This window comes from Papilio machaon, chromosome W (assembly GCF_912999745.1).
Source record: "Papilio machaon chromosome W, ilPapMach1.1, whole genome shotgun sequence".
Taxonomy (NCBI): Eukaryota; Metazoa; Arthropoda; class Insecta; order Lepidoptera; family Papilionidae; genus Papilio; species Papilio machaon.
The window spans coordinates 727,371-799,459 of NC_060015.1; the positions used below are offsets into that span (position 1 = coordinate 727,371).

The 72,089-nt window shown below is 36.6% G+C and overlaps 4 protein-coding genes and 1 pseudogene across 4 annotated transcripts in view; 2 read left to right on the plus strand and 3 right to left on the minus strand.

Annotated features, from left to right (window-relative positions):
- The window catches only part of LOC123723325, a 741-nt gene extending 68 nt beyond the window's left edge, over window positions 1-673 (minus strand). The window contains exon 1 of the mRNA XM_045685906.1: window positions 1-673. This exon is cut by the window's left edge and continues 68 nt beyond it. Within this exon, the coding sequence (XP_045541862.1) occupies window positions 1-673 (673 nt within the window).
- A 14,832-nt stretch (window positions 674-15,505) lies between these two features.
- Window positions 15,506-31,078, minus strand: LOC123723326. The gene is made up of 14 exons (XM_045685907.1): window positions 30,996-31,078; window positions 29,654-30,693; window positions 28,265-28,407; window positions 24,010-27,914; window positions 23,321-23,451; window positions 22,471-22,552; window positions 21,558-21,706; window positions 20,744-20,839; window positions 19,895-20,093; window positions 19,268-19,416; window positions 18,483-18,639; window positions 17,546-17,645; window positions 16,917-17,027; window positions 15,506-15,914 (listed from the first exon to the last, which is right to left on the minus strand). Exons 2-14 carry the CDS (start codon window positions 30,504-30,506, stop codon window positions 15,588-15,590), a joined length of 6,402 nt encoding a protein of 2,133 aa, XP_045541863.1. The 5' UTR covers window positions 30,507-30,693; window positions 30,996-31,078; the 3' UTR covers window positions 15,506-15,587.
- Window positions 31,079-37,862: 6,784 nt separating this feature from the next.
- LOC123723178 lies at window positions 37,863-53,547 on the plus strand (annotated as a pseudogene).
- Window positions 53,548-61,795: 8,248 nt separating this feature from the next.
- On the minus strand, window positions 61,796-66,558 carry LOC123723327 (Y-box factor homolog). Its single transcript, XM_045685908.1, has 5 exons — window positions 66,355-66,558; window positions 63,742-63,805; window positions 62,471-62,686; window positions 62,158-62,307; window positions 61,796-62,069 (listed from the first exon to the last, which is right to left on the minus strand). Exons 1-5 carry the CDS (start codon window positions 66,467-66,469, stop codon window positions 61,796-61,798), a joined length of 819 nt encoding a protein of 272 aa, XP_045541864.1. The 5' UTR covers window positions 66,470-66,558.
- Window positions 66,559-71,970: 5,412 nt separating this feature from the next.
- LOC106717813 (putative nuclease HARBI1) overlaps window positions 71,971-72,089 on the plus strand; it is a 1,379-nt gene continuing 1,260 nt past the window's right edge. The window contains exon 1 of the mRNA XM_014511735.2: window positions 71,971-72,056. The gene's annotated coding sequence lies outside the window, so the exon portion shown is untranslated. The remainder of the gene's footprint in view (window positions 72,057-72,089) is intronic.

Below are 72,089 nucleotides of genomic sequence, written 5' to 3' on the forward strand. Positions count from 1 at the left end.
GACGGTCCGGCGTTACAGCCGAAGCGTCCGCGGGGGTGGAGACCATGTCGAACCGGATATACCGATGATCCGACAGAGTCTCCACCCCCTCCTCCACTCTCCACCTCCTCGTGCGGCGAGCCAGTGCGGGGCTAGCGAATGAAAGATCCACGATAGACCCGCCCTGACTGCGCACGCACGTCTGGGCCGCCCCCCTATTCAGGAGGACGAGCCCCGTGGACACCGCCCAGTCCGCCAGTGTCTCCCCCCTGAGGTCTGTCACCGGAGAACCCCATGCACTCGATTTGGCGTTGAAGTCTCCAGCGACCACCACAGGGGTGGGGTGTGCATCGGCCACAAGAGCGCCGACTTCGGCGAGCATCCGCTCGAAGTCGGCAAAACTCCTGCTCGGCGCGAAGTACACCCCGATCACTGCAATGCCGCCCAGCGACGCAAGAACCCAACCGCGACCCTTTGTTATACTTTTGAAGGGTGTGGGGCCCGTGCGTCTCCAGGCGACGATAGCCACCGAGTCGTCGCGATCGCCCGCCCAATCATCGCGGTCGCGGACGTAGTACGGCTCGGCGACTATGACTACGTCGATCTTCCACTGCGCCGCGGTCTGTATCAATAAATCTTGAGCCGCGACGCAGTGGTTGACGTTCGCCTGCAGGATCGAGACACTGGGGGCCATTATTACTGGGCGGTGTCCATCGCCTCCGTGTCAGCGGCTGCTGTAGACGACGAGGCGGGGGGTCCCTGATTGCCCCCGCCTGTCTTTTTCTTGCCGCCTCTATTGGGGGGCCGGTTCATCGCTGGGCACTTCTTGTGACCCAGACGATGACCGGCCTCCACGCCCTCCGACGCACAAATTGCGCAGGAGGGCTCCTCCTTGCACGACGCGGCCTTGTGGCCCGGCTGGCCACATCGGAAGCACAGCGCGCTGCGGTCGACGCCGCAGTCGCACTGCACCCCCAAATGGCCGGGGACCAGGCAGCGGTAGCAGCGCTGCGGCCGCGCCTCCAGGAGGGTTGCCCTCACCGTCGACCAGCCGACCGTGAACCGGCCAGCGTCGACGATCTTTTTGGCCGCCAGGACAGGGCATTTCACCCACACGGTGCCCTGGCGGCCAGGTGGGCGATTTATAACGCCCACCTTTACACCTTCGGGAGGGCAACCCCCCAACTTCGCCACTTGCGCCGCCACCGCCTGGCTGGTGGCCGCATCGCCCAGACCGGAGATGCGTATCTCAGCGCAGAGCTCCGGCCGGGAGACGCGGGCCACGTCACCGATGGTCGCCCGCAGCTTGGCCGCCAGTTCATCGGCCTTTTGGCCCTTGTCGGCGCCAGCCACCTCCAAGACTCGGCCGCCGGTTCTCGCCGTGCGGAACCGGAGCCCCTCTATGCCCAAGGCCGAGAGGTCGACAGACTTCTCGGCCCTGTCCAAGACGGCCTCGTAGGTCGTCATGGACCCCTCGGGTAATGTTACGACGACTGCTGCCGTTTTAGGGGCACGCAGTCGCCGTCGGGGGGCCCTCTTCCTCTTCTTCTTGGAGGCGGCGGGGGCCGGGGCCGCCGGCTTCGGGGCCTTCGCCTTCCGCGCCACCACGTTCCAGGCCTCTTCGGGTTGGGGCTGGGGAGCGGGGGGCGCCGGCTCTGGCTTGCGGGCAGCCTCAGCCTCGCGGGCCGCCAGGCTCTTCTTGCCCTTCCCCTTCCCCTTTTTCGCCGCCGCGGCATATGTCGCAGCGGGGACTGGGGTCGGGGCGGGCACCGGCTCTACGGCCGGGGCGGGGGCAGCGCGCTTCACCTCGCGGCGGGTGCTGGTCGCTCCTGCGGTGGCGGTGGCGGCGGCGGCGGCATTATGCGCGTCCGCAGCCAGCGGAGGGCGCAATCTCGGCTCGGGCAGCAGGCGGTCGCCAATACCCGCGATCCGGGAGTCTACCATGAATAGGATCTCCTCCCGGGTCATCTGCGGGGGGGCGGCCGCCTGCCGCTTAACCGCCTCTAGTTCCGCCCTCATAGCGGCCAGCTCGGCCTGCAGGTGAGCGACCTCCTGCGACTCAGTGCGGGACCGAAGCGCTCGCACCGCGTCGCCGATGGTCGACACCGCCTCGCGGACGCTGGCGATGTGCTGGCACTTCATCTTGGCCGATTTCTTGGCGACGCTGGCAATTACGTCCAGCGCCGCCTCGACCGTGCCAGCGAGGTCCTCAGCGGAGTGCTCGCCGGACGCCGCCTCTCCCGGACCTTCGGGCATCGCCGCCCTGGCCCGGGCTCGCAGCACCCGGCTCCTCTCCGCGACCTGCGCCGCCAGCTCCGCCTCCGCCTGCAGCTCTATCTCCCGCTCCCGTTGAGCGTTGAGCTCCGCCTTTGCTCGGGCCAGGCCGGCGTACTCCCCCGTTGTTACGGGGCGTCCGCGGCCTCTCTTTCGCGGCGCCGTTGTTCTGGCGCCTGCCGATCCCTCCTCCGGCGTCAGCGACCGCTTTCGCCAAAATCGGCTGGGTGGGGAGCGCGATCTTGAGCGCCTGCCCTCACCCCCGATTGCCTCTAATGAGGCGCAGCTGCCGCTGTCCGTATCGGACAGCTGCCTCCTCTCCAGGACCATGGGCGAGTCGCACCGAGAGAGCGATACCCGCAACTCCCGGACGGCCACACCCGCGGCCCTGTTCCCGCCTTCGACTGCTTCCACATCGTTGTGCGTCTCTTCTATCCTTTGTGCTTTGCCATTGTCGTCGTTGTGTTTTTTGTGTTCTGTATCCATATAGTTCCCACGAGTGTGGGGGAAAGGATACTCCAGACAGGCAGAGCCCCCTGTACCCACACTGGGCGTACATACTGCGGAGGTCCGCCGGTATCCGCAGGTTTTAACGACTTCGCTGTCGGGTTTTTAGTGACTGATCCTTGTCTTGGGCCGGCCAATGAAGGCAAGCCCCCTGTCCCGGCGACGCCGCTAGACATGATCAACTGACACGTCTGACCGGGACAGGTTGCCCGACGTTGTCCCAAAGGACATCCCCCTGAGTGCGGGTTAGCACACCCAGGGGAACCGCCGCGCCGCGGAATACTCCCGCCAAAACTACGTCCGAAGACCACTGTCCAACAGGACCGACAATGGGGAGAACACCGCTCCCAAGCCGACTAAGCCGGCGACGACGCCGGTCTGCACCAGTTCACCAGTCGACTCTGAAAACAGAGCCAAACCGTGCACTGAGCAGACCCGGCAACTCGCGGGGCGCTCTTAAAAGAGCGCCTCGCCGCGGACCTTGAAGGTCCGCCATCCCACGACCCCTCCATGGGTCAGCTGGCCGGATATTGGTCAGCGGCAGATGACTTCCCTCCCCCCCGTAGAAGAAAAGGAACCCATCTGCCGCCGTCCAGGGTGCACCGGACCAACCGCTTCCATTCCCCCAGGACTTGTCCCAGAGCAATCCAAGCGGCGGCCCAACGTGGAGGTTTCCGACCCTAGCACCCCTTCTAAATTGGGATAGATTTTTTGATATTATGTTTTTCTGTGTAGATTGTAGTCGTTTCTAATTGCCCTATAACTATCTTTATATAGTTTACTTAATTCCTTTTTTGTTTCTTTGTTTTTGTTTTTCTTATGTGTTAGTTCGGTTCGTCTTTTTATAAGGTTTAATGTTTCCTGTTTTAATATTTTTGTTCTTTTTTCTTTACTTTTTATGTTTTGTCTTAATGAGTGTGTGATAGCCTCTTTTAGTTTATTGTAGTATGTTTGGACATTTGTGACTTCTTTTGTATTGTTTTCAAGGTAAGATTTTAAAGAGTTGACGTATGTTTTAATTTCATATTCAGTTTCTGGAATTTTCTGTGTGTTTTTGAAGTTTTTCCTGCTCTTTTTCGTTGCTTCTAAGGTTAGTGTCGCTCTTACAAGTCTGTGGTCCGATGGAAATCTGATGTTATTCAAAACTTCGCAATTTATTACTAATTTACGGTTGTTTGTCAATATGAAGTCAATTTCATTTTTTACTCTTTGGTCCGGTGACTTCCAAGTCCACCTCTGATTAGGCCTTTTTTTAAAAAATGTGTTCATTATTGATAGTCTATATTCCAAAGCATATTCTATAAGTTGCTCGCCTCGTTTATTTCATTGTCCAAACCCATATTTTTCAAGTACGATGTTCTCTTCGCTCTTACATTGTCCTATTTTAGCGTTGAAATCACCAATAATTAGTACGTTGCCTTCAGTTAAGTTATGAGCTTGTCTAAGGTTGTTGTAAAATTCTTCTACCTCCGTGTCAGGAGATCTTTCCGTAGGAGCATATACCTGAATTACAGAGAGGGTCTGATTTTCTAATTTTATTTGCAGCATAGCAACCCTATCAGAAATTCCAGTGAAATTTAATGTTTTGTCTTTAAAACTCTTTTTTATAAGAAACCCAACTCCATATAATCCTTTCTTTTGTCCGACGTAGCTTAGAATATAGTCTTCAAACTCCTCGACGTTGCAACCCATTTTTCTTACTTCTGATATTCCTAAGACATCAATGTCAATTTTTTCAAGTGCGTGAGTAAGTTCTAAATATCGTTCTATCGATGACAAAGATCTTACGTTATATGTACCAATTTTAAATAAGTTTCTTTTTCTGCTTTCGTATGTGTTAATATGAGATGGAGGGTATTGGTCTAATTCCCCAAGAGGACCAGTCGGCTTGGGGAATGCTTTAATGTTTGCACTAATTTCTATTTTTTCATTTTTGCTTTCTTTCCGGTGGCTGATGACTTTATCCTAGAAACTTTGCTGTGGCTCGTGAGATAAGGATGAAACTGAATTGCTTCTGGTTCTCAGGATATCAAAGGCGTTGATTCTATTCGTTCTAGAGGTGACATATTGTTTTCGGGGCTGGTTTTGGGTTTTAGGGGAGGTAGATGTCTCTCTTTTTCGTTTTTCTTTATTGTAGTTTCCTTCTTTAACAATGATATCGTCATATTTAATAATTGCGAAGTTGCCTTTGTTTCTTTCTTCTTTTAATTTTATTTGGAGTTCCTTTCTCTTGGCCACCACTTCCTTTGGGTAGTCATGAGAAATGTAGGCGTCTTTGAGTTTCTTTTTGTTTTTCATAATTTGATTTTTTAACCAACCGTTGACTAACGAGATGAGTATTGGCCTTATTTTCTCGTTGCTCTCGTCTTTTTTTCCTTTTCGATAGATGTTGTCTATGTCCTTAAGATCGATTGATATTTCGGTATCATTTTTAATTTTGTCTATGATTGCTCTCATAAGGTCAGTTTGAGATTTTTCCACTTCTTTTATTCCGTAAACAATGATATTATTTTTTCTTTTTTCTTTTTCTAAATTTGAAATTTTTTTCTTTTAATTTTACATTTTCTGATTTTAATTCTTTTAATTCGTGTATCAGGGGATTATTTTTTTCGTTCATCTGTGTAATTATATCTTTGGTTTGATTGGACATTTGTTTTGACATTTCGATTTTGAACTTTTCGAAAAAACTTTCAAAGTCATCCATTTTAGTGCGGATACTTGAAACGGAACGTGTTATATTTTTGAGTTGGCAGCACTGAATTGAGTAGCGAAGTGGCGGAAGTGCTTGTCAGTTCAGTTCAGTTTCTTGATTATGGCTCTCCCTCAGCGGATTGGGCCAGTGTCGAGTGATTATAGTTTTATTCTTGTATTAAAGAGACTGGCAACACTCTACTTATGGATAAGTCTCGTGAGCATACAAGTGTTACGAACTCTAGAATTATCTACAAACGTTGATTTACCTAAAAAGGACGAACACAATAATATACATAGTATTGTTAGTAGGTTATGGGACAAACAACTTATAATCTAATATTATTTTTGTTAATATAATCACATAAAATATTTACAAACGGGGTATGTACGTGGGTTAAGAGGGTCTTAAAGTTAGTGGGGCGAGGGATATAATTGGGGAGGACATCAATTAAGGAAGAAGTTCTGTTCGGGCAAGAGAAAAATATATGGTCCACCGTTCCTTCGTCTAATCCGCATTCGCAATTCGCATTCGCAATCGCATAGCGAGCTATCCTTAACCCTGATTTTCGCTAAGAAAGTTGGAGTGCACGCATGGCCTAATCGTAGTCGACAGATCGTCGACGTGGTCTGCTTATTTGCATCAGGGAACCTAAAAAACCATGGCCTCACTGGTATGGATTCTTGTATGTCTGCATAGTATTTTCCTTTGCTAATAGAAGTCTCGGACCACACAGATTTCCAACTAGACAAAAGATGTTCCTTAGCCAAGGACACCAGGTCATGAATGTATAGTTTGTGGTGACTCATTGAGCCACACGATGTGGCTTCTTTAGCTAAATGGTCAGCTGACTCATTGCCCTGGATCCCAGAATGACCCGGAATCCACGCAAGAGTGACCTGGAGACCTTGCAGAGAACATCTGTACAAAATGTTTTTAATTTCCATAATAAAAGGGAATCTTGATTTACTTCTAAATTGATTTGATAAAATTGCGTCTAAACAGCTTTTAGAATCCGAAAATATTATTGTCTTTCTAATCTTGTGTGATTCGATGTACATTAAGGCTTCTAAGATGGCAACCGACTCTCCAGTAAATACCGAGGATAAGGAGGGAAGTTTAAAATTTAATACTATACGGAATTTGGGAATCCAGACAGCTGCTCCCACGTAACCATGCACTGAGAGCTTGGAGGCATCCGTATAAATAATAAGCCAATCACTCCAGTGCTCATCAACTATTCGCTGGAAATTGGTGTTTGCGGAAGCTGGGTCCTTAGTTATATTTAAGTCCAGTATTATGTTCGGGTTATGAACTAACGCCTGATAGGGAATTTCAAATATGGGATTAAGGGTAGTTTGAGAAAGTGGACAAGCAAGACGAGTGATTTTGAGATAACTTTTTACAAGACAAGGAGGTTCTTTGTGTGCCCAATATCCACCGGCAGTAACAAGGTGTGACAGTTCATGAAGTTTTGGAAGAAGACTATGTGAAGAAGTTTGAAAAATTTTAAAAATAAAGCGATCACTAAGGTACTGTCTCCTGATATGTAGAGGGGGGTCAACACATTCGACTTGCATTGCGTTAATAGGAGAGGATTTCATAGCCCCTGTAATCAATCTGAGACATTTAGCCTGGACTTTGTCTAGTGCATGTAGAGGTAATTTATTGCATGGTTCCAGAATAAAGATGCCATAGTCGAGATGACTTCTAACTATGGCATTATACAAGAGCTTTTGTGAAAATGGGTGGGAACCCCACCAAACACCTGAAAGGGAACGAATAATGTTTATATTTCTTTCGCATTTCGCAATGACATGATTAATATGGTGAATTGATGTCAATTTTGAATCCCGGATAAGACCTAAAAACTTTACTTTATTTTTGACTGGAATTATATTACCATTGCAAGAAATTGAAATATCAGGTATATTTCTGACTCTAGAAAATACCACAACTGTACTTTTAGGTATAGAGAGATTGAGACCGTGATTCTGAAGCCAATCATCCAGATATCTAATAGCAGTGTTAAGTCGAGAGGTGGCTTCGTCAAAGTTGTCAGACGATACATAAAGTGATAAATCATCAGCGTATTGTAGGACATCACAAAATGAATTGACGGTAAGCTCCAAATCATGGGTGTATATACTGTATAGCAGGGGACTTAGGACAGATCCTTGAGGCAGGCCCTTCCAGACAAGTCTAGAGGGGAGAAGAGAATTTTTACTAGAAATTTGGACAGATCTAGCCGAAAGATAATTTGAAATATAGTTAACTATCCTCACAGGAATGTTCAGATGAAGCATTTTGCTTCTGAGCACCGGAAGAAGTACATTATCGTATGCTGATGAGATGTCCAGAAATACGCCAATCACCGATTTATTTTTCGAAAGGGCTATACGGATATCAGTAATAAATGAACTTAAACTATCCATCGTTCCTGCTCCCTTCCGGAAACCATATTGACTTTTAGCTATTATACCTCTACTTTCCACTAGCCATTCCAATCTATTTTTAATCAGATGTTCTAATATTTTTGCCAAGGTAGATGACAGTGCGATAGGTCTATATCCCAGAGGATCATTACTTAACTTCCCAGGTTTAAGAATAGGGAGTATAATTTGAGATTTCCATTCTTCCGGAGGAAGGCTGGAGAAAAAGATAATATTTATTAAATTTAAAAAAAATTTACGAGTTTCTAGACCAGAATTTACGATGAAAGAATAAGGGATCTCATCTATACCCGGTGAAGAATCTTTGAGGCCATTAATGGCACACAAAAACTCATCCCAAGAGAATGGGCGGTCAAACTCATTTTCTAATGGGCCCGATGACTGAAATACTGTAGTTTCTTCCATAGAAGGGGCAACCGGAGGAGCAAGTCTCTGTGCAAAAGTGTCTATCCAGACTGAGTGATCATTGGAAGAGTCTTCACAAGAGGTAACAGACGCACGAAATCGTTTTATGTTTCTCCACACCATTGAGGGGGGAGACATGGGGGAAAGAGATTCACAGAAGTGACGCCAACCAGAACGTTTTTTGTCGGAGAAGGTTCTCGCAGCTTGAGCGGCCACATGCTGATAATTAATAAAATTTTGTTCGGTCATGGATGAGTTATAAATTGCTTCAGCTTCTTTACGTTTTTTGTACATTTGCGTACACTCACTGTCCCACCATGGAGGGGAGGGAATTTTGTTTTTACCCTTTGATAAAAGCGGAATAGACTTATCTGCAGCTTTAAAGAGGGCATTTTTAAAGCGCTCAAGTGAGTCCGTCATATTGTCGAGACATGGAAGGGGGATTTTCGAAACTTCTCGGTCGGTCTCAGAACAAAATTGAGACCAATCAGCCCTAGATAATTTATACTTAAGACGGGGACGGGGATTATTACAAAAGGTGTGAGAAGAAGTATCAGGAATAGACAATAAGATAGGAAAATGATCACTGCCACAACCAAAGGGTTGTACCGTCCAAGAGAATAAAGAAGCCAGCGAGGGAGAACAAATGGAAAGATCGACCGCACTTCTCTCGTCTTGTCCCGGTCGGACTCTTCGCGTGGGAGTGCCGTCGTTTATTATACAAAGATCACGGTCATGCAGGAGATCGAGAAATTCAAGGGATAGGGAGTCGCAGGAGTGGGACCCCCAAAGAGTGTGATGAATATTGAAATCTCCTAGGAGAACGACAGGAGGTGGAAGAGAATCTATTATCACAAAAAGTTCATTTAGGGTGGAAAGACGGGGATCTGGTATGTATATAGAAATAAAAGAAATGTTAAAAGCTCTAAGAGCTACAGCGTTGAATGTATTCGAGAGACCTGAAAGTGGAATTTGTGAGTAGGTAATAGATCGAGAAATTAATAACGCAGAACCACCGTGCCCATCAACTCTGTCATCCCTGAGACAGGCGAAACCAGGGATACGGAATCGAATCTCCGGGTTCAACCAAGTCTCCTGAATGGCAACGATAACAGGACTGTGGGTATTGATTAGGTCGATAAGTTCGTGCTTTTTATGTCTAACGCTACGACAGTTCCATTGCAGAATATTGCGAGGAGCCATCGGGAAGGGAGAATAGACGCTGAGTAAGTTTTTCTCTAAGATTGTTCGGTAAATCGACTTCGGAAAGCCGTGAGAAGAAATTCAATACGGAAGATATTTCATTGCCCTGTGGCATTGAATCATCAGAAGCTGAAATTGATGTATTGGAAATGGCACATCCCTTGGAGAGAGACGAGGGAGGGTATTCCGTGATCCTTTGGAGCGCACGGCGATCATAACCAGGGCTTGAGGCCGGAGTAGATGTCCGGCGTGGAAGAAACACAGTTTTACGGCTTGAAGATTTCAGTGGAGTACGAGGGGAGGAAGATTGGGGGGAACATGAAACAGAAGAGATCTTACTAGTTGATCCAGAATATGAACGCATGCCGGTGCGGGGGTACCTTGCAGAAGCCTCTTGATAGGATTTATTTTCAGTGGACATGACATACTTAATTTTTTTTTGTCTATCGAATTCAGGGCAGGTTTGGTCATTGGCTCTATGACTTCCAGAGCAGTACAGGCAAGTTGGAGATGTTTTGTCACATGTTTCTCCTTCATGAGGTTGGGAACAGACAAAGCAGCGGGGTTTCGACCTGCATTGTGACTTGACATGCCCAAATCTGCAACACTTGTTGCATTGAATTGTTGGCAACAAATATATTTCAACAGGTATAGAATTATAAAAGCCATAAACATGTTCTGGTATCCTTTGTCCTGAGAAAGTAAGTACAATGGATTGAGTGGGAACCCACGAGGGGGGCCCACCTTCACTTCGGACTTTTCTATTAAGTCGGCGAGCTCGTACTATTTTACCTAGGCCTCGCTGGGTAAGGTCAGAGTTTAATTCCTCAACAATTTCTTCCAATGACCACTCGGTGGGCATATTTCTAATAATCCCCATTCGGGTAACATTGTATGAGGGGATTACTGCCTCATAATTATATTGCGTTAGAGTGGGTAGCTCGAGAAAAGAGTTAGCATCTGACGCTGACTTGAACTCAACCGATATGCGATTGCGACCAACACGTTTCACACCATCAGCCAGTACATTTTTAATATTATTTTTTGACAAAAAATATCCAAAGTGGATTGGTCTTAGAGAAACACCTAAAGACGACTCATTTTCTTTTTTGGAAACATGAACTAAAAAAGGGGATTCAGAGCCTTCATATTTATTTTTTCTCAGAGTAAATTCAGGGGTTATGTACGTTGATTGAATAGAAGGAATAGGGAGATCACCAGTTTTTTTAACAACGTAATGTTGAACATAATCATGATCATAATTAGTCCTTTTTCTATTATTATTCAAAGAACCATCTGTCTGTGGGAGTATATTACAATTTTCATAACCACCCCCAGGATCGGGAGGGTCGGTATCCATTTTGGACTACTAGTTTTAACTTAAACTAAGGGAACTTACCTTAGACAATCACGAAACCAATAACCAAACAAATAACACAAAAAGCAAATCAACAGATTGTCTCAGATAACGTAAATCTAAATAAAATAACCGCAACTAAAAAAAACACTTGTACTACGCACTCAACCAGAAAGCAGAGTCCAAGTGCTTGTCACTGTCGCAGGAACGTCAGCTTAGTGATATTGGTAGTCCTGATTTGAGTAGCGCTACTTGTCACTGTCAATTAATAGACATTGTAGCTATTGGCAGAACTGATTTGAGTAGCGGTTTGTAAATATTATGTGACTATCACTGATTAACCGTCATTCTTCGCTCATCTTGTGTTGTTTATATTTCTTAATAATCACTATTTGTCGGACCTTTCGCACTACTTTTCTTTTTTTGTTTTCACTTTCATGCACAAATACACAATGCACTGTTATTTTGGTGGATATAATTAAAAATGTTAACAAAATCGTTTTAAAAGCGCGGGAGAGCAGTTTATACGCGTTTAACTTGTATGACAGCCGGAACCGGAACCTGTGTAAAATCTGTGTAAGATACGTCAATAAAACACTGCGGTCGGATGCCAACTGATTTATTACTTTTCATAAGTACCTTCAATACACTACACATCTCTCTCCTAATTAATAACATTTTGATAATCTATGAACTAAATAAACTTACAGATTTCTTTCAAATACATTTTAACAAGTTTAACTTACATCTACTATTTTCTTCCTCCACCAAGTGAAACTAATTATTCATCTTACATCATATAACTTATTTTATGTTGATATTAATTTTAATATTAATTATTACATTTTACTAATATTTAACAAAAAGCTTGTTTAATAATAATAAATTAAAATTAATAAATAAATAAACGAAAAGAAATGCGATAAATGTGACCAAGTGCTGTAACGATTTTTTTTTTTTTACTTGACCTTACTCCATCCCTTTCGTTCGCCATTCGCGACGAAGCGCTCTTTTTGCCCTCTCATTTAATTCTCCGGATAACGTGCTCACCTGGTTGGAACTTCCGGGAACCGCCCAGGTGCTATCTTCAGCCTCCGCTGGCCCTACAGCCTCAGTGGTCGGCGCCGACGCAGTGCCTGTGTCACTGTCGGGCTGCGGCTGAGCCGTCGTGTACGCATCGTAATTAATATCGAAAGTATCACCTTCATAATTGTTATTTCTATTCCGCGGTCTCGTGTTGACGTACTCATCCATGTTACTATAATTATCCGATTCGTTTTCTATGTCCCATGAGAACCTATTGTTACTCCGAGGTAAAATTTGGTCCGTGTGCCGTCGGTATACATCCCCATCATTATTCATAATTTTATACGACACCGGACCGGTTTGTTGTAAAATTTTCCCTTCGACCCACTTATGCTTATTAGTTGAATAATTTCTAGATAATATTTTATCCCCTACCTTAAAGTTTCTAGCGAGTCCCGAGGAGTTGAGTACTTGTTTGTCCTGCGCTTCCTCGACTATTTTTGCGGTGCTCGGGCGCATCACGTCTAGCCTGTTACGCAAACGATGTCCGAGGAGCGCCACCGCGGGCGCAACCCCTGTTGTTGCATGTTCACAATTTCTATACTGCATTAGGAACCGATATAAACTAGTATGGATGTCCCTACCTTCTATAACGGCTTTCTTAATAGTTTTTTTTTACTATTTTAACACAGTTCTCGGCTGCACCGTTACCTTGCGGTCTATAGGGCGAAGAAGTTATGTGACGTATCATATTTCTATCACAAAATTCCCTAATTCCGCGCTTTGAAACGGAGGCCCGTTATCCGTAACGAGCTTTTCCGGTAGGCCGAACCTCGCAAATAAACTTCTAAGAAATTTTATGGTGTGATACGCCGATGTGCTAAGTACATAATAGCGAGTGTAAGATACGTCAATAAAACACTGCGGTCGGATGCCAACTGATTTATTACTTTTCATAACTACCTTCAATACACTACAATCTGGTCCCGTGGTTCTTGCAAATTGCAAGCCGTTGTAAACAATAGTGCCATAAGCATTAAATCTTTTATGGCATCCGCGGCGCGGTGAAGAAAGCCGGCAATAAAATAGATAATCTGTAACTCTTTGTTTAGGGAATGTTGCTTGCACTTTTGCCTTTAAAATACTCTAGTAAATAATAAAAAAAATCAGCTAGCTGTAAGTCGAGGGAAAAGTCGTCAGCTGATAAGTTTCAGTGAGTCATAGATGCTGTTGCGTTACACCTTTCAAGGTACCAGCTGACAAACTTTCCACCGAGATACAGCAAGCTGACGTTTATTTTCATTCATAGTAGCATATAAACGATCGCCAGGTAAATTTTTAGTTGAGAGGAAATCACTGAAAAAAAAAATTTTTTTATGTTAAGGAGCCAGCTGACGTATAATCCACCGTGTTATGGTCAGCTGACTATGTTTTTCTTTCAAAATACTACATAAACTATACTCTGACAAATTTTCAAATGAGAGGCAATGACTGAAAAAAAATTTTTTTTCTCCATGTTTGGGAGGCTGCCACTGCCCACCCCACCCACGGAGTCGCAGCTGATGGTCGCGAGTATTCATAGTATAAGTCCCTTATGCATTTTACGAATTTTCGATTGGGAGGGACTTGGTCATGAAAATCTGTTGCTGGCTCCCGGACTTATAATTCTTTCAGAAACATCGGAGTAAATATTTTTTGAGAACAACGCCATTTATTTGTAAATTGAAGAACTACAACAATCAAGTGCTTCGTTAAAATCTTACTTCTCTCTATTATAAATTCGAATTTTTATTAGATCAGGGTTCCCCAAACTATTTTGGACAAGTGACCTCTTTCCCAAAATGAACTGTTACCTCAGACCCTTCCATGGCCAAATTTCCTATTTTTAAGATCAATTATTATTATAAACTAGCTTTTACCCGCGACTCCGTCCGCGCGGAATAAAAAATAAAAAACGGGGTAAAAATTATCCTGTCCGTTTCCTGGTTCTAAGCTACCTGCCCACTAATTTTCAGTAAAATCGATTCAGCCCTTCTTGAGTTATAAATAGTGTAACTAACACGACTTACTTTTATATATATAGATTCTGACTTAGGTCAATAGAAGACAAAGTGAGAATTAGCAATACTTTAACTTTTGGAACCACTTTAGGAATCCCTGGTTTAGATGTATGGAAGTTTGAAGGTATCTCCAGAACGGTTCAACGGATCTTGATGAAATTTGGTACAGATGTAAAACTGTCTGGAAGAACACATAGACTACTTTTTATGTGTTTTTTAATTTCTTACTACTTTGATAAAAACTAAAATGATAAAATAATAAACTTCATAATACGGATACATATTAGTTTTATTGCAAAAGAAAATTAATTTTTTTTCTATATAACATAAAACTAAAAACTAAAACATCTTAAAAATATTATGTAATTACAATGAACAAAAAAAAATAATGCACTCAACCATATTTCTTAGAATTCGATAAAAAAAAAAAAACAGACAAAATGGTAGAAGTATTTTTAAGGTCCCATAAATTTATCGATATATTTATCGATAAACAAGTCACATCATTTTATTAATTCAAGTCTTTACTTAAAAAAAAATAGTCAAAATCCAAAGATAAAAACATTAATATAGATTTTACTCAATTTCTATTATCCTCTTGTATATTTATTAAAAAAAAATCTATTCACTTTAATCCCACAAACACAATGCTGTTGTTAAATACGTTCACTTTAATAAAAAAATATTGTAGCATTGAAAGTGTTAAGCCGCATTCACATTTGTCTGACGTGTTGTGTCGTGATGCGTCAGAAAGGTATCGGTCTCATACAATTAATATGGTTGCGTGCACACTTCTCTGACGCAGTGTGTCGTGATGGCTTGTGTCGTGTCGCGTCAGTAGCGATCCCGGTCCGCGTCAGTTGGGTGAGGTGCGGGGGACGGCGCAGCGACACGACACAGCGGGTCGGACTAGTGTGCACGCGCACGTGTCGTGTTGTGACGCGTCAGAAGGTATGGACGACGAGCTGATCGAGTACGTACGACAATATAAAGCGATTTATGATACAAAATGTAAACAATATAAGGATCAATCTATTAAAACTAAACTATCTTTTTGTATTTACTGGATGTATCTAATATCTTCTTCTCTTTTTTTGTTTTATTAGAAGTGTTGCCAGTGCCAATAACTGCATATCTTCTTCATAATCTGAATCCGAATCGGATGATTCATGAAAAAACATTGCGAATGTGTAAACTCTCCGAGAGCTATAACGGAACTGATTAAAAATGCGTCATAACGCGTCACATAGATGTGAACAGTAGCCATCACGACAGAAAGCATCACGACACAACACGTCAGACAAATGTGAATGCGGCTTTAATCAAATAATTACAATAACTTTAATAATTATTATAACTCTTACAAAAGATGTTTAATAATTTTCCCATAATTCCATCTAAAAAGTGACAAAATATTAATTTATACACAACTAGCTGTCGCCCGCGACTCCGTCCGCGCGCAGTTAAAAAAAATGAAAAATAGATGTTGGCCGATTCTCAGACCTACTGAATATGCTCACAAAATTTCATGAGAATCGGTCAAGCCGTTTCGGAGGAGTACGGGAACGAAAACTGTGACACGAGAATTTTATATATAAGAAGATTTCTTTGGAATCCGCCATTTTTACAAATCAATCATCTTCTTTAAATCTTTTATTACTGGAAGAAAAATCATTATATAAATCATCACAAGATATTTTATCTCTATTTCTTTTCATATTTCTTCTCTCTTTAGCACTATCTACACTCAATCTCCCGCTACAATCTGAATCACTTGACATTCCACTTGTAGCAAGTTTTATAATAAGTAAATCTTTCTCTATCTCTGTCAGCTCCTTTGGGTTAGAGCGTGATGTTTGTCGTTTGACAGGCTTCGGTCTAACAGTTGGAGAATATTCCACTTTACGCTTTTTATATGTACGTTTTGTTACGTCCTTTTTCTTCTTTGGTTGTTCGTTCTGAAATAATAAATATTTTAGATTTAGATTTTTTTTAATATTAACAATTAACATTTGAGAAATAACAATATTATATCTATCTATATATATAAAAGAAAGTCGTGTTAGTTACACTATTTATAACTTAAGATCGGTGGAACTGATTGAGCTGAAAATTGATGGGGAGGTAACTTAGAACTAGGAGACGGACATAGGGACTTTTTTATCTTGTGTGCATTTTTTTTTATTCCGCGTGGACGAAGTCGCGGGTAAAAGCTAGTTATATAATAATAATTAATATTATTTTATTATTATTATTACAGTTGTATAAATAAAAATTAATGTACTTTTTCCATTGCGAAAATAATCATGATCACAGACAAAACATTCATACAAAAAAAATCTTTCAATTCCTCTAAAAAAAAAAAATTAAAATCACAATAGGTTTTTGGAGATACATAATTCCTTCAACAGGACAAAGTTACAAATTCTTTCTATAAATTGTAATTCAATATACATGTATTATTAGCTACTGTAAAATATACGTAATTAGCACGTCGGGAATATGAGTGCTCTTTCTACCCATGTGTCAACTCGTTAAAAATAAAACAAAATATAGCCACTCAACATCAAAGGCTGATTTTCAGTAAAACTTTATACAGATAGTTGACTTAAAATTACAACAAAAATAACTTAAATAGAATGTCGGTGGCTCAGAGGTTAAGCACTTGACTTGCAATCTGCAGGTCTTGAGTTCGAATTCCGCCATTTACCAATGTGTTTTCAATTTACATATGTATTTGTCCGACGTTTTTACGGTGAAGGAAAACATCGTGATGCAACCTGCACATATCTGAGAAGAAATTCAATGATATGTGTGAAGTCAACCTGCACTTGGCCAGCGTGGTTGACTATGGCCTAGTCACCCCTAACTTGGGGTAGGCTCCGAGTCCCTCGGTGGGGACGTATAGTGAGCTGATGATGATGATGATAACTTAAACTAAAAAAAAAACTTAAACTAACCTGTTTAGGTTTAGCTCCAATATAACCTGAACATCTTTTAGCTCCGCAAAGACATTGTTTCTTCTCAATTCCAGCGCATTGGAGATTGTAGTTGAAAGTAACTTCACTATTCTGTAAAAATATTAAAAATATTACTAGCTGTCGCCTGCGACTCCGTCCGCGCGGGATTTAAAAAAAACATAATAAGTAGTCTATGTGTTCTTCCAGACTATGTTCTACATCTGTGACAAATTTCATTAAAATCCATTGAGCCGTTTTGCAGATATCTTCAAACAAACATCCATCCATACACACATACATCCAAACATTCGCATTTATAATATTAGTAAGATTTCTTCTCATATATGTGCAGCAATGTTTTCCTTCACCGTAAGAACGTAATATAAATGTACATATGTAAATCGAAAAACACATTTTTACATGGCGGGATTCGAACTCAAGACCTGCAGATTACAAGTCAAGTGCTTATCACCTGAGCCATCGACGCTTCTATATTATATGTTACCTATGTATTCTTCCAGACTATGCAAAATTTCATCAAGAACTATTGAACCGTTCCGGGGATACCTTCAAACATCCATCCATCCATACATTCGCATTTATAATATTAGTAAGATATAAAAACATACAGCTGGTATATCTCTCATAGCAAACAGTCCCACTCTGACATCACCCAGTACCGTCCACTTCTGTGTCTCACAGTTCGGCTCGCAGCAGTGATTCATGAATCTGAAATAAAAAAACAAACCTTAACATTGTTTTATTAATATTTATAAAAGATTTTAAATAATAATAATAACTTATGATTGCCATAGAAAAACATTCGACAACAAAAGACATCCACAAATGCAGATGTGTTGCCTACCATTAATCAACAGAGAAGGGGACACACAGAAAGAGGATATTTCCCTTTCCTATGCGTCCCCTCTTCCGCCAAATCCAATTCCTCTTCACATCCTTTCCTAATAAGAAAAGGGTAGAAAGGGAAAGAGGACTAAAATGTTCAGTAATGGCAAAAGGGAGGTTCAGCTTCAACACCGGTCAGGATACAGTATTGAGCTGGTTTTCAAACCCCCCCCCCCCCGCCTTCCCAACATGAAAAAGGGAAAATAGATTGTCGATGGTCGCTGTACACTAATGTGTATGAAATCACAATTCAATCAATATTACTATTTCCGACATCAAAGACCTAATTATATTTACTATTAAACAAATTTATATTTAAAAGATGACAATGACGCGGTCTGAATTCGCTAAAATGGCGAAGCGAACGCTGCTCAGACATCCGCAAGTACAGATGCGTTGCCTACATTTAAGCGACGTAGTAGGAGACGCACAGAAAAGAGAATATATTCTCTTCCAATGCCTCCTCCTCCATTAAATCCTTGCCTTATAAGAAAAGAGTGGGAAGAGGGAGAGAAAATAATTTGTCCAACTTTTTATCATACCTATGAAATTCACCATCTTGCAAAGTGCCTTACGCAGAATTGCTAAGTGGTACCTACTAAGCTAAATCTACATCCTCAGTGGCCAATTAACAACTCTGAGTGCGATAGTAACACTTACCTAGCCAGATTCCCTTTAGGTCCAGCATCAATCATTCTCTCTTTATCTAGAGTTAGGAAATAATAGTTCTCATCTCGTATCTCGTATTTCCTCTGCATTCTTCTCTTAAACTCCTCTTCATCTATTATTTCTCCCACATACTCTATCACGAATTGACCTGCAAACAATATATTTTTAATTATATATTTTAATTATAACTTTTATATTATATTACAAGGTGACAAACGAGCAAGCAACCACATGAATTCGCCGAAATGGCGAAGCGACCTGTCTCAATTATGTGTATGAAATCTCAATTCAATCAATAATACTATTTCCGACTCCAAAGACCTAATTATATTTACTATTTAACAAATTTATATTTATAAGATGACAAACAAGCGGTCTGAATTCGCTAAAATGGCGAAGCGGCCGCTGCTCAGACATTCGCAATTGCAGATGCGTTGTCTACCCTCAATCGACGAAGGAGACGCACAAAAAGAGAATATTTAACCTTCCTATACATCTCCATCAAATCCACCTCCCCTTCCCATCCTTTCCTTATAAGAAAGGGTGGGAAGGGAAAGAAGACTAAAATGAGTCCTCCAGCACCACACTCATCAGACTGTATGTAGAATTACTTCCACTTGACGTCTGTCTTCTGTAAGATCGTGGTATTTCACTGAGCGAGGACAATTTGTGCAACTGATGTTGTTGCTGACGTCTATATAACCAACGTTGGTCATAATAACCGATGAGTCGTTATAACCGATATTGTATTAAGTTGTTTCTATTTTTATAATTACCTGCTTTGATATCCTCCAAAGTCTTCAACCCCCACCCCCTCTGTGGGGTGCGGTATGGCACCAGTTTGGGGTAGAGGCGCTTCTCAAACGCTCGGTTATTACAACGCTCGCCCGCACGACAAGATGGACCACACTCTGTTAGCAGCATCCTGGGACATAACATCTCATTTTTGCAGGTAAACACGAAAAGTGAAACTTAACTTAGTGAAATTTAAGTTATCTCACAGCAAAGATGAATGGTTGCCATGGTAACGGTAATTTTCAACCAATGTCGAAAGCTTTTGTTGTCATTTCGAGATATTCAATTGAAAGTTTTACGCAATATAAACAATAAAACATGGATGGGATGGGATGGGATGGATGGATGGATGGATGGATGGATGGATGGATGGATGGATGGATGGTTGGATGGATAGATGGATATTTGTATGAAAGTATCTCTAGAACGCCTCAACGGATCTTGATGAAATTTAACACTGATGTAAAAGAATCTGTAAGAACGTACAGACTACTAATTAAGTTTTTTTTATTATTTCACGCGGACGGTGTCGCGGGCGACAGCTAGTTACGAATAAAATTGTATTTTATTGTATCTTTTTTTAACATTCTATGTGTTCTTTAACTCACCTATTGAGACACTGTGAGTAAGGTCCACAAGGATCCTCTTCATCAGGATTGCACTCACACTGTGTCAGCGAGCTCTCCTCTACATCTATCTTCTTCCCGCACAGAGATCCGCACGGCTTGTTCACCTTCAGCTTCACATAGTGTGGCGGGAGAAGAGAAGATGCGAAATCCGGAGGCTCTTCTTCATTTGGTGACACTTCTGGATAATAATTACATATTTTATACCATAGGTTGACAACCAGCAAGATGCCACCTGAATTCACCGAAATAAAGAAACAAACATCCATATTCGACAGAGTAGGAGACGCACAGAAAAAGGATATTTCTCCAACATATCCGTCATTTTCTTTGTCAAATCCCCATCTCCATCTTTTCTTATAAGAAAAAGGTTGGGAAGGGAAAGAGGACTAAAATTAGGTCTCCGGCACCACACTCATCATACTGTACGCGGAATTACTTCCACTTACTTACTATCTTCTGTATGGTCACTTCCCTTCTATGTTTTTTTATACCGCACCCGATTTCATCATCAGCTCACTATACGTCCCCACCGAGGGACTCGGAGCCTACCCCAAGTTAGGGGTGACTAGGCCATAGTCAACCACGCTGGCCAAGTGCAGGTTGACTTCACACATATCATTGAATTTCTTCTCAGATATGTGCAGCATCACGATGTTTTCCTTCATCGTAAGAACGTCGGATAAATACATATGTAAATCGAAAATCGAAAAACACATTGGTACATGTCGGGATTCGAACTCTAGACCTGTAGATTGCAAGTTAAGTGCTTAACCTCTGAGCTTAACTCACTTATCTTCTTATTTTATTTGCTTAGAAAATATAACTTACTTTTCAATATCTCGCAAGCTCTTTGCGCGTGTTTCATCGCCATATTGAATGCTGCATCAATCTTTGACTTCTGATTTGAAACTTTTCCCGTATCACCTGAAAATTATTTTTGGCATATTATTAAATGTTAAGTCAATGATAATTACTTTAATATTAGTCATACTAATATTATAAATGCGAATGTTAAAAACTTAGTGAATTTTAAGTTATCCCACAGCAAAGATGAATGGTTGCCATGGTAACGGTAATTTTCAGTTAATGTCGAAGGCTTTTGTTGTCATTTCGAGATATGCAATTGAAAGTTTTACGCAATATAAATAAAAAAAAATGAATGGAATGGAATGGATAGATGGATGTTTGTTAGAAGGTATCTGCAAAACGGTTAAACGGATCTCTATTAAATTTGGCACAGATATAGAACATAGTCTGGAAGAACACATACGCTACTTATTATGTTTTTTTTTTAATTCCGCATGGACGGAATCGCGGACGACAGCTAGTTTAATAATAAATTTCAATAGCTTAATATATCTCAATCATCAGTTGACATAAAAAATATCCAGACGTGTATTTTTAACATGTGACTGTGAACAAAGAATCTTTAGTGCAGAAATATTTTTTCTGAACACAGAATTAAGACATTTCATATCGTACATACTCTCAAGTAATCATTTAAAAAAAACTACTAAGTAGTCTATGTGTTCTTCCAGACTATGTTCTACATCTGTGACAAATTTCATCAAGATACGTTGAGTTGTTCTGGACATACCTAGTAACAAATATCCATCCATCCATCCATCTAAGCATTTCTTACCTTCTTGGAAGGGAAATACTCGTCCTCTATTAACCCAGTAGTGATCATATTGACCAAAGAATCTGACAACAAACTCTCCGGGTGAATGTTTCACAGCTAAGATGTTGGGAGGGATCTCTGACGGATGCAGGATTATTCCAGGCCACCATCTGTAATAGATATCACATGTTCATTAAAATACTTCGATTTAGTAGTTCATCATCATCAGCTCACTATACATCCCCACTGAGGGACTCGGAGCCTACCCTAAGTTAGGGGTGACTAGAACATAGTCAACCACAACCCAGTGCATGTTGACTTCACATAAATCTTTGAATTTCTTCTCAGATATGTTTCATCACAATGTTTCCTTCATTGTAATAACGTCGGATAAATGTACATATATAAATCAAAAACACATTGGTACATGGCGGGATTCGAAACCACGACCTGCATATTGCAAGTCGAGTGCTTAACTCATGAGCCACCGTCGCTCCCTACAGTAGTTTGGATACAATAAAAGAATATACGTAGGTTTCTGAAACCAAAATCCATGTTTAAAAATTATTATCTCTGTTTTGTCAATAATGAAAGATAGGATTTTGGTGTCAGAAACCAAAAGTAAATGCCATAAGAATTCTTTTCATATGGGAATGTAATTAGTCAGAGATTTATTCTTTTAGGTAAAGACGAAGTTGACTTGTATTTTAAAATATTTTTAGGATAAAGCCCTCAGAACTATTTTTTTTAGTTTTTTATATCAACGAATATAATCTTTGTTCAAAAAAACATCGCAACTGTCAAAGAGTATGTCCTCTACTAATATCTTACCAAACAAATTTCAATTTACTAGTGTTGCCACATGCTTTTTGTATTGCCAGCTTCATCTAAAAAAACTTATTCATCTTATAATGTTATAAAACAGAATACTAACCTATAATGTCCTAATTTGACCCAAACCATTTCTCCATACAAAGGTAAGCATCCCGTCTCACAATCCTCACACATATATCCACCTAGAAAATATACAAAATGTCTGAAAACATATACAGGAGAAATCACATGAAATGAAACGACATATTGACTGTCATAATAAAATTATAGTATAACTAGTTGTCTACCGCGACTCCGTCCGCGCTGAATTATAAAAAAAACTAGTAAGTAGCCTATGTGTTCTTCCAGACTATGTTCTACATCTGTGCCAAATTTCATCAAGATCCGTTGAGCCGTTCCTGAGATACCTTCTAACAAACATCCATCCATCCATACATCTAAACATTCACATTTATAATATTAGTAAGATTTAAATTTCATTACAAAAATGTTAGAAACAATAACATAGTTCAAACTACACTTTTTTTATTATTTTAATGTAACTTTTTAAGATAGTTATGGATTAAAATCCGTTAACACAAACAAAGGGGAAAACAAAGCAGATTTTTATCTTACTAATATTACGTATTAATGTTTGTTTCAAGATATCTCCGGAACAGTTACACGTATCTTGATGAAATTAGTCACAGATGTAAAACATAGTTTGGAAGAACGCATATGCCACTTAATACAATTTTTTTTAATTTCGCGCGGTTTTAGTCGTGGGCGCAAGCTAGTCTCAAATAAAACTTAGCTTTATATGATTGAAACATGGTTTAATTTTATTTTTCATATGAAAAAAACATTCAAAGTAAAATTAAACTTTATTTCAATTTGTTAAAGCTCAATTTTATTTGAGACAAAATAATGTACTTTACTCTCCGCCCCAATCTGTTTTAAGGGAGTCTTACCTTCAGGTGGTTTGATATTAAGGCACTCAGCGTGGAATGAAGTGGGACAGTACTCGCAGCAGATGAGAGAACCACCCAATGCACAGATGAAACACCAACCAGTGTTCACATGACAAGGCACTTTGCCCGGCCTATAATATAAATTATTTTTATTTTACTATTTACTAACGGTCGCCCATTGGTCGAAATTACATAATTAATGTTTTTTTTTACATTATAAGGTTGCAAATGAGTGTGCGGCTACTTGAATTCGCCTAAATAGCGAAAGGGGAAGTGGAATCGATAGAGGATATTCGCACAGAAAGAGGCGTCTTCTCCTCTGCCAAATCCACTTCCCCTTTCCATAAATTTCCTTAAAAGAGAAAGGTGGGAAGGCAACGTGGACTAAAATGAGTCCTCCAGCACCACACTCATCAGACTATAGTTGGAATTACTTCCACTTGAGGCCTGTCTTCTGTGAGGTTGTGGTATTTCACCGGTTGTTCCGTCTCATTCATACACCTAACAATTGTTGTTGCAGGTTCTGCCACTTTTTTTTTCTAAAGTTATGCACACTTTATCCACATTTAATTTTGTCAAATTTTACGTTCTTCGTTTAGAGTTCCTTAAATAAAGTACTAAGTTTAAGATACTGAACTAGAGGTTAGCTTTGAGCATTTTATTAGGAAACAATACATTTTTAGACTCACCTGTGCTCGTAATGTCTTGGACAAATCACATGTGACGCTGACAATATCTGAGAACCAGCGGGAAGACATTTAGTGAAGGAATGATAGGTCGCTGGACATCTCACACACCGAGCTAACTTATCACCACTGAATCTAGTTTTACAACCTCTAGGGTCATCACTGACACACGTATGACACACATGTCGCGGACAAACGACAGGCTCGAAAAACCCTTTAATATTTTTATTATTTCTAAGAACTTCACCAGAGTGATATTGCGTTTGAGGCCAATGTTCCAAACACTCTAAATGATAGTACCTATTACAATGAGCCAATTGACACCTCTGTCTGAATTCTATGCCATCTTTTGGTGAAGTGGCAGATCTACATACAAAACAAATAGGTTTGTCATATCGTACACAATTATGGCATTTGAAATCAGAATAATCTGTATCCGATATCTGATTTTTCTTTGGTAGTTTGATATCGATTATTTTACATTTACCCACTTCTGTATCGCTCCAATGGAGTTCTTGTTCACTTGAATCTAAGTCATACTCGTTTTGTGTGTCGAGTATTTCTTTCATTTTATCACTCAATTGAGCTTCGAAGTTATTCGCGTCTACGATTATATGAGATTCAACTTCGTCTATTGATAAATTTTCTTCAGATGCATTCAATTCTTGAGATTTCTCATCACTCTGACTGTCACCATCCAAGCCGTTTGAATCATCTAAACCTTTCTGTTTTCTACCTCTATTTCTCTTCTTCTTCTTTCTTCCTCTAGTAGGTAATTGTTTATCAATAACTTCTGTCTCTTTTTTAGTACATTCAACATGGAACACATAATGACAACCCTTACATTTAATTAGATTACCAATTTTCTCACAAATCTCACAAACTTTTTCTCTTAAAAGGCCTTTAAATAAATTCGGCTTTGGTTCAGTGAGTTGTCTGAAATATTCTTCGACTTGATCAAAATCATCGTCACTTAAAAAGTTTGCGTCATTACGAGATTCCTCTGTACTTCCGTTTGGAATATTAATTTGTTCCTCATTTGAATTTTCATTATTTTTCTCTTTAAACTGTCTGTTTGATTTATTTTTGAAAATTTCAAATAATTGTACTTCATCTTCCATATCTAAATCTGAATTTTCATTGAAATCTTCATTGTAATATGGTCTTGCAATTCTTCGTTTAGATTTTGATTTAGGTATAAAATCCTCATCGTCATTAATTTCTTTGTCTACTTTTATTTTCTTTTTCACTCTTTTTGGTTGTGTTGTTTCTTTTTTTAAACCTTTAACTAAATTAGCTTGTTCCATTTCGTCTGTACGTTTACTTTCAGATTTTGAACTTTCCTCATATAGCCAAGTTTTGTACAAGTAACGTGTTATTTCATCTTGTGTTAGTTCAGGATGTTCGTCAATTAATGCGTCTTGTCGAAATTCTAAATACTTTAAAAATTCTGGATCTTCGAATTCATTTTTAGATGGTTTATTTGATTTCTTTTCAACAGTTCTGTCTAATGTTATTTTCAATGATTTATTATCGTCGATAACCTCTTTGACTTTCCAATTCGTCTTCTGTGACTCTTCTATATTTGTCTCATTCTTATCAAGCTCCGATTTAAGATTTTTGGAACTTAATTCTTCTGTATTTTCAGAAGTTACTGATTCTACATCTGAATTTAAACTTTTGGCTGATTGATTATCAGAGTTACTTTTTTCTTTAGTAACAACTTCTGTGGAATTCATTTCGTCATTAAAAACGCTAGTCTGTTTTTGATCTGGATTATCGTCCATATCTGTCTCTTCGATAATATTCTTATGTAATTCACCAATTTCTTTATTTTCCAGCATATTATTTACTTTATCAATGAAATTGTTTGTGTTATCGAGATTATTAATATCACTATTCTCTCTAATAACTTCGGGTAATGTTTTAGAGTTTGGCAATTTCTCCTCAGTCAATGTCGAATCACTATCATTTATGTTTGAAGAAATTTCTTTATCATTAAAAATTTGTATTAGATTATACTCCACATCATTTTCATCTGGAATTGAACTTGAATAACCACTCGAGAAAGAATTAGGGACTTCATTATCGTTAGAATTAATTAATTTTACATTAGCATTATTCAATTTTTCATGATTGTCTTCTACAATTTGATTCTGATCGTCATCTTTTAAAGATCTACTATCAATTGATTCCTCACTCTCTTCTGAATCTGATTTTTGGTTCTCTGATGTCTGGTTATTCTCTATATCTTTTATTTTATTTAGTTTCTGTGATTTATTCAATACTATTGACTCACAAACAGTTGTACTTGAATTTTTTACATTTAAAACTTGGTTTTCACAAATCTCTTTCATTTCTATATCATTGGACTCGTCTAAATTCTTGTCCAATATACTTTTTGATATTTGATTGTCTGGCTCAATGAAATCTACATGATTTTCACTATTATCTGGCAAATTTATAATTTCTTCATCCATTTCTATATCATTGGACTCACATAAATTCTTGTCTGGCATATTTTTTGATCTATTATTGTCTGATTCAGTAAAATCTTCATGATTTTTACAATTCTCTGGGTTATCTATATTTTCTGTGCCCATTTCTACATCGCTAGATTTACATAATCTTTTGTTTGACGAATCATTGTCTGATTTTATCAAATCTACGTAATTTTCTATAGGTTTCGCGTGTATTTCTGTGTCATTAGAATCCATAAAATCAAACAAATTCTTATTTGATACACTCTTTGATTTCCCATGGTCTAATTCTTTTACTTCAACATGATTTTTCTTAATATCTATACTTTTGTTAATTTGTGTCTTTTGTAAATTAGTCACAACAACAATATTTCTCTCATCTCGGACAGAATTCGACTTTGAATCCACAATTTCATTAACACTATGTTCAATATCTACAGTTTGAACTTTCTTTTCTAAAACAGAATTATCTAAGATGTCTTTATTTTGGTCTAGATAAGTGACATCTTCAAATTCATTGCTAACTTCATCTATACTATTAGGCAGCGTTTCAGAATTTGCTCTAGCTAATTCTTTATCATTTAAATCTATTTGCATTAGCTCAGTATCATTTAGTTTAGTTGGAGTTGAATCCTTTTTCATTGCAATTAATTGATTTTGTACTAAACTATCTTCATTATTATATTGATTATTTGTCGACTCATTAACCATTTCTTCTTGTGATTCATTCAATGTGATTCCTTGGGGATGTTCATTTAATTCTTTTAATGTCATATCAACTTTATCATTGTTAATAGGTTTAGTAAATTCTTCATCATTTTTCTTACTATAATCGTGTTCATTTTGATGTGATAACAGTTTAACCTCAATTATATCATGAGATTCTTTTCTAGATCGTCTAAGACTGAGGGATCGTCTTGACCAATTTTCATTGGATTTTAATTTTGCATTGTTCGATTTGCATTCTTTATCAGTTTTATTTTGTGATTTATAAAAAGATTTTTCAGGTGTTTTTGATTTTGCTTTATGCAACCACCTGTCCATGTGAGATTGTTTTTGAATTTTAGTTATACCAGTTTTTGCAGCCATGTTATCTAAACAAGCTGTAACAACTTCTGATACATCTAAAGATTTATTTCTCGTTTTGTTTTTAGAACGTTCATTATCATTATTTTTTGTGTCATCTTCAGAAAACAATGTGTCATATAAGCTCTCACTCAATGAAACATCACTATTTGTTCTAGTTACTCTCTTTTCTATTTTAACAACAACTTTATTATTTCCTAGCATATCACGTAATAAATCTATTCTTAGCCTTTTCGGTTCACGTAGTAAAGTTTCTGCTTCTTCCACTGATATAGCCCATTGGGGTTGTTTCTTTTCTGATATAAAGAAGGCTGCATATAATCTTGGATCCCGTTTCTTTTCCTGTAAATCAAGTGTTTAAGAAATTAATAGTTCGTACATAATTTTTCCTTATGTAATTTGATTGAGGTTCAGAGGTTAAGCAATTGACCTGTATACCGCAGGTCCTAGGTTCGAATCCTGCTATGTAACAATTTGTTTTGATTTACATATGTACATCATACAGTGAAGGAAAACATAATGATACAAGATGCATATATCTGCAAAGAAATTCAAAAATATGTGTGAAGTCAATCAGCTCTAGGGCAGCGAGGTTGACTATGACCTAGGCACCCTTGAGATAGTAGGCTCCGAGCCCTCAGAGAGGATGTATAGTGGGCTGATGATAAAAAAAATTATAAAAGCACTTTCACCTCTGCTGAAAATTTTTCTCTAGTTGTTTCAAACTCTAGTTGTCCGAGAAACTTTCGTAGCATGCTTTGCATTATCCATCCACGTCGACCATTGTCACCCAAAAATGTTACATGTAAGATTTCGCGTTCCGAACGACCCAATACTATAAAAGAAATAACCAATATTAGTTTTTTTACATTAATTTAAAACCTAAATTATTAATTAGGTATCTCACTAGCGCAGTGTCACTTATTTTTTTTTTTTATAACCACGAGATACTGTGAAGGAAAACATTGTGATCCAACCTAGATATATCTGCCAAGAAATTCAAAGATATGTGTGAAGTCAACCCGCACCAGCATTTTTGACAAAGATTATATCACCTCTAATTTTAAAATTAGTAAAATTAATAAAGATATAAAAGTATCTCATAAAAACATTACATAACTAGCTATCGGCCGCAAATCTGTATTAAACGATAACTTAATTAGTAGCCTATGTGTTCTTTCAGACTATGTTCTATATCTATGCCATCTCTACAGATCCGTTAAGCCTTTCTGGAGATACTTTCAAACAAACGTCTATCCTTCAATCCAAACATTCACATTTATAATATTAGTAAGTTTTAAAGACCATGTTTCTGTTGTGACTATAAACAGAAGATAATGATTTTATCATTACATACTTATTTAATTTCAATCATTCAACATATCAAATGTTTACCATATTTAATATTATTTTAGTACATAAAATTACATAACAAACCTAATTAATTACTGTTTGTTTCCTTAAAAAACTAACCTTTTCCTAAAATCTGTTCCTAAAAAAACTTAGTAGTCTATGTCTTCTTCCAGGCTATATTCTAGATCTAAGCCAAATTTCAGCAAGATCCATGCAGCCATTCTGTAGATCCAGATCTTCTAACACACATCCATCCATCCATACATTCTCATTTATAATATTAATAAGATATAAAACTTACAATCCCGTAGATGTCTTGACTCACAAGCAGCTTGTAGAAAAATAACAAATAAATAAAACAGATATTACTATTGTAGCTTTTAACTTAATTGAGTAGTAATTGTAGAGTCTTAGAGTATTTAGTCTTAATATTGAAAATTATGAAGGGTTCCAAATCATCTAATTGTTGACACATTGTTGACCGACAATGTTACTGAATACGTCATACGTCATTTTTTTTTAAATTTTATTAATTATTATATATTTTTTCAAAAAAAGATTTGGTGGGTCTTATAAGCGAGAGAAACAGCTTGTGTTATACTAACAATATCACTATATGGTCACTAACAGAGAAAACAACAATGATGTGAAAAAAAGTGTATCACGAGTTTATTAGTGGCCGGTCAACAACGGTCAATAATGTGTTAATTAACTTTATATTTACTTACATTTCTTCTTTACAAATGTTCCGCTGGCAGGATCTCTAGTGACAATGCAAGGCCAGAATGGATATGTGCCCATTCTAGCCCATGCTAAGTCTCCAACTTGATATTCACATTTTGCTTCCATGTCAAAAATTTCACTCTTTGATAATGTTATTTTACTATCTATTATTTCTTTTTTCTTCTTCTTATTGCCATCGAAATCCAATGTTTTTACCACTGATGATGTATCAAGGTGCTTTGTACCTAAGCTATATTTCTCGGAAGACCTTTCTAAGACATTACCCATATGAGTGGATGGGTTATTTACTTTTACAGGTGAAAAGAGTGTTTTTATTAATGTTATTGTCTCTTCTTTGTCCTTTTCCTTACTTTGAATCAGGTCCTGTCTTATGTAAACTTTAGGAAACTTTTTAGCAGGTGATATAATTTTTTTTTCATCGGGTCCAAAACGACTTAATGATATATTTTCATTATATATATTCTCAATTTGAGTTTCAAGTTTATTTTCTATTTGCTTAGAATTCTCTGTATTCAACGGTGAATTAGATGCATGCATTTTATATACAGGTGACTGCATTCGAACCGGCGATCTGTCAATCTTCGGTGACTTTATAACTTTTGTGACTGATCTTTCAGAATCACTGGAATCTATCTCCGATTTAAGCCTTTGAGCTCTCCCATAACGGCTAGTGCTACTACTGTCCCAATTGGTTACAGGAGATGTCACTCTTGCAGTTAAACTTGTTTCCAATTCCCTCTCAACAAGAGATTTCTTCTTAGATTTAATTTTGATAGAACTTGTACTGTCAACAAATTTTATATCCTCTGCACTCAAATTATCCTCAGATTCGTCCATTACGACCCGTTATAAATCATTTACAATGTAAATTAGGACACTGACGTAATTTCATTCGACAATATCGGCGATAAAACTTTCGATGTAATTTTTCACATGCAAATAAATGTCGACAAGGGAATAGTAAAAATAAAGTCAATGTAGGCGAATTAAATTGAGTACTATAAAATTTTTGTACAACCATCCGCTGAAACAAAAGAAACGAAATGAAGTTGTGTTCAGTGTCAGCTAGGTTATTGAATTATTCATAAATAAAAATGAATCGTTTTAATATAGTTTATAGACTTTTTATGACAATTAATTTTAGATAGGTAAGTTACCATGACGTTGTGCTATTTCAATGCCCTCCGAGCATAATGGTTGCACACCAACCAAACGGGTGAGCAAAAGCAATTTAGTACTAAGTCTCAAATCGGAAACTTAATTTTCATTTTAATAAATTTGTTAGAAAGTATATAAATATTAAAGTAACAATTTCAAGTCGCTTACTACACACGGGATCCTAAACAATTCACAAAATCTCCAACGTTAAATTATCATTTGAGCAAAGTCCTATTTTGTTCCGAATAGGAACCCTCTGCAAGTGTCATCCACGCGCCATCATATTTTTATAATCAAGAAAATGACGAAAAACTTACACAATCATTCTGTTTTAGTTAATTTTGACTTATTTATTTCTTAACATTAATGTATACACACAAAACAGTAAAATATTTATCTTGATTTAAATTATTCAATCGAAAATAAGTTCACCGACGCTTGATGCCGCGAAAATTACCACAGAATGTTATGAATGTGTGCGTGTCAGCGTTAGCAACTTGAAGTGGACTGACTATCGTACCAGGGGCGTAAAATTATCGTACATCTCAGATGAAGAATTATATAGATATGGCATGCGCGTTCACCCGTAAGGGACAGATAGAGAGTACTATAGACTATACCTATATATAAGTGAGAGGATTGGGGTTACCAGTTATTTGTTTTGTCCCGAAAATGAATAATTACGATATAATTTAATATAGACCAATTTATATATTCCCAATTAAATTGTAATTAATAAACGTAATAAATATAAAAAACAATGCGTAATTTTTGTTTATGTGACTAAGATTACGTAAACAGATTTTTTTAGTAATACAGTAGAATTCGTTTATTATGACATCGAAAGGAATTGACAAACACGTCATGATAAGCGGACGTCATACAAAGCATTTTATGGAAAAAAAAAACCGTTTTTATGTAACCCAGGGCAGCTGATAGGTATTCCTTTGTTTCTTATGATTTTAAACCACTGAATTAATGCTTGATCAACATTTTCTTGTCGCAATTATCGAAGCCTCTTCGGTTTCAAAACATTTGAATTGAAGGATTGCTTAATGCGGTTCTTGTTTTTAAAAATCATTGAGATTGTCGAATGACCCACGCCAAATTTCTTTGCGAGAGACGAGTTTGATTCTCCATTTTCTAATCTGCATTGCACCTTTCTCCTCAATCGTAAATGCTTTTACGCCGCGCCGTTTAGATGAATTTTTTTTCACTCTGCGTGACCTTCAAGTGTCAATTACTCACTGAGAAACTGAGATTCAAAACAAAAATGAGCCACGTGCCGAATATCATTGGGAATCAGTGAACATTACCGAAGGTGTAAAGAATTATGTCGGCCATTATAACCGGACATAATAAGCGACATGTCACTGTAAGGAAAGTCATAATATCCGACTTGATTATAAGAATTTTATATGGAAAACAAACTTCCTAGTGCAATTACGTCATAATAATCGGTAGGTCAATATAGGCGGAGTCATAATAAACGGATTCTACTGTACTTAGTCAGGTCATAAATTCTGTCACATGTTTAATATAAAATAATTGAAACAAGTTTATTCATTATGTGACCATTTATATACCAAAATGAACTTAACAAAACATAGATTCTTATGACACTAAAGTTTATTCAAAATGACATCCGCGATTTTGAATACAGGCCTTCAATCTGCTCGGCCAGTCGTCTATCACAGCACGAACGAGGTCCATGTCAATATCGGCGGCTGCCTTAATCAAGGATGTCTTGAGTGACTCCAAAAAAAGAATTTCCCGATATTTTTTTCCCGCTTACCGCTTCAACAAAGCGCGGCATCTCTTCAGTCTTAGGTCCATTAGACGAGCATTCAAACGATGTCCTGTTTTTCTTCGATATGTACGAAGTCCTAAGTCTTCTAAAAAAGCTACAAAAAACATACCAATATTATAGTCATATAATTTTAAATTACTCTGTATATCATTACAGTGAACACTACATGTAAAACTACTTGATATTTAACTATTTTGATTGTAATTTCTAAGAAATAAAAATTTACATGGGACAAATTAAAAAGCATACTCTTTAAAATCAACGGGATAAGAAAGTATCAAATATTTAAAAAACACAGCATATACTAGAATTAAAAACTCCTTTTGAAATCTGTTGAATATAGTATAAAAAATGTGAATTGTTTCATTTATATACATTATACATACTATAATTTATTTCCCCTAAATTCAGGGTAATTTTTACAACAAGATGGTGGTATTATTTTTACGGGTAATAACCAACCAATTTGAAAAGAAGTTTAATATGGCCGCTTGTTTCCCAGATCTACAGTATATTATTTGACACAAATGACATCTGCGTTTGGGCGCATAATGTTCGAAAAATACTATTTTATTTTAGCTGATTTTACCCGTATTTTAACATATTAGTTATTACAAAGACTGTAAAGAACAACTAGTTTGTATTTTCTTCCTTATTTTGTATGAATACATGTGAATAGGTGTGTAGTTTCAGTACTTACGAGTGAAAGGTTATGTTTTTCTCTTTTCGCTCACTACGGCTTTTACAACCGACAATACAGCAGTATACTATTCTGCTGCAGTATACTGATCTATTGTTATATGTTAAATCAAGTTAAATTACTCTTAGTGTATTGAGCATACGTTACACGACATAACGAAAACAACCGATCGCGGGTGATGTCTTCTAATGACATTCGATTAATTTTAAAATAAACTTTCGATATACGTAAAAAAATCGATGTCTTTTGTAAAGGTCACTTGTGGCGACATTTCACATATTAATTTTAGTATAACACACAATTTGACATTATTTCACTAACATAATTATTTTATCTTTTTCCTCATTCTTTCTCGTTTTGTCGTATACTTTTTTTTTGTAAACAAACAAATTATCTTCGCTATTGTCTTTGCGCAGCGCACGTGCATCCCCGACCATTAGAAGGGTTGGGGCCATAAATCCATCGAGTTCGTTATCGCATTCTCTGTGCGGCTGTCCATTTGATCCTTTGTTCATATTTTTGTTGTTGTTAAAATTATTTTTCGTTGACTATGAAGAAGCTCCAAAAAAACAAACGACGGTAATAAACACCTAAATCCCTTTTGTTTTTGAGGAACATTTATTGCGTACACATTTCGTCTTTCCAATTTTTAAATTTATTTTTCATTGTTTGTTTCTTATCTACGTAATGACAAAAAAATCCTATTTGTACGCTTTTTCAAATGAACCATAAACTATTTTTTTTATATTTTTTGTTGTCTTTAAACTCCAACATTAAAATAAACATTTTTGTCTGCAACAACGTTTAGTTGTATTTTAGGTACGACGTTGAAGAGTAATGCACACTCGATTATTTTGATTGCAATTCAACGCAGAGTTTATCTTTTTTAATAGATTTTGCGTCTCACGTATAACAATTATTGTATTAAGAGTAAAGTGTTTTCGAACCTTATGTTGATTTTATAACAAAGTCTTGTTCTAAAAAAAGTGATGTTAAATAAATGAAAACCAGTTTTAATGTGAATAAAATGTAATAAAGACTTTTCGAGATATTTGTGTGATAAATGGGAAATAATTAATAAACTTTGAAGGTGTCTAGCGCCTAAACTTGGCAATATTTGATAGAGGTAAGTTTGTTTAAATCGTCATTATTTTCGAACAAGGATTCTGTGGTACTCTTTTGATCATGTCTATCCCGGCCGCTCGGTGTATTGTATAACATGCATCACACTCGCTCGTTCTCGTTCTCTCTCGTTCTCGTTCACCATTCGACTCGCCAACGGTCGCCGAACATAGCCGAACTTACGAATGTAGCCTGCATAATTTAAATAAAATGACAACACGTCAATAAGTGTCAATTGTAACAATTAACGGACTAAATTAACGGAAGTAGAATTTAACGGAAGTTAACAAGAGCGTTAACACTTTTTGAATTTAACTTAAAAGTTAATCCGTTAAGGAAAATGTTAACTTCGTTAATTAACGATTAACGGATTAACGAGTTAATGCCCACCTTTGCGTACATCGTATGTAGGCACAAAATTATCGTATGTGTACGATAATTATCGTACGGTTCCGAACGCTGGTGCGTGTGTCAAACTCAAGTCTATGACACGGTAATAATAATACCGTGAGTGAGAGAGATACAGTTGTACCTAATTCCTGTGACGTGACAAAGACAGGGATAACTATCTTCTGTCCCTTTCTGCGTACCAGGCTTTGGGGTTTGTTTGGAACAAAGGTTGTCCCCAACAAAAAACCTAGGTTATCCCAAACAAAGTTTGACATTCGTGGTATTTTTCGAAAATTATGAGTATTTAGTTGTAGTAATTGTGCAAAAATATTTTGATATTACAGTTTTAGTAAGATCAAGTGTATAAAACATGGTATACTGCTGTATTGTTGGTTGTAAAAGCCGTAGTGAGCGAAAAGAGAAAAACATAACCTTTTAATCGTAAGTACTGAAACTACGCACTTATTCACATGTATTCATACAAAATAAGGAAGAAAATACAAACTAGTTGTTCTTTACAGTCTTTGTAATAACTAATATGTTAAAATACGGGTAAAATCAGCTAAAATAAAATAGTATTTTTCGAACATTATGCGCCCAAACTCAGGTCATTTGTGTCAAATAATATACTGTAGATCTGGGAAACAAGCGGCCATATTAAACTTCTTTTCAAATTGGTTGGTAAAAATAATACCACCATCTTGTTGTAAAAATTACCCTGAATTTAGGGGAAATAAATTATAGTATGTATAATGTATATAAATGAAACAATTCACATTTTTTATACTATTTTCAACAGATTTCAAAAGGAGTTTTTAATTCTAGTATATGCTGTGTTTTTTAATATTTGATACTTTCTTATCCCGTTGATTTTAAAGAGTATGCTTTTTAATTTGTCTCATGTAAATTTTTATTTCTTAGAAATTACAATCAAAATAGTTAAATATTAAGTAGTTTTACATGTAGTGTTCACTGTAATGATATACAGAGTAATTTAAAATTATATGACTATAATATTGGAATGTTTTTTGTAGCTTTTTCAGAAGATTCTTTTTTTGGAGTCACTCAAGACATCCTTGATTAAGGCAGCCGCCGATATTGACAAGGACCTCGTTCGTGCTGCGATAGACGACTGGCCGAGTAGATTGAAGGCCTGTATTCAAAATCACGGAGGTCATTTTGAATTAACTTTAGTGTCATAAGAATCTATGTTTTGTTAAGTTCATTTTGGTATATAAATGGTCACATAATGAATAAACTTGTTTCAATTATTTTATATTAAACATACTAAGTACATACATATTGACTAAGTATTACCAAAAACTCTGTTTACCTAATCTCAGTCACATAAACAAAAATTACGCATTGTTTTTTATATTCATTACATTTATTAATTACAATTTAATTGGGAATATATAAATTGGTATATACTAAATTATATCGTAATTATTCATTTTCGGGACAAAACAAATAACTGGTAACCCCAATCCTTTCTTGTACTCTCTATCTACCTCCATGAAGTTGGCCCCCTCACTTTAATTTTTTTAACTTTTTTTTACGCAAATCGTTTGAGAATCGTTTGAGAGGGTTTGAGAGAAAATAAATATCGTTTGAGAGTTCCTACTTTCTCCGTAAAATTAATTTCAAATTCTAGTGTGAAGTTGGCCCCCACACTTTACTTTTTTTTTTTTTTGTACATACACATGAAGTATTGTACTGGAAAGCTTAACTCTAAAAGAGTTCTCTTACAGCTTACCATTATATAGAGAGAGGTTGTTTAATGGGTAATTTATTTATTTATTTATTTAATAAGTAAATGTGTGTACAAGTCGTCATAAATAATGTCTTAAATAATAAACTTAATAAATATTACATATATACATAATACATATACATACATAAATATATACATAAATAAATATATACATACATACAATATATATATATATATATATATATATATATATATATATATATATATATATATATATATATATATATACAGTCAAAATCTGTTATAACGACATCGAAGGGACTACTCATATTGAGTCGTAAAAACCGATAGTTGTAACAACCGGTGACAGGTATTAATAGGAAAGATATGTAATAACATTCAGCCAGGACCTTTGATTTTGGTCAATTTAACCGGTATGTTGTTCTAAACGATGTCGCTATAAACGGTTTGGACTGTATATTCGATTTGTTACTTACGATTCCGAAATTGAAATATTTATTTCAGGAAAAGTATCTACTCTCAAACGAATTCTCTTTTCTCTCAATCACTCTCTTACCATTCTCTTCCTACAAAATAAATTTGAAACGTCCAAGTACATGAATGCCATATTTAATTCGGAAAAAAAGGAAAATCGATTTGTAACTTTCGATGCCCAGAATTAAAATATTTATTACAGAAAAAGTAAAAACTCTCAAACGATATTTCTTTTCTCTTAATGTCTCAAACGACTCTCTAACGATTCGCAATGAAAAAAAGAAAAAAAAGTAAAGTGTGGGGGCCAACTTCACACTAGAATTTGAAATTGTTTTTACGGAGAAAGTAGGAACTCTCAAACGATATTTCTTTTCTTTCAAACCCTCTCAAACGATTTGCGTAAAAAAAAGTTAAAAAAATTAAAGTGAGGGGGCCAACTTCACGGAGGTGTGTCGTGGACACAAAAAATAGTTGTCTGTGGTTCTTGTTTTTCTATAATCTCTTCATATCACATCCATTGACGTTGATGAAATCCAGGAAAACCCTGGACTTAAGTATAGTTTAGTGACTTTAGTGAAAGAGACTAACATTTCCTTCGTTTCATATTAATTTAGAAATGTAAACTTGCCATTTTTAACCAAACGAATTATTAATAATTTTATTTGTGTTTACTCTTATGACATTATTAATTATTATTACTTATAAGAGTACTAGTCATATAAAAATATTGTGATAGTAATGGCATATTGTCCAGTCCTGTTAGTTTTTATTTTAGCATTCGTTTGTGTAAGTACTGAAGATGAACCTGTTCCCTCACAGATGACAAAAGCAGCGAGGATTCAACTAAGGTAATGTTTCAAATTATATAAAGGATTAAATTTTTCTTCAGGCCTATTTTCACTATAATAAATCAATAATGGACTTTAGCTAGTTATTACACTTTTCATGAATGAAATAAAAGTAGGACAGGACATGTATAACATAATACAATGTTACAATAGTGACATTGTTTACTCACAGTTGCATCTTATTTATGTCTGTGATCTTTTAAATCTTCTTTAGAGTACATCTTTGCCATATGATTTCTTAAAATACTTATCTAATTATATCTATTAAATAATAAATGTACATTGTTTCTTTCTTGTTTCACATTTTTTTTTTATTTTGAAATGTTTATGGTCACGTTATAAGGTATATTATTTGTGCTTAACTTTTGGCTTTTTAGTTCAATTTATCAGAATTATTAACAACATTTCCATGCTAAGGGACATAACAAACTCTAAAGATTACTGCAAATAAAGTACTATTTTAACATAAAACAATGTGTAAAAGTATTTGTGGCCTAAAACTTAAGAAGTTAATGAATAAAAAACTTAATTACACACTCAAAGACAATTTTAAGTAATTTTTGATAAATCCATTAGCTAATTGTGTCTTAATCCTATGAATTAAAAATTATTATTAAGTCTGAATTAAGAAATATAACATTAAATAACTATAAGACATTAAAACTGCAACTTATTCTGGTATAAATTACATCACAACAGTCAATGACAAAGAATAATCCAGATCAAAGATAAGTTAACATCGTTATATCTTGCTATGATATACAAAATAGTGATATTTACACTTTTACTTCAATAATTATTAGACATGTTATCTTTTATCAGCATACTTGTGTTAACAGTTGGTTTCTGAGACCAAAATATCTGTATGTAACATATAAACATCTTTATCTTTGACAAAACAGAGATAACAATGTTCTAAACTGGGGAAATTAGTCTCAGAAACCCACAGTAAGGCATTCTTTTTGTTTTATCAATTACTGAATTTTAAATGAATATATGCCATATGTGTATGCCTTTAAGATTTTATATGTGTATGTAGTGTAAAAGTCAGTTATTAATATGTATGGCATTGGATTTAAATATGTTCAAATGTCTTATGTTAATTATTTGGTATGTTTTAATGTGAATACAGACAAATGAACAAATTTGCTGTAATAATTGCTAACAACAGATCACTATTTTTGCTTCACAAGTCATACCAGTGATCCCGAGATGTAAAATATGCTTTTGACGAGAAGTCTCAACATTCATATATTTACTTATCCACACTCATCAATTTCGGATAGTCATCAGCTCATATATATTTAAAGCTCTCGAGTTGACCATAAGTTTAGTCAACCGTAACTTTAGTAAATCATACTGACTCTATGCGGATTGGTTCATTTCACTAATTGTACAAATGAAATTAGTAAATTGAGGAAAAAACATCAGTAAATATATGTGTTACTAATTCTTTATGTAATTACAGGGAGGAGGCAAGAAGCATGTTCTACCATGCTTACGATGCCTACATTGATAATGCATATCCAGCAGATGAGTTGATGCCGCTCAGCTGTAAGGGTCGATGGCGAGGAGTTACGCCCAGTCGGGGGGATATGGATGATGTACTTGGAAAGTAAGTGGATGATGAAAATATTTAGATTGGTCGGTAAAAGGATTTGTTAATGTTAATATTAAATAGTAGTAATAGTAATAATAGTAGTTGCAAACGCGCCATACTCCGAGCCGCCAATTTAATCTGGTAGGATTATATTATTATGCGACTAATGCGGCGAAGGGGTCTGAAGTGCGAGGGAGGATGCGCCTGCACACTGTGCGGGGTGTCGGGGTCACTCGCCCAAAAGTTCTTACAGCGGACGGCCGTCCGTTGTAACCGAAGAGGAAAGTTCCAGAAGTCAAGGTATTCTCATCAACAGGATTTTTATTAGAAGACATTCAGATATAACTTTCTGTAGGGAAAAGATAAGAAAGATAGTGATGTTCTTCTAAACGAAAACTGTTATTACTTTTAGTTGTTACTAGCTTGTACCTGCGACTTTGGCTGCGCGGAATTAAAAAAAGTAATCTTAGTAAGTAACCAAATTTTATCGAAAACTGTTTATCCGTTTTGGAGATAAGCAAAACAAACATCCGTCTAATCTTTTTCATTTATAATATTAGTAAAATTTATTATTTTAACTTGTGGAGTTCAAGGTGCGCAGATGACTGTATGAAATGTTTGTTTTTCTTTAGTTTCTCGCTGACATTGGTGGACAGTTTGGACACGTTGGTGGTGATGGGTGATTTCTCCGAGTTCAACCGTGCGGTGAGGCTCGTGCTGCGTGACGTCAGCTTCGACCATGACATCATCGTCTCTGTCTTCGAGACCAACATATGGATGCTCGGGTCAGATGCTTTTTCAGTATACTTTATAATTATAAGTTTGTCTGTGAAAGTAAGAGTTTGCGCACTAAGGCAGCCCCTTAGTGAAGATTTATAATGAGAAACGTTGTACAAGTGTAAAAAAATTGGAGAATTTTCCTAATCTTCGCTAGTAGGAGAGGCACCGCAACAAGAAGTATGTATGTTGGATAAGAGATGTTAATTTTATTAATTGTATGCTATCAAAAGTATTTTAGATTCAATTTAGCTTTTACTTTACTTCTCCAGAGTTTTTTTGTTCAAATTTGTCAAGCTGATAAACATTTTGTATAAGAATGCAAAACCTACAATTATTTGATAAAAAAAAACAATTTCAAACAAAATGCACTCATAAGTAACATAAAAAAAACAATTTCAAACAAAATGCACTCAAAAGTAACGTAAAAAAACAATTTCAAACAAAATGCACTCAAAAGTAACATAAAAAAACAATTTCAAACAAAATGCACTAAAAAGAAACAAAATAATGTCATGAAAACTCTCTAAACTCTAGTAGTAGGGGCTCAGTTTTCCGCAACTCCACGACAAGCGCGTATTTTGCGTGTCTCTAAACTCTAAAGAAAGTTCTCTTCCTTCTTGTAACATGTCTATATTGTATAATTATTGTTATTTCGCAGTCGGTGTCGGCCGAAGTAAATAGGTGACATTTTATATTTGAGATGTATTAGACATACTTACGTTTATGTCCCTACTTAGGCCGAAACCGACTCCAAAATAACAATAATTATACAATATAGACATGTTACAAGAAAGAAGAGAACTTTCTTTAGAGTAACAATGAAATAATTATCAAAATCGGTATACAAATTGAAAATTAACGAACTAATACATCGTAGCGTGCCTTTAATTTAGTCCAGCCGCGCGCCGCAGTAGCATTTTTCGAATGCGCGTAGTTTTTAATCATTTAATATCTTCCAAACTATTGATCAGAATTACATAGTTTAAAGGCTAATGTAATCTGCATTTAATACTCTAGCCATCAAACATATTTATTTGGATAAGGATTCATATCGAATATAATACGAGTATAATAGCGCCGTAAGCTTACGACGCTGTTTTTCGTGTGCATTTTAATCGAAGTTTGTTCACAATGACATGGTTTTTGTGAGACATCCATAGATGATAGATATATGCCACCAAAGACTTTTATTGAGCAAATTTAAGGATTTATAATTACTCCATACATCATTTTTATGTAGGTCATATAGTTTGACCTACGTAAGCCCAGAAAGCAAAATTGTGCTTTTCATGTAGCATTTTTCGTTTCCGCGTAATTTTATTCTTACGATATCTCCTAAACTATTAGACAGAATGATATAGTTTTTAATGCAAATATAATCTACATTAAATTCTCTTGATAATGAACATATTTATTTACATAAGGGTTAATACTGAACTCGAATAATAGTCGGAAATAGGGCATGAATTTAATTGATGTTTCTGAAGAAAAAAATGGTTATTTATTTATTTAATCACGCCAACAGCATACATATTGAATGGAAACATATTAAAATTTCACTGATACATTTTGGATAACATGTATACCAATTAAAGGCATGTACAAATTACATCGGACACATGTGTAATTCTTACTAACTAGTTATATTATTACTAATTTGTATAATTTGTTTTTAAATGAGGTCAAACCATCATTGAATATATCGATATCGGAGCTGTTTATGACGTTATACTCGTTACATATTCGGACCAAAGGACTATTGCGACCGAGGTTGGTTCTGGCAAATTTAACGTGGAAGATATTTTTTATGTAGTTTCTAGGACTTACTCTGGGGACAGATATGGAGATATGTTGAGTGATGTCGCTGCATCTAATAACATTGTGGAGCACCTTATATAATAGTACGAAATCAATTATTTTGCGTCGGTTTCGCAGGGAGGTCATCCTAAAGAAAAGTTATCTCGCATCGTAAGAAGAACGATGCGAGATTCCATGGCAGCTGTACGCCAGTTGTCTAGTGAATGCTCTTTGAATACTTTCGATGCGCTGAGAGTGAATAGAGCATAAGGGATTCCACACGGTAGATGCATACTCAAGTCCACTGCGTCCCAGAGCATTATACAGGGCCATTTTACTGCGGACGGTACGAAAACATTTCGTGTTACGACGTAAGAAGCCCAACATTTTGGCTGCTTTCGTGACTACTGCGTCAATGTGATCGACAAAATTTAACCCCGCGTCGACCAGTATGCCCAAGTCGTTCACTTTGTTGACTTTCATAAGCTTTGTCCCGTATATTACATATGTAGATAATGTAGTGTTTTTCTTTTTTGTAAATTTAATTTGGAAGCATTTTTTTGGATTAATTAACATATGATTTTCTAGAGACCATTTTTGAATATTGTTAAGATCGTCTTGAATATTTTTTATATCTAACATGGAGTTAATCGTTTTGTAGATTTTGAGGTCATCAGCGAATAATAAGAACTTGCAATGTTTAATTTCGGTTGAAATGTCATTGATGAAAATTAAAAACAAGATTGGACCTAAGTGGGACCCTTGAGGTACTCCAGAACTGGCTGCAAAAGGGCAAGAATCGGAGCCATTGACTGTAACAAAAAGAAGTCTTTTTGCTAAGTATGATTCAAACCAATGTAACAGGGACCCATGTATACCCATGTTTTCTAATTTTTTTATCAACAAACGGTGGTTAACTCGATCAAAAGCGTTCGAAAAGTCCATATAAACGGCATCTACCTCCAATCCTTTATCGAGATCACCAGAAATATCAGACACGTACAGTGTTAAGTTTGTGACTGTCGAAAAACCTTTTCTAAACCCGTGTTGATTAGGTGACAGATCTGTGCTAACATGAGCGGATAGAATAGGAAATATTAAGGATTCAAAAAGTTTTGAAAAGCACGACAAAATAGCTATAGGACGGTAATTCTTCACATCACTTTGATCTCCCTTCTTATGAAGTGGAATGATTCTTGCAATTTTCCATTCATCTGGAAAAATTCCATCGCTAAGGGATTTATTAAAAATTAGAGTCAACGGCAAAGATAAGCCCTTACCACACCGTTTTACGAACAGCGAAGGAATGCCATCAGGACCGGCTCCTTTTGTAATATCTAGTTGTTTAATCTTTTTAATAACATCTGATTCTGTGAGGCGAATGAAAGATAAATTATTAGATTCATTTAAACTTACAGGATAGTCTAAGATATCTGGTGCACTATTGGTACACTTATAAATTGAAGAGAATTGACTTGCAAAAAGATTAGCTATTTCGGGACTCGTGCTGGCAGAACTATTAGCTCCACGCATTTCAGAAGGGTATTTAGATTCATTTTTCCTTCTGTTTTTAATGAAAGACCAAAAAGCTTTAGAATTCTTTACTAAATTAGTTTCGATGGTTTTTATGTAACGAGCATAACATTCATCGTACAGTTTATGACAGTAACTACGAACGATTTTATATTCGATGAGATCGCGAGGATTTCTATACCGACGAAACTTAATTCTTAGTTTGTCTTTTTCAGCCAAACGATTGATCAAAGCATTGCTAAACCATACTGGAAACTTCGACTTGGTAATCTTGCGTCGTTTTGGCACCCGCATATCAATTATTTTACGTATAACATTATAAAATAAAGAAACCATCGCATTCACATCGCTACATTGGGAAAATAACAACATCCAGTCAACCTCCATCAAATCATCGATAATATCTTTATAGTTAGCTTTAAAGAAATTAAGAATAGTGTTATTTGTCGTTTTTAAGGGTTTACTAAGAGGAGGGAAGTTGACCTTTATTAACAAGTTAGGGTGTTTGGGATCAATTTTAGTTAGAACATCTATAGGTGTGACAACTTCTACGTTAGTAATATTGCTTACAATTAAATCTAGCATTCTTTCATCTACATTTGGAATACTATTATATTGATACAATTCGTTAACAGACAAAAAGTCCACGAAGCAGTATCCTAAAGAGTTGTTATAATTATCCGGAGTCATACAAGAAAAATCATTGTGCTTTTGCCATTTAAAGAAGTTTAAGTTAAAATCTCCAAGAACTATAATGTCCTCTACAGCATTTAGAACATCGTTGACACTAAGAAGATAATCGTTGAGAACATTATGTTGTGCAGGGGGGGGAAGGTATACCGCGGAGATAGCTACCTTTTTTATCTTGCTGCTTATATTTAAATTGAGACAAACCCATAGGTCCTCGCAGTCACTTTCCCAGTTTTTCATTCGAACAGAAGGGATTTGTTTTGAAACTGCAATTAGCACGCCACCACCATTTTTTTTTGAGCTGTTGGTTTCGCAGCGGTCTCTTCGATATATATTATATCTAGTATCAACAAATTCATTATTAGATATACTGGGATTCAGCCATGTTTCTGTTAATATTATTATGTCGTAATTTGATAGCAAAATGTTTCTTCTTATCTCGCTGGTTTTTGTTCGCATTCCGCGAACGTTTTGGTAATATATGTTAATAGAATCGAATTTACTGGATTTATGTCTTAAAATTCACAGTAAGTATATGGAAATTATGTGATAAGTTGTAAGCTATCGATATCTCGAATCAACAAAGCTTTGCAAGACTCGTCTTTACGCACATAAATCCGGCCGTTGCGAACCCACACGAATTTATAATTCAGTTCTTTTGACTTCCTTCTCGCTGCAGCGTGCAAGGTCTTGCTATTTGGTGTAAGATGCTCTGCTACATAAATAGGTACCTTAGCACCGCTCATGCCTAGGTGGTGAGAGTTTAACTTGTCTTTTGCATTCTTTTTATTAAATTTTGTAACTGCTGCGATTACAGAGTCGCGACATAGTGGACTTTTCAGTTTAACAATAACACTCCGAGGTCTGTCATTATCTTTGTTAAACTTCATAACTCGCGTTGCTTTCAAAATATCAGCTTCATTGATGGGATGATCTATTACGCTACCTAATTGCAATACCGTCTTTACTAAACTTTCAGATCTGTGTTCTGGAATACCGTTGATCTCTAAGTTACTTTTTCGCATGTTCTGTTCAATAGAACACAGCCTTAACGACAAGTCTTTAACAGTAGATTGCAGAGTTTCATTATGTTGCTGTAATTTAGCTACCGTAGCCAATTTGTCCTCAAGAACATTTTTAATATCTTCGTACTGCTTGTTAAAAAATGCGACAGCCTCGTGAAAGTCGGATATTTGTACTCTTATACCTTTTAACTCTTCGGATACCATTTCTCTAACCGACGGCATAATTTCCTGTCTAATGACGTCTCTAATGGCGTCGATAGTGACAGCGGTCTTGACAGGTGGAGCAGCGCGCCTTTGCTGACCGGGACGTACGGTAATGTTACTACAACTTGCCTCGAGTGACACCACCGAATCATCACGGGTGTCTGCGCTGGTTTCTGCAGCTGCATGGGCCGTGGACCTTACTGGTGTATTGCTATTGTCGCACTTCGGTTGCTTATTTCGACATACTTGACATTTCCAATTCCGTTTGTCCACTAAGCAGTAAAAATTTTTTTCCGGCAAATTGGCGCAGAGCAGATCGTACTTATTCTCACAAATACCACATACTAAGTATTCTTTGGTTTTTAGAGAAATTTTGCAACCATGGCATTTATTAATTGATGCCATTATTATTTTATTTTAAATAAATAAATGTCGATATATAAGACTGCACAACACTATTGTATGAGCGGGAGCATTCCAGCTAGCGTTGAGTGAGGGTAGATGCGAGCGCTATACGGTGCGCTGTATTATACTCCGGTTGTCAAAACATCGAATCACTTTAAAAACGTTTTAACTTGTTACTCACGAATTCTGCACTAATTACCACTTTTGTTTACTTCACTACATACAGTACACAAACAAGCTCTAATTTACAATACAGTATGTCTTTGAAACAATAAGTAACTTGGAAATATTAATAAATACTATGGAGCACAAAATATTGCGTCTAATCGGTACGGTAACACGGCAACGGTTATTGTGAGAAAACTATAAAAGATAGATATATGCTATAGCGGGCTTTTATTTAGGACATTTAAAGAGCTACAATTCTTCCATACATCATTTTTATGTAGGTCCTATAGTTTAGCCTACGTAAGCGCTGAAAGCAAAATTGTCCCTAATTTTCGCAACAAATTTTGAAGCTAAACTCAAAATCTACTAGTCTTCTAGTTATTTAAAAAAAAAAAACAAAAAAAATGGGACCCATCTGCAAGCACTTCCTTTCGATTAAAATATTTTTTATCAAAATCGGACCACCAGGGGCGGAGTTTCGCGGTAACACACATAAAAAAAAAACACAGTCGAATTGATAACCTCCTTATTTTTGAAGTCGGCTACAAATACATGTTCTCTACATGCAAAAACACTTACACAAATACTTTTTTCTACTGTTGGTATGCATGACATTGAATTAGAAATAGAAGGGTATCTGCTCGATGAGAGAGGCGCTTCTATCACGGTTAGTTTTTTCAGTTTTTCAAATGTGTTAAACCTACTAAGGCATAGAAACATAGAAAAAAAACTTGTGAGCCGTCATGGGACGCCTGGCAGATGTGAAACATCGTGTGTGTACAAGTAATATGCATAAAATATTAAATATTATAATTAAATAAATAATAGTAATAATGATAATGACAATGGCAATGGAAATGGCAATGACAATTCCAATGGCAATGGTAATGGCAATGATAATGATAGTAATGATAGTAATTATAATAATAATAATATTAAGAAAAATGTTTAAATCAGAAAATTAATAAATATGTGGAATAATAATAATAGTAATATTAAATATTCAATATTATTAAACTAAACAGATAAAATATATATATGTATACCTCAGTATAGCTTGGCGACCCGTCGCCACGGCAAGCGTCGCCAACCCAACGATTCGGTTTACAAGTGATCCTATAGATGTTTCACGTCAAAAACATGACATGACAGTTACAGTATGAAAAGGACTTTGTGACACTTTTTTGACATTAACAGAAGGACGCTAGTGAGCTATGATAAATTAGTTTGACATATACCCACCAAGTTGGATGTCCATTTCGGTCTATAGACCAACTATGGTAGTTTCAGTGTTTTTAGAAGTTTTAACTTACTGATGTAATGTAACATATTTTCAAAGGTGGGCATTAACTCGTTAATCCGTTAATCGTTAATTAACGAAGTTAACATTTTCCTTAACGGATTAACTTTTAAGTTAAATTCAAAAAGTGTTAACGCTCTTGTTAACTTCCGTTAAATTCTACTTCCGTTAATTTAGTCCGTTAATTGTTACAATAGACACTTATTGACGTGTTGTCATTTTAATTATTTAAATTATGCATCAAGCTACATTCGTAAGTTCGGCTATGTTCGGCGACCGTCGGCGAGTCGAATGGTGAACGAGAACGAGCGAGTGTGATGCATGTTATACAATACACCGAGCGGCCGGGATAGACGTGATCAAAAGAGTACCACAGAATCCTTGTTAGAAAATAGTGACGATTTAAACAAACTTACCTCTATCAAATATTGCGAAGTTTAGGCGCTAGACACCTTCAAAGTTTAATAATTATTTCACATTTACACAAATATCTCGAAAAGTCTTTATTACATTTTATTCACATTAAAACTGGTTTTAAACTTGCTTTTTTTAGAACAAGACTTTGTTATAAAATCAACATAAGGTTCGAAAACACTTTACTCTTAATACAATAATTGTTATACGTGAGACGCAAAATCTATTAAAAAAAGATAAACTCTGCGTTGAATTGCAATCAAAATAATCGAGTGTGCATTACTCTTCAACGTCGTACCTAAAATATAACTAAACTTTGTTGCAGACAAAAATGTTTATTTTAATGTTCGAGTTTAAAGACAATAAAAAATATAAAAAAAAATAGTTTATGGTTCATTTGAAAAAGCGTACAAATAGGATTTTTTGTCATTGCGTAGATAAGAAACAAACAATGAAAAATAAATTTAAAAATTGGAAAGACGAAATGTGCACGCAATAAACGTTCCTCAAAAACAAAAGGGATTTAGGTGTTTATTACCGTCGTTCGTTTTTTTGGGGCTTCTTCATCGTCTACGAAAAATAATTTTAACAACAACAAAAATATGAACAAAGGATCAAATGGACAGCCGCACAGATTTATGGCCCCAACCCTTCTAATGGTCGGGGATGCACGTGCGCTGCACAAAGACAATAGCGAAGATAATTTGTTTGTTTACAAAAATAGTATACGACAAAACGAGAAAGAATGAGGAAAAAGATAAAATAATTATGTTAGTGAAATAATGTTAAACTGTGTTATACTAAATTTAATATATGAAATGTCGCCACAAGTGACCTTTAAAAAAAGACATCGATTTTTTTACGTATATCGAAAGTTTATTTTAAAATTAATCGAATGTCGTTGAAAATAATTCAAAACCATATTCTTACTAATTAACTATAACGATTTTATAGGTGATAAGAAAGAGAGAAGACATCACCCGCGATCGGTTGTGTTCGTTATGTCGTGTAACTTATGCTCTATACACTGAGAGTAATTTAACTTTATTTAACATATAACAATAGATCGAACGATAGATCATTAGATGATAGCAGTTATCAAAGGCATCTCAGTTGTACAGTTTGATGCGTTGAGATGTTAGAAGTTTTATTAATAAATCTATATTTCTATATTAAGAAATAAAAAGTACGTAAAAAATGATAAGTCTGTTCGTGGGTCCTTAGCTAAAATAAAAAATAAAAAACTTGAGAGGTGTGTTGGGACACCCGGATGGAACGAAGTTCCTTTCTATTAATTAGTGAAGGAACCAATGTTTATTCTATGAATAAAAAACTTAAGTCTTCACAAGAAGTACATTTAATTTCTATGAATTTTCGTTATATATTGTCACGTCGTTGCCATGGTGAAGTAGCGCTCATTCGTCGTTAACATACTTACAATAGCAAAAAGTGTCGTGACAACTTTTCGTAAGAATTTTTTCCGTCTACCCCACAACGCGCGATAAGGAACTTCGTTCCAAAAGTATTACCAAATCTATATATATAAAAGAAAGTCGTGTTAGTTACACCATTTATAACTCAAGAACGGCTGAATCGATTTGATTGAAAATTGGTGGGCAGGTAGCTTAGAACCAGTAAACGGACATAGGATAATTTTTTACTCCGTTTTCTATTTTTTATTCCGCGCGGACGGAGTCGCGGGTAAAAGTTAGTTATACATAAAATTAAATGTTCAGTTGTTGGAGTATGAGCAAATGAATATCCGGGTGCAAATAGTAACAGATAAATGTATATACTGCACAAAAGTTTTGATTGTTTTCTTTTGAATATTATTACATGTCTTACTGTTTAATAGAATTCGTGTTGTCTAAATTTAGTTAGCTCTCTAATTCCGTGACGTCGGATTGTCGATAAAAAAATTGACTGAAAAAGTCAATTGTCCATCATTGTCAGTGTAGTATATAAGTGTGTGTAACTAGTGCATGCTATGTCATTATTATGGTACAGGCATTAGTACATCGCTCCTATTGTCTAAATTATATTTTCGTATATTATATAACTAAACTATAGATAGGATTAGCGATGGCCCGAGATTTCGTAAGCGCAGTAAAAAAATAGCCTAAGTTCTATTGAAAGTCTCGACAAAATCGGTCCATACGATTCGGAGATTATTCATATGGCCATTTCCCGCTTGCGCCTTATACTCGTAATATAAACAAAAATTAACTTTAACTGTTAACTTTAACTTGCGTTAAATTTTGGTAAATTAAACGCTTTAACGATTAACGAAGTTAAATTTTCATTTAACGAATTAACGATTAACGAAGTTAACTTTTTGATTAACTGTGCCCACCTATGCATATTTTTTTAATTTCATACTTGTCTTCTGTAGCCATTTGGTTTTTATTCTTCCTTTGAATAACAGACCGTTTATTGTTTTATTATTAGCTTTATTTGTTTGTTTGTTCTTGTCTATTTAGGGGTTTGTTGTCCGCTCACGTGTTAGCGACTGCGTTGCGAAGCGAAGTGCCCATATTGCGCTGGTACGACGGACAGCTGCTAGCTTTGGCCGAAGGCTGCTACCTGCATTTAACAACTCCACTGGTATACCCCATGGACGGGTCAGTATGAACAAAACTCGAACTGCTAATAACCTAATTGTTAGTTGGAGGACTACCGATTTAGATGTTGGTTTGAACTCCTGAAATTTGACTTTTGTGGACTATAAACTAGCATAAGTTTATTATAGCTTATTTCAAATGACTTCAAGAAATTCTGATTGGAACAAGAATTAGTATATTATCAAAATTTCACGATATTTAATTGAAAAAAGACCCGTGAGTGTGCACTGCCGGAACTATTGTAACTTAGAATGTTACTTATTATTTTTTTTAAATTGCGCCCGGACGGTGTCGCGGGCGTCAGCTAGCACTAAATAAACTTCAAACGTAGATACAAATCGTAAATTCTTACGTTCGAATGTGCGCAGTATTTACTTCAATGTTATATTTTGTAGGTGAACCTCCGACATGGTCTCCGGGGCCTCTCGGAATCCAGGGAGACATGCACGGCGTGCGCAGGTACCATGATCTTGGAGATGGCGGCACTTTCCCGTCTCACCGGAGATCCAGTCTTCGAGCAGAAGGCGCATCGGGCCATGGATAGACTCTGGATGATCAGGCACAGGTATATTTATGACATTACGACATGGCGTATCCTTGAAAAAGTTATGTCATTTGAATCTTAGACTTTTATTTGCTACATTGTGTTATAAATGATGGTGAAATTGATCAATAAGTGAAGAAATATTATAATTATAAAGTTACAATATTTTTATAATAAACTAAAGCATTAAGGTTTGTCCGTGTGAGTGGGATAAAGCCAGGGAGATGATAATTTTAAAAAACAACTCTTTCCACGGAATAAGGAAAACTAAATTTTCACAAACATATCTGAATCTTAGCTTATTTGTGTATAATATAGGACATCCGACCTGATGGGTACAGTGATCAACATCCACTCTGGTGATTGGGTGCGCAAGGACTCTGGTGTTGGTGCAGGCATCGACTCCTACTACGAGTACTGCCTCAAAGCTTACATATTGTTGGGTGATGAGAAGTACCTCGCACGATTCACTCGTCATTACAACGCCGTCATGAAGTACATCAGCAGACCTCCGGTCATGCTCGCAGTGCATATGCACAGGTATTTCATAAATAACAGATCGTTATGAGATGTGGAGAGATGATGTCGAGTGCTGATGTCGTCTTTGTCGTGTCAGGCCTCACCTGCAGTCGCGCAACTTTATGGACGCGCTGCTGGCGTTCTGGCCGGGGCTCCAGGTGCTGCTGGGGGACGTGCGCCCCGCCGTCGAGACACACGAGATGCTCTACCAGGTCATGCAGCGCCACACGTTCATACCTGAAGCGTTCACATCGGATCTCCAGGTACTACTTGTGCACTTGCAACTTGTTACCGATGTCTTATTTTCATAATATTTCGACATTTTGTAAAAGTTACACTTTTACAAAATTTTGTAAGTAAACGTGTAAATGTAGGTGCATTGGGGCCAGCACCCTTTGCGTCCGGAGTTCCTGGAGTCGACGTACTTCCTCCACCGAGCGACCGGCGACGACCACTACCTGCACGTGGGCAAGAGCGTGCTGCGCGCGCTGCAGCGGCACACGCGCGTGCCCTGCGGGTACGCGGCCGTCAACGACGTGCGCACGCGCGTCCACGAGGACCGCATGGACTCCTTCGTGCTCGCGGAGACCTTCAAGTACCTGTACATGCTGTTCGGCGAGGACCGCGACCTGCCGGTGCACCTCGAGGACTACGTGCTCACCACAGAGGCGCACTTCCTGCCCCTCGCCCTCGCCACCGACGGACTCAACTCCACCCTCGCGCTCAACATCGACGATCAAGACGAGGACAAATACGTAAAGTATGTAAACTGTCAACTAACTTTTTATCGTTTTATTATCCAATCGATGTGGAGAGTGCACCAACATTGTCTGCGCGCGTACAGGACTTGCCCGAGCACGTGGTCGCTGGAGGCGTCGAGCGTGCGCCGGCCGCTGCGCACTCTGCTGGGCGGCGCCGGGCGGCCCCCGGCGCGCCCTCGCCCCCTCACCGACCCGCGCCAGCTGCTCGCCCTCGCCGACATGGGCATCTCCGTCCTCACATTGCCCGACGGCCGCGTGCAGCTGCTCTACACAGTCGCCACGGTCAGTCAACTTATAGTACAAATAAAATTGTCTCAATTTTTGTTATTTAAAACATTGAATGTTTTAATAATTCCAGGCGAAATCGTCAAAGGAGGCGTCGGAGGGTATGACGTTCATGCGTGAGATGTCCAAGTGGAACACGCTGAGCGACACCGAGAACGGTGTGGTGGCGGCGGGCGTGGCGACGTCGGAGCGCGTGCTGGCCGCCGGGCCCGCGCACTTCGGCCGGCAGGTGACGGGCGGCGAGCGGCTGCGCGGCGTACCCCTGCTCGCCGAGCCCCCGGAGGCGTGCTCGGCGCTCGCCAACGCGCCCGCGCTCGCCGGCATGTTCGGTGTGGCGCGTCGCGGCCGGTGTACGTTCGCCCAGAAGGCGCGCAACCTGCAGGCCGCCGGCGCCCGCCTCGCCATCGTGCTCGACAACATCGACGGCACCTCCTACGGCTCCACCGCACTCTTCGCCATGTCCGGGGACGGCATCGACGACATACAAATCCCGACGGTCTTCCTCTTCTCGCAGGAGGCAGATCATCTGCTGGACCGAATGAAGTCTGATCCCGAGATGGTGGTGTCCGTGGGGGAGTTGGAGTCGCTGAAGCGACTGAAGAGTTGCTCGGAGGGCGCGTGCGAGGCGCTGCTGCAGCCGGCCGGCGCGCCTCCCCACGCGCCTCCCCACGCGCACACCTTCGACCACCTCAAGAGCGTGCTGAGCCAGCTGGTGGCGCAGTTCGAGTTGTCGCTGGGGGGCGAGGAGGCGGCCGAGCCGTGCGCCGACGGCGACTCCTCGGACCTGTACGTCACCAAAACCAAGTTCGTGAACGACGAAAGCCGCGCCGAAGCGCTGCACAATAATTGCTCGGGCGAGGGGAGCTGTGCCGGCACGACGGAGGATAGCCAAGGAGATGAAGGCGCGCAGGGACAAGGCGAAGGCGATGACGAGGGGTTCTGACGTCGGCAGGCGTCCGGGTGGGCGCGGCTGAGCGCCTGCGGGCCCGACCTCTGCGCCCTGTTGTGGATGAAAACGAACACTAAGTCCAGTTTACGTGCCTTTTGCGAATGTTGTCCGCACTACCTTGAAGTATGGAGTGTATCTGTATTTTTTGATATGTCAACATTGGTATGAGCTGTCACTCCCATTATTGTAACTTCATTGATTGTGATTGCATCGTGCAAATTATTAAACTAATATGAAACCTATAAAGTGAATTTATTTCATATTTCAACCTGCTCTAAACATGCAATCAATACTTACTTTTACATTCGTTATCCATTGAAAATGTAAATTTTCATCATTTAAAATAAAATAGTAATATATACATTGACAGATAGTGGTCGTGATGTGTTTTTTTTTTTTTTTTTTTTTTTTTTTTTTTTTATGGGCGGCGCTATGCCGCCCATAAAAAAAAAAAATCTCGTTCTCCCCCTGGCGTATTTTGAGCCAGAGACTTTGGTTGTCTTTGGTCGTGATGTGTTGTGAAATTGTAAAAGTGTCAACATTTAGTGGGCGGAGGGTGCGGTGTGGCTTTTGTGATATATATGACAGGGGGAAGCAGGGAGAGGCAGGCGCTCTTGTACATAGTTGATCTCTGCTTTCGATCCTAACATGTAATATTTGATGTGAAAATTGAAGACAATAATTAACATAACTACAGACCCAATACATTAAACTTCATCCAAACACAATCATGAATTTCATACGAGACAGTCATTTCATACGCACATTCGTAGCTGTTCACATCAATACAAATAGTTTGTTTCATGTATCTAACTGTTGCGGTCAATACATTCACAGTAGTAACAGATAGGTTTACTCTTTTATAAAAAAACAATAAAGAAATATATAGGTAATATAAATAAAATACAGGGATAGCGCTCTTAATGACTTGTGTAATTAAAATTTGTTATTTTTCAACAATATTTTGATTCAATCATCAGTTATAAATGCATATATCTTGATTTTTACCAATTATTTCATACATAGATTATTAATTATTTAAATCAACATCACATGGACATCACTATATGTATAGCTTATTTTTATATGTCTTTAAATTATATAAATTGTGTAATGTTTTATTTTATATTTTAATAATGTTTTATATATTATTTATAGGTAAATTTTTTTTTTAATTGTTAACATGGATTTTTATTTCACATTTAAAATAAACATTAATTTATATATATCTAAATAAATAATGAAGCTGTGATCGGAAGTTAATACTAACACCTGTCAAATGAATGTGACCATACATTTGTTGGAGTGTAATCTGTATGACAAATCGTCATCTTTGACAAAACAGAGATAATATGTTTTAAACGGATGATTTTGTTCTCAGAAAACCACGCTTAGTCGATAAATTATATAACATAGTGTAATAGGTATACACTATAAAATTTAATTGGTAGTCATCTTAGGTGCAAGCTGTTGGTTCATTACCCTGTTCTCAAAGTGACTTGTAACCAAAGCGGAGCACCATAAGGCAATGTTAAAATCCACTTTAATACTCGTACATTGGTTTTCATTTACATGGCTACCTAAAGCAGCGTATTTTTCCCTGCTTTAAGAAGTCTACAAAAACCATCTATATGAAGTATGGGTGGTACTTATTGAAAAATCATATATCTCGGTGTTACGAAAAAGATTTAAGGAGCCTAAAATGTGAGCAAATTGATTTAAGTTTTTAGAAATTTCTTCATACAATAAGATTGGGATATATAAGTGTCTACAACTTGTAAATTTTAATTTGTGACTATGTCGATATGAGTAAATTTAGAAAAAATATTTTATATTTAATACTATAGGTTAGTACCGTGAGTTTCTGAGACCTAAATCTCCGTTTAAAACATATTGTTCTCTGTTTTGTCAAAGATAATGACAAGGATAACGATATGTTTTATACAGAAAATTCAGTCTCAAAAAACCCAAGGGTAATGTTACATATAAATAATACGGCCAAGAAACGTTGATTTAAGTGAAATTTGTATGTAATATTTATAGGTAATTAGAGTAAGCATTCTATTTTAAATAAATAAATTAAGATGCAAGTATTTTTAGTTTTTTTTTACCATCATGTTCAAACTTAAATCAAATTAAAGAGTTTTATGCCATTATTTTTAATTGAGGAAAATAATAATAAAAGTGATAAGTGCATGCGATGTTTTCGTTTATTTCATTTTAATGTAAATTATGAATAATAATAGCCCCAAAGTTGAAGCTTGTGAAATTCCACGAGATTTTATACGTTTTGATTAAATTTAAATGATAAAAACAACGTTTGAAATTATATTTAGTTCTCGGTTCGACTAAGATAAACGAAATAAATAAATATTGAAGTCAAGGTCAAGCCGATGATCCAGGCTAGGTATAGGAAGGCTAGTAGTATAACTTTTTTTCTCAATCTAAATGCTTATCAACATGTAGTTTTTGAGTTATCTTTGAGGATTGATAGGGATTGTAGACTATATTAGTATTTAGAAGTATCTATTTACATTTTTGCGAAAATCTAGAGGGGAGAACTAGCTCTAGCTTTTCCTAGGGAAGTCTATGACTGAAGTGCATGTGATGTTTACTCATCTCAAGCCACGTTATCTCGTATTGTAAATGATTTAACCAGGAGGCTCAAAAAACTTTGACATCAGTGTGACGTCACAGTCGACAAAGTATATTTTTTAGCCGACTTCAAAAAGAAGGAGGTTATCAATTCGACTGAATTTTTTTTTTTTTATGTGTGTTACTGCGAATCTCCGTCCCTGGTGGTCCGATTTTGATAAAAATTATTTTAATCGAAAGGAAGTGCTTGCAGGTGGGTCCCATTTTTTTGTTTTTTTTTTTAAATAACTAGAAGACTAGTAGATTTTGAATATAGCTTCAAAATTTGTTGCGAAAATTAGGGACATTTTTGCTTTCAGCGCTTACGTAGGCTAAACTATAAGACCTACATCAAAATGAAGTATGGCGAATTGTAGCTCTTTAAATGTGCTAAATAAAAGTCCGCGATAGCATATATCAATCTTTTATAGTTTTCTCACAATAACCATTTTTTTCTTTACGAAACATTAATTAAATTCATGCCCTATTTCCGACGCTATTATTCAAGTTCAGTATTAACCCTTATGTAAATAAACATGTTCATTATCAAGAGAATTTAATGTAGATTATATTTGCAATTAAAACTATATCATTCTGTCTAATAGTTTAGGAGATATCGTAAGAATAAAATTACGCGGAAACGAAAAATGCTACATCGCGTTACAATGAATAGCACAAATTTGCTTTCTGGGCTTACGTAGGTCAAACTATATGACCTACATTAAAATGATGTATGGAGTAATTATAGATCCTTAAATTTGCTAAATAAAAGTCTCAGGTGGCATATATCTATCATCTATGGATGTCTCACAAAAACCATGTTATTGTGAACAAACTTCGATTAAAATGCACACGAAAAACAGCGTCGTAAGCATACGGCGCTATTATATTATATTCGATATGAATCCTTATCAAAATAAATATGTTTGAAGGCTAGAGTATTAAATGCAGATTACATTAGCCTTTAAACTATGTAATTCTAATCAATAGTTTGGAAGACATTAAATGATTAAAAACTACGCGCATTCGAAAAATGCTAGTGCGGCGAGCGGCTGGACAAAATTAAAGGCACGCTACGATGTATTAGTTCGTTAATTTTCAATTTGTATACCGATTTTGATAATTATTTCATTGTTTAAAGGATAAGTGGTTTTCTGGTGCATTCTAAATTAGTTATTGAATAGAAGTACACACATATCAAATAGGAAAGTCCTTTTCTTTATTTGTCTCATTTATGTCCTTATACGTATTAAGGAAATTTGTAATTGAACTTCAAATTCACTAAAAATTGTGAAATAAAACAAAAATTTTTAAGAAAAAAAAATAGCCGACTTCAAAAAAAAACAATCTCAAACAAAATGCACTCAAAAGTAACATAAAAAAACAATTTCAAACAAAATGCATTCAAAAGTACCTTAAAAAACTTATACTTAACTTATTTTGGAGTCGGTTTCGGCCTAAGTAGGGACATAAACGTAAGTATGTCTAATACATCTCAAATATAAAATGTATTATATTATATTTACTTCGGCCGACACCGACTGCGAAATAACAATAATTATACAATATAGACATGTTACAAGAAGGAAGAGAACTTTCTTTAGAGTTTAGAGGGTTTTTGAAAGAGAGAAGAAAGAAAGAAAGAAGTTTTCATGACATTATTTTGTTTCTTTTTAGTGCATTTTGTTTGACATTGTTTTTTAAGGTACTTTTGAATGCATTTTGTTTGAAATTGTTTTTTTATGTTACTTTTGAGTGCATTTTGTTTGAGATTGTTTTTTTTTTTGAAGTCGGCTATTTTTTTTTACAAAAGTAAATCTATCCCTATTTTATTTTACGACGTTTAACAACTTTGTATTCTTTAGTTTAGATTTGTAAATACGTGTTACTTTTAAGGTTATTTCAATAGATTCGGTATACCTACGCTCCATTGAAATGACTCATGTTAAAGTTGGGGTTAGCGCTCTAGCGAGTTGGCAATCAAGTAACTGTACTTGGACAAATGCGTCGGTCTAGAATATAGCCTCGATCACAGTTTGTTACTTTCAGATTTTTTATAAAAAAAGTCAACTGATGTAGTCCGATGTGGTCGTCAAAAGAGTATAGTTTATATATAGTTTACGGGCAATTTACTTTTAAAATTAACCACGTTGATCTCGACGATAACAGGCAGCAGTCTTAAAGTTACCGATTTTTCACGTTATGAAGCTTAAATCCATTGTGATGCTGTTGTCTTTCCTAAAATATATATGGAAATAAGTGTCCTACTGGAAGAATCAGAAGGTTGCAGAGTTTTTAAATTAAATTAACCCCAAAGCACATACCTTAATCTAGATTGTTCGGTGCCACAGGTGGGCACAGTTAATCGAAAAGTTAACTTCGTTAATCGTTAATTCGTTAAATAAAAATTTAACTTCGTTAATCTTTAAATTCTGGAAAATTTAACGCAAGTTAAAGTTAATCGTTAACAGTTAACCATACCAAAATTATACATACTACTTTCACACTTATGGTGGCGACACTTGTTTAAAATATTAATTTGATTATTTTAACTATGAAAATTAATTTTTATTAATATAAAATTATTTTTTATTAGTATGAAAATTATTTTTTATTAATATAAAAATTAATCTTAATTCTATAAAACATTAGTATTGGAGACAAGTATGAATGCATTATAGTATATTTTATTACGATTGCGGAAAGCCTGTCATTGCAAAGTGTTCCGACAAATGTCTACCCGAGCCGAGGCGCAGCCGAAGGTGAGGGTTGACAGTTAGAACAAGTTGTAATGACAGTTCCGCTCATGTACTAAACAACTATTTTTAATACAGTTGCGAAAAAATGAAGCAATTTAATATAATAATAAAAACACAATAAACTCAACTAACTAAAATGTTTGGAAAATGGCGCCAACCGTAAAAGAAGAACAGATCTTTTTGTTTTCTTCACCCATTCCGGGTATGCAAAGCGAACTATGCCAAAACAGCGAAGTCTTCGGTAGATTATTTTATTGATATGAAATGAAAATGAAATTTAATGAGATGAAATAAAATGAAACCAACCTAATTCATTGAATCAAATCATTAAATCTGATATTGTAATAAATTAGGAGCTTCTTTTTAGAAATATTTGCATGAATCATAAAAACTTCGTGGTTGGTTTTTTCTTTTTAATAGACATTATTTTGACAGTTGGGAAAGAGAACGCACGAGTAAAAAAGTGTTTTTAATACAGTTGCTCAAAAATTGGCGTATTGCAGGAACGCAGAGCGTTCGGAATGTGGGCTTTGGAATACTCGTGCTTTTATAGACTCGTTGTAAAGGATGGCGGCGATGCAGCAGAAATGAAACACAGGTTTTCAACATGGGTGCGCACAGTACGTTCGACGGACGACATTCGACTGCAAAAGTGCCTTCCACCCTCCAAAATCATTTTATTTTTTATATTTAAAAACTACTAAATATTTTTACATCTACCTTGGTAGGTTACAGATAACAAATAGTATTTATGGAATTAATGTAGAATACAACAAAAGAACACAATATAAAGAAATTAAACAAAATTATATGTTACAATATCAGTAAGGTTAAATAACAAATAAAAACATTAAGACGGCTTTTAAGTTCTATCGTCAACACTCGTTATGAAATGTACTATTTCAAACCTTCTTTTGATTTTGTCCTGTAGGTCACGTCTTTCCCGGACGCTCTGATGCATCACACTTGCACGCAATCTTCACATATATCAATTATCAACTCGTTCGTTCACCATTCGAGTCGCTGACAGTCGCCCAACGTAGTTGAACTTACGAGCGTGGCGTGGCGCGTAATTTAAACAAAATGACAGCACGTCTCCAACTTTCTAATTTAACGATTAACGGACTTTTATTAACGGAAGTTGAGTTTAACGGAAGTTAACAAAAGCGTTAACACTTTTTGAAGTTAACTTAAAAGTTAATCCGTTAAGCAAAATGTTAACTTCGTTAATTAACGATTAACGGATTAACGAGTTAATGCCCAGCTCTGTTCGGTGCTCATTTTATGGACACTATCTGTACTCAAGTAAGAGCAAGTGTTATAAAAACATTTATGTACATGTAATCAACAATTTGCATATTGTGAGATGTGGAGATCAATCTTCAGCATCACTGCATCTGGTCCCTGATTTAGTAATCAGAAGCTGCATGTATGCAGACTTGAGACTGGAAACTAGTGTTTTTGTATTCATAAAGCGCGCACACTCACAGACTGGTTTGCTTTTTATATTAGCAAGGTCACCAGACAATTGTATTTTGTCTGCTAACAGCGGGCGGGTTAAGGTCATTATTAAGTGACAATTTTCACACAGGTAAAATCAGTTTATTTCATTTTTCACAGGTAAAAGATGTTCGTAGTTACATCATTTGAAAATTTAGATGTTGCAAATCGAGAAAAAAAATTACAATAAAAGTGTTGAAAGATGGTCAAGAAATCATTGATGTTATCAAAGAACCATTAGAAATTTTAGAAATTTTAACTCTCTTTATAATATTAAAAAAATAGAATCATACAGGTGTAATAAACAAAATAATATAGGCGTTACATGTAAAAGGTCTTAATAATGTTACGCCGTATATCATTGCCTTCATTTCATTTCTAAACCTTAAATAAAATTAAGTTATAGTTGGTATTGCAAATCGACAAAATAATTTATAAACTCGGTAAATCATTAATTTCGAGTTACAAAATCATTAAAATTAAAGTCTTATTATTTAAAATACAAAATTACTCTGGGGCTACGGACCTGCATATCATTTCTCAACAATCTTGTAGAGTATATAGTATTTTATATTAATTGCACAAAGTTTCCTTTAACTTTAGTAAATTTTGACTCGAGTATACCACCGCGGGTGCGGCCCGAGTGGCGCCGCCTGCACTCTGCCTCACAACTTATAAATAAATAAACAACATCTTTTAACAAAATATTTGCTTTATACCTTTATTATTTGTTTATTTAAATATAGTTATAAATATTATATATCTACAAAATAAATTACACAACAACTGAAAATAATGACACCAAAATTTGGGCCGTGAAAATAATAGTAACATTAAATAATTCATAAATATTTCATCAGACAGGGCGACCTTACACTTGTGTATCTGCACGTAACTTGTGTTAATTCAGTAGCGCTTATTTAAATTACATCTTGACAGATACATCAAGGAATCTCCAACAGTTATTACGTATTGTCGATGGGCCCTAGTGATGCAATGCGGGGCGGGGCGGGGCGGGGTGCGGTGCGGTGGTATGCGACGGGGCGGCGGTGAGGACGCGCGGGTGTGGGCCGCAGGAGTAGGCCGCGCCAGGGCGTCCTCGCCGCCTCCGCACCGGTGGTATACAAACAGAAAACAGTTCGGCTACAACTTCAAAACAATACAATATATAACCATTTTCAATAATAAAAATATCACATCTTTGATCCATGATATTATGCAGTCGTTCACCCCCAAGACGATTTGCTAGAAGATAAGAACCGGAGATGATACCGACCGAACGAAACACAGAGTGGTACACGGACAATACTTCGAAGGGCGTGGCACGCGAGCCGGTGGGCCGGCGCTACGCGGGCGTGCCGCGCGCCGCGCCGCGCGCCGCGCCGCGCGCCGCGCCGCCCCTCAGGCCTGACTCTCGTTGGTGGTGGCGGCGGCGAGCGTCGCCTGCTGCGGCTTCGGCTTCGGCTTGGCCTGGTCGGCGGCCCCCGGAGCAGCTACGGGCGCGGCCGCCGGGGCTGCGGCTCCCGCCGACGCCGCCGCTGCCCCGGCGTTCGCGTCCATTCGCGGTGCGCCCGACTGGAAGCTGCGCGGACGCACGCGACGGTAGCCGCCGCGGTTCATGGGTCCGGGCGCGCCGGCGCCGCGACGTCCGCCGCGGAAGTTACGCCGGAAGTAGCTGCGCGCAACATTGCTACTTTAATACTTTGGCCCATCAAAAAACGGTACCGTTAGCAGTCTAACGACGCACGCGTTGCGTTACTCACCTCCTCTGCGGTGGTGCCCCTCCGTCCTGCCCCTCATCCCCCTGCGCGCCGCCCGGGCCGCCCTGGCCGCCCGGGGGCCCGCGGCGTCCCATGCCTCCCCTGCGTGGAGCGCCCTCACCACCGCGCCCGCCGCTTTGACGAGGGTAATATCTGTTAAAATATGTATAGCTACAGCTAACGAGTTGAAAAATTAAGGCTACCATGTTACATTTTGGCAAGAATGAAATTTATTATTCTAATTTAAATCAAAATTGAAAGATAAAAACAGTAAAAGTAAAATCATTTAAATAATTATACAAAATCATATACTGACTGGCGGGGAAAGCCGCGTCGTTTGTCAGCTGCATAGGGCGAGCCCTTGACCGGCTCGCCACCGGGGCCGGTCACTCCTGCGGCCTCGAAGCCTTTCTCCCCGGCGACCACGGCAAACTCCACCGCCTCACCGTCGCCCACCGAGCGCACAGCCTTGCGCGGGTTGTTCCGGGCGATCGCCGTTTGATGCACAAACACATCCTCCTTCGTGTCATTTCTGCATCATTCCATTCATATTATAACACCAACACGTTTTATAAAATTGTCCACATTATTATACTTTGTCTACATCTAATAAAAGCAATATTTTACTATGCCATCCCTTTATATACTAAAGTAACCAAGTATTCGCAAAAAGAATCAAAAACAATGTGCAATCAATTTAACAGTAATAAAAATTTCAAACGCTAATATAGGTATTAGATAGCATATTGTTATATATATATATATATATATCTCGGATAAGGAAAGATATATGGTAACACAAACTACACCCATCGTGTGCAGAATAGTTCGGCATGCAAAGGGACGGCCGCGCCGCCGCCACCGCCCGTAATTACGAACACGTAGGGTGAGGGTGGAGCAGTGTGACGTCATGTATCAAGGGCGGAATGGAGGCTCGCCACGCATTCCCATTTGCAATATTACAGCTCCAAATTGAAACTTAAAATACCTATTCTATTTTGTTATGACTAGTTTGTAGTAAGTATTTGACAGGTAGATAAAAAGAGACCTTTAAACTATCAATAAAACCTGCAACTCTCAAAATAAAACATAAGTCAAAAACGAGATAAGAGCGGCAACGTCGCGCGATCTTGGTTACAGCCAGTGCGAAGCGGCAAATTTATTAGCACGAAGAATTTGGAGCGCGTCGCATAAGGACTGATTTTTAGATTTTCATATTTTTTTAAACCTAAGAATAATAAAAAAAAAGTAATAAAAAGACAATGCTAGAAAATAGCTATGGTTTTCGTGCATGTTTCGTTATAATTTCGAGTATTTGTAAGATTCAATACTTTTTGTGACTCCTAAGATTGTGTACTGCGGAGCGAGTAGAACGGGGTTACGAGCCGCAGAGATTATTTTTCTTATTATATTCCAGAACCGTAACGAGTATTTATATACAATTGTGACGTAAAAAGTTCCCTATTTATTTTAATTTTGCCTTACTAAATATGTACAACTATTTTAAATAGTCGGTGAAGTTACTCTTAGCGAAAAACTTTCTCAATTTTACTGAAAAAAATATTACGGTAATAATAAATAATTTACCTATTGATGAAACCATATCCGCTCTTGACATTAAACCATTTGACGGTGCCCGAAACCTTTTCAGCTGCCAAGAAAAAAACAACAACATTAATGAAAACGTCCAAACAAATGCGGTAGCAAACGTGGTGTCGCCGAAACATTTATATAAAATTTGTTATCACCACAGATAATAATATCGACAGTTTTACTACCCACGGTATATAAAGAAATGTCCTATTGATACATGAAACAAATAAAAAAGCTCAAGACACGTGTAGCAGATGTCAAAATGATGATGGTATGTAATATACGTACTGCGTTGTCAAGCGGTTAAAGTTCTATATACTCCAGTATCGTAGGTTATAATTCTAATTAAATAACTGCGTAAAAAAAGCATCCGATTTATTACTGGCTGATTAAATGCTGTAATGTTAAAAAAGCTATCAAAAAAAAACAACTACAACGAAAAATAAAGGTAACTTAAGTCGTAACTATAACGACAGACAAATAAAATAACATTTTTATTTTTTAATATATGTTTTGAGACAATTCTGATATTCGTTTAAAAATCAATAAAACCAAAGTCGACAACAAAGGACATTCGAGCCACGTTGTTAAGCAAATCGTTCGCAATCTCGCGATTACGTCGCTTATCGAATCTAAAGTGAAATAGAGTCGGGTCATTGTACCTAATTGTTTACCGCACCATGAAAACAGTTTCTTCGGAGAATTAGAGGCAATAATGTTCTCTTTCTTTCTCTTTGGACGTATAATATGTTTATTTGGAAGGAACTCGAACCGCTAGGCTTCGGAATAGTGAAATCTAAGACTAGTATTATATTATTGCGTGTTAAATGTACACGGAAGAAAATAAAAACATTCATATATAACCAATATGTACAAATTACTTACAAGGTAATTTATGGATAACAATCCAGCTTGCGGCTTTGTTAATAAGAATGAAATTAAAAAAAAAAGTCAGTTACGAATAAAAACCAACCAAAAAAACCAAGAGTGTTTATCTGTCATGAAAACGTTATTAAAACTGAAAACTGATGAACACAGACGCGAGGATGTGAAAAATAGTTAGAATTAGATAATCTCCTAATATGTTACGATGGTAGTTCCGAAAAAAATGGCGGGTTAAGCAAACGTTCTGTGATTACTGCGAAGTTAAAAATGAATGTTTTTTTCGAAAGCCCACTGCACAAGTGCTAGCAGCGTTTTCAAGAAACATTTGACTATAGATTTTACGTATGACTGGAGGTCATAATTTTAGATCTATGGTCATTAAGTGTTCCACACTAATTTGAAGTTAAAAATGTAGTCCAAATTAATGCTAGAAAAAGTTCGCGAAATGGAAAAGCGCGGCAACTAATGTTTTTTGGGGGGAAACTTGAGAGTTGAACTAAACCAAGCGATTATTAAATATAAACTATCTAGATAGAAAAACATTAATATTACCTTCAAGTCTTTTGATAATGAAATACTATCATGAAATAATAATTTACATTGTAATATATGTCTTCTGAAATACCTTAAAAGATCAATTGATAGTCCTAATGCGGTAATATGCCTGATAAGAATATAAAGATGCATTAAATTTGTTACGTATTGGGAGTAATGAAACGATTGCTTGCTTAGCGCAGACTGTTTATTCAAGTCGCTGTCACATTAGCGGCGGGCGCAGCCGCCAGTTCGGAAACACACGCAGGGCAAGCGCATACACAACAAAATTATTATAGGACTAAATCAAAATATTAATTCTCTTATTGAATACTCAATAAACAATAAAAAAATAAAGAAGAAGTAAACAAACAGCGTTATAGAAACCAAAAAATTAGTATAAATACGAGTATCAGTTCCCCTACTGTCGCCGTCTCTCTCTCGCACCCTACAACAAATTATTTGCCGCACTTTTCTACACCACGAATGTTGTTCAATGGTTTAGATCCGGTCGGCTCTTATTACAAACGAATTTGCGAAATACATAGATCGATAAATTCATATAGAAATTTTATGCTATGATGCTATGTTACAACTTGTATATTTTTATACGATAAAAATAAACCAACACAACCGTTTCCAGCTCAGAGCTATCGAATTGAACGAAAAACCAGATGAACTTATTTTTTTTTTCGAGAACGTTGCTAGCTCTCGGTCCAATACAAAATAGCAAAGCAAAGTCTAAAACAACTTTAAATTACAATACGACCCAAATACTTCCCGCGTATGGCAAAACATCGCGTTGACTGTTTATACATGGATCATAGTGAATTATTTAATTCAATTAGCACTTGCAATAATTGTGTCGTCGCATTGCAATTTAAAATATGTTTTCGTCTTTAATTGTTAAGCTACATAGTGATTGGATGTGTCGAATGAAGCCGGCCGCCCGCCGCCCGCGCTAAGCGGGGAAGCATCAACCAACCGGTGTTACAATCAATAATGCATCGCGTTGCAAAACTTAATACTCTTCAATTAATATATTAACACATAGTTTTTTTCCCGATTATTTCGCAGTAACCACTAAAAATAGAAAAAGTATTTTCTAAAATAATGCCTCTCTTTTCAGTGGCCATGTGCTTTTAGTAAGCGATTGACGGGCCACGATAAGATGGCGGTAGCACTTACCAATGACCTGCTTTTGTTTAGCGGCTTTAGCCGGTTGCGGTTGAGTTTGCTGGTCCTGTTGCTGCTGCTGTTGTTGTTGGGGTTGCTGCTGCGGCGCCTTTTCGGTATCAGCCATGGTGTAATTGGCGAAACGGCGATGGTGGCTAGATGGTAAATTCCACCACGACCTCTCCTCGATGTTCACTGCTCTTCGATCGTTGCAAATGGATTCAGACCAAGTCTATGACACGGTAATAATAATACCGTGAGTGAGAGAGATACAGTTATACACAATTCCTGTGACGTGACAAAGACAGGGATAACTATCTTCTGTCCCTTTCTGCGTACCAGGCTTTGGGGTTTGTTTGGAACAAAGGTTGTCCCCTACAAACAACCTAGGTTGTCCCTAACAAAGTTTGACATTCGTGTTATTTTTCGAAAATTGTGAGTACTTAGTCGCTGTAATTGTGTAAAAATATTTTGATATTTCAGTTTTAGTTAGGTAAAGTTTATAAAACATGGTATACTGCTGTATTGTTGGATGTAAAAGCCGTAGTGAGCGAAAAGAGGAAAACATAACCTTTCACTCGTAAGTACTGTAACTACGCACCTATTCAAATGTATTCATACAAAATAAGGAAGAAAATACAAAATAGTTGTTCTTTACAGTCTTTGTAATAACTAATATGTTAAAATACGTGTAAAATCAGCTAAAATAAAATTGTATTTTTCGAACATTATGCGCCCAAACGCAGATGTCATTTGTGTCAAATAATATACTGTGGATCTGGGAAACAAGCGGCCATATTAAACTTCTTTTCAAATTGGTTGGTTTTTACCCGTAAAAATAATACCACCATCTTGTTGTAAAAATTACCCTGAATTTAGGGGAAATAAAGTATAGTATTTGTAATGTATATAAATGAAACAATTCACATTTTTTATACTATTTTCAACAGATTTCAAAATGAGTAGTTTTTAATTCTGGTATATGCTGTGTTTTTTATTGATACTTTCTTATCCCGTTGATTTTAAAGAGTATACTTTTTAATTTGTCCCATGTAAATTTTATCGAAATCGGTTACTTAATTTCTTAGAAAGTACAATCAAAATAGTTAAATATTAAGTAGTTTTACATATAGTGTTCACTGTAATGATATACAGAATAATTTAAAATTATATGACTTTAATATTGGTATGTTTTTTGTAGCTTTTTAAGAAGACTGAGGGCTTCGTGCATATCGAAGAAAAACAGGACATCGTTTGAATGCTGGTCTAATGGACCTAAGACTGAAGAGATGCCGCGCTTTGTTGAAGCGGTACGCGGGAAAAAAATATCGGGAAATTCTTTTTTTTGGAGTCACTCAAGACATCCTAGATTAAGGCAGCCACCGATATTGACATGGACCTCGTTCGTGCTGCGATAGACAACTGGCCGCGGAGATTGAAGGCCTGTATTCAAAATCACGGAGGTCATTTTGAATAAACTTTAGTGTCATAAGAATCTATGTTTTGTTAAGTTCATTTTGGTATATAAATGGTCACATAATGAATAAACTTGTTTCAATTATTTTATATTAAACATGTGACAGAATTTATGACCTGACTAAGTATTACTAAAAAATCTGTTTACCTAATCTTAGTCACATAAACAAAAATTACGCATTGTTTTTTATATTTATTACATTTATTAATTACAATATAATTGGGAATATATAAATTGGTATATATTAAATTATATCGTAATTATTCATTTTCGGGACAAAACAAATAACTGGTAACCCCAATCCTCTCACTTATATATAGGTATAGTCTATAGTACTCTCTATCTGTCCCTTACGGGTGAACGCGCATGCCATATCTATATAATTCTTCATCTGAGATTCAGACAGCTAGTTTGACAATCAATTTATATTGCACTAGTTGCGTTGTGTTGGTAACATGACTTCCGACCAAAATAAGTGACATCATTGAACATCAGGCAAAACATTTAATTATTTGTTTTCTTTTTTTTAAAGATAAATTAATTTTAGTTAGAAAATTAAACTTCTTATTAAAATTTATAGAAATACGTTTTAACCTAGAGTTGCAAAAAAGAAAAATAGGTATTATGTATCAGAGACAATTTCCAAAAACGAAAAATATTTTCTCTCTGTAAAACAAAAACTTGCTTTTAAAATAGAATTATAATACTGAACTGAGTTTTTGCAAAAATATTTTATAATCACAATCTACAACATTTTTTACCTCCGCAGTTGGAAAAGGTTGCCAGCAAAAATAAATTTTCGACTTTTTTATGTCAATGTGACAAAGACAGTACCAAAGAATATAATACTCTGAATACTCTCTATAGAGAGAAGAATGACATGTTACATACTATAGTATTATATCTTACCTCCGTGAAGTTGGCCCCCTCACTTTAATTTTTTTAACTTTTTTTTACGCAAATCGTTTGAGAATCGTTTGAGAGGGTTTGAGAGAAAAGAAATATCGTTTGAGAGTTCCTACTTTCTCCGTAAAAACAATTTCAAATTCTAGTGTTAAGTTGGCCCCCTCACTTTACTTTTTTATATTTTTTTCAATGCGAATCGTTAGAGAGTCGTTTGAGAGACATTAAGAGAAAAGAAATATCGTTTGAGAGTTTTTACTTTTTCCGTAATAAATATTTTAATTCTGGGCATCGAAAGTTAGAAATCGATTTTCTTTTTTTCCGAATTAAATATGGCAATCATGCACTTGGACGTTTCAAATTTATTGTGTAGGTAGAGAATGGTAACAGAGTGATTGAGAGAAAAGAGAAATCGTTTGAGAGTTAATACTTTTTCTGAAATATATATTTCAATGTCGGAATCGAAAGTAACAAATCGATTTTCCTTTTTTCCGAATTAAATATAGCAATCATGCACTTGGACGTTTCAAATTTATTGTGTAGGTAGAGAATGGTAACAGAGTGATTGAGAGAAAAGAGAAATCGTTTGAGAGTTAATACTTTTTCTGAAATATATATTTCAATGTCGGAATCGAAAGTAACAAATCGATTTTCCTTTTTTCCGAATTAAATATAGCAATCATGCACTTGGACGATTCAAATTTATGGTGTAGGTAGGGAATGGTAATAGAGTGATTGAGAGAAAGGAAAAATCGTTTGAGAGTTAATACTTTTCCTGAAATAAATATATCAATGTCGGAATCGAAAGTTACAAATCGATTTTCCTTTTTTTCCGAAATAATTATGGCAATCATGCACTTAGACGATTCAAATTTATTGTGTAGGTAGAGAATGGTAAGAGAGTGATTGAGAGAAAAGAGAAATCGTTTGAGAGTAGATACTTTTCCTGAAATAAATATTTCAATTTCGGAATCGTAAGTAACAAATCGATTTTCAAAAACTTACAAATCTCAAAAATTGAAATATATATTTCAGAAAAAGTATTAACTCTCAAACGATTTCTGTTTTCTCTCAATCACTCTATTACCATTCTCTACCTACACCATAAATTTGAATCGTCTAAGTGCATGATTGCTATATTTAATTCGGAAAAAAGGAAAATCGATTTGTTACTTTCGATTCCGACATTGAAATATATATTTCAGAAAAAGTATTAACTCTCAAACGATTTCTCTTTTCTCTCAATCACTCTGTTACCATTCTCTACCTATACCATAAATTTGAAACGTCCAAGTGCATGATTGCCATATTTAATTCGGAAAAAAGGAAAATCGATTTGTTACTTTCGAATCCGACATTGAAATATATATTTCAGAAAAAGTATTAACTCTCAAACGATTTCTCTTTTCTCTCAATCACTCTGTTACCATTCTCTACCTACACAATAAATTTGAAACGTCCAAGTGCATGATTGCTATATTTAATTCGGAAAAAAGGAAAATCGATTTGTTACTTTCGATTCCGACATTGAAATATATATTTCAGAAAAAGTATTAACTCTCAAACGATTTCTCTTTTCTCTCAATCACTCTGTTACCATTCTCTACCTACACAATAAATTTGAAACGTCCAAGTGCATGATTGCCATATTTAATTCGGAAAAAAAGAAAATCGATTTCTAACTTTCGATGCCCAGAATTAAAATATTTATTACGGAAAAAGTAAAAACTCTCAAACGATATTTCTTTTCTCTTAATGTCTCTCAAACGACTCTCTAACGATTCGCATTGAAAAAAATATAAAAAAGTAAAGTGAGGGGGCCAACTTAACACTAGAATTTGAAATTGTTTTTACGGAGAAAGTAGGAACTCTCAAACGATATTTCTTTTCTCTCAAACCCTCTCAAACGATTCTCAAACGATTTGCGTAAAAAAAAGTTAAAAAAATTAAAGTGAGGGGGCCAACTTCACGGAGGTTTATATCTTTGGTCTATACGCTTATACTACTAGCGCCATAATGGTCGCCCATATGAAAAAATAAAATGCGGGAATTTTGCATATACGTTTAGTATTTTAATTTATTTATAGTTAAAAATTTATATTGGAAATAATGATTATTTTGATAATTTGGTAAATGTAAGATTTTTTTAAAGAAAGAATAATTTTAAAATGAAATAATCATTATTTCCAATATATTGTGTTAGTAAAAGTTATTAACTTAAATTAGTTAAAGGAATAATGAAATGAAACAGAGTAATTTAACATCATTTATTTAATTAAATTTAGTTCCCGATTTTTTTTAATTAAGAATCGCTTTAAAGATATAAAAATTATTGATTTTATTATGAAATCACAATTTTCATTATAATGTCTGTCACAATTAAGTAAAAAGCTGAAATCCACCATGCATGTAAGGATGGATTTTAAATTTTTAACTATATAATTTTTGTATCCATTTGATTCAAGTTCATTATTAATTATTGAAGCACTTATCTCCACACATTGAATAAATGTTTACTGGCGTAATTTAAGCTTTCAGCATAATCTTTAAATTGTGTAAAAATGTGTATGGATTTATGGTCTGATGATAAAAATAATTCCTTACAATTATTACAATTTATATTTCGTTTTTTGACCATAAATCCACACACATATGCACAAGCCTGCGGGGTTAGGCAGTAAAAAACAAAAACGAAACGAAAGCGACTGTCGTTCGATTGTGATTGGTTGAGAGACTGACGTCTGACGTCACGCGTTAAAACCGTAGGCAGTAACATGCACGAAAGACGAAGCGTGGTCTATCGTCTATCGTTTTTCGACCAATTCCTTTGAAATTCTTAGGCAGTAACACGAAATGACATTTCCAATCGTTTTAAAAGCGACACGATCGTTCGTTTTTGAGACGATCGACAAAGGTGTCTCGTTTTGCCGCGAAGTCAACCGAATCAACTTTAGTTAAATATCTTAAACTATTATTAAATATTAAATAAAACTTCTAAGGTGAGAAATCAATTTGGTATTATGTTATAAATGATTTGTTAGTTGAATAAAGTAAACAATTTATGATTTGGCATATTATAGATACCTATGTCTCGTATGTGGAACGCCTTGACTTGATGTTGTTAGAAGCTGCAGATGCCGAAGCTAAAAAGATGTCTCGGCAGTGTATGCTTCTACAAAGATTAAAGAATCGCGAACGGTTACTCCAGAAAATTCCGGAGTGGCAGTTTAGAGCTCATTAAAGGCTGAATAAGGAAGAGTTCCACTCGTTGTGTGACGAGCTCAGGCACAATACCAGTTTAAAAGGTTCTAAAACAACTTCACTGGAACTTAAGGTAAATTGATTTTTTATGATATATGTTTGTTTT

Excerpts from the sequence above, each read along its gene's own strand:
- LOC123723326 (XM_045685907.1), bottom strand. The coding sequence starts at position 30,506 with ATGGACGAATCTGAGGATAATTTGAGTGCAGAGGATATAAAATTTGTT. Across the intron at positions 20,840-21,557 it reads AGTATTTCCCTTCCAAGAAG|GTGATACGGGAAAAGTTTCA; the intron begins GTAAGAAATGCT and ends AATAATTTTCAG. Across the intron at positions 20,094-20,743 it reads AGCTTGCGAGATATTGAAAA|AAGTGTCACCAAATGAAGAA; the intron begins GTAAGTTATATT and ends ATTATTATCCAG.
- LOC123723327 (XM_045685908.1), bottom strand. The coding sequence starts at position 66,469 with ATGGCTGATACCGAAAAGGCGCCGCAGCAGCAACCCCAACAACAACAG. Across the intron at positions 62,687-63,741 it reads GGATATGGTTTCATCAATAG|AAATGACACGAAGGAGGATG; the intron begins GTAAATTATTTA and ends GGAATGATGCAG. Across the intron at positions 62,308-62,470 it reads CGACGCGGCTTTCCCCGCCA|ATATTACCCTCGTCAAAGCG; the intron begins GTCAGTATATGA and ends ATATTTTAACAG.